The sequence below is a fragment of the Coregonus lavaretus genome (genome assembly GCF_964263955.1).
Source record: "Coregonus lavaretus genome assembly, chromosome: 7".
Lineage (NCBI taxonomy): Eukaryota > Metazoa > Chordata > Actinopteri > Salmoniformes > Salmonidae > Coregonus > Coregonus lavaretus.
In genome coordinates this window covers 48,131,309-48,193,931 of record NC_139994.1, presented here as the reverse complement: position 1 = coordinate 48,193,931, position 62,623 = coordinate 48,131,309, and the positions used below count along the sequence as shown (strand labels likewise).

At 44.0% G+C, this 62,623-nt stretch overlaps 2 protein-coding genes and 1 pseudogene across 3 annotated transcripts; 2 read left to right on the top strand and 1 right to left on the bottom strand.

The window, feature by feature from the left end:
• Window positions 1-3,067: 3,067 nt before the first annotated feature.
• LOC311132547 (shootin-1-like) lies at window positions 3,068-33,020 on the top strand (annotated as a pseudogene). The gene is made up of 10 exons: window positions 3,068-3,250; window positions 18,273-18,333; window positions 18,497-18,585; window positions 18,832-19,030; window positions 19,135-19,229; window positions 20,878-21,024; window positions 31,841-31,870; window positions 31,972-32,025; window positions 32,200-32,374; window positions 32,877-33,020. The product of its transcript is annotated as a shootin-1-like (transcript).
• A 1,791-nt stretch (window positions 33,021-34,811) lies between these two features.
• tex261 (testis expressed 261) lies at window positions 34,812-42,047 on the top strand. Its single transcript, XM_084165043.1, has 6 exons — window positions 34,812-35,007; window positions 38,653-38,732; window positions 39,106-39,259; window positions 39,411-39,478; window positions 40,348-40,450; window positions 40,796-42,047. Exons 1-6 carry the CDS (start codon window positions 34,938-34,940, stop codon window positions 40,909-40,911), a joined length of 591 nt encoding a protein of 196 aa, XP_084021169.1. The 5' UTR covers window positions 34,812-34,937; the 3' UTR covers window positions 40,912-42,047.
• Window positions 42,048-46,887: 4,840 nt separating this feature from the next.
• Window positions 46,888-49,010, bottom strand: ankrd53 (ankyrin repeat domain 53; the record flags this gene model as incomplete). Its single annotated transcript, XM_084165506.1, has 5 exons — window positions 48,909-49,010; window positions 48,463-48,662; window positions 48,135-48,299; window positions 47,741-47,861; window positions 46,888-47,487 (listed from the first exon to the last, which is right to left on the bottom strand). Exons 1-5 carry the CDS (start codon window positions 48,993-48,995, stop codon window positions 46,888-46,890), a joined length of 1,173 nt encoding a protein of 390 aa, XP_084021632.1. The 5' UTR covers window positions 48,996-49,010.
• Between the last annotated feature and the right edge of the window lie 13,613 nt (window positions 49,011-62,623).

Genomic DNA, 62,623 nt, shown 5'->3' with positions numbered 1-62,623 from the left:
GAGAGAGAGAGAGGGGGAGGAAAAGAGGGTAGACAGGATGGAGAAGGGGGGTTCCCACACTGAAGCCCCCACAGCTGTCTAGCCCAGGACAGGGGAAGTAAAGAGTAGAAAGGGGCTTGGAGATCTCCTCTCGGCAGCTCAGTGGACACTACAGAGAGTGTTAAGTGGGGGAGATTCGAGCCACAGAGCTTAACACAGGTGCTAGTGCAGCAGAGCACACAGGGGGTGAGTAGAGTATAGTGTTTAGAGCTCCATCATCATTACCTCTCTGGTCGATTCTCATTGTCTTTGTCGGCGTGTGATTGTGTGTGATTAACGAGTGGGGGGATGGGAAGGGAAAGAAGCACTGTTCGGCTGGTGAGAGAATTGATTAGTGAGGAATCAGTGGAACTGATTTGTGGATTTAGGTGAAACTTCTGTGATATCAATGGATGGGAATGTACCTGGTGATGTGATAGACAGTGAAGCAAGTGGAAATGTTGGTATTACATCATCGCTAGCTAACGTTTGGTTCACTTGTGGTTTGTTATCTAACAAATAACAGATGGAGGCAGAGGGACATACAGGGCAGGAGAGGGGGAAAGGAGAAAGAGGGGGAAAGGAGAGAGGGCAGGAGAAGGTGAAAGGAGAGAGAGAGGGCAGGGGAGGGTGAAAGTTAGAGACTGCAAGAGAGAGAGAGTGTGTAATCCAGCTTTACTGAGACATGCCTTGACTTTGATTAAGATCTCAGGCTGTTTTAGGCTATTTCTTCACATTATAGGTGCAGCAATGCGCACATGGCAGATGGCTATAAGCGTGAATGTTCCAAAATGCAATCAATTATCTGGAAAACACTACTCTCAAAAGTGACTGCAAATGCAATTATACATGTAATGCTTTATTATAAAAGTGAATTTCTATGGTGAAAATGATCTGCCCCAAATTTAAAACTCACACACCACCTATGGTGGCTTGCGAAATTATTCACCCCCTTGGCATTTTCTCTATTTTGTTGCCTTACAACCTGGAATTAAAACCTGGATTTTTGGGGGGTTTGTATCATTTGATTTACACAACATGCCTACCACTTTGAAGATACAAAATATGTTTTATTGCGAAACAAACAAGAAATAAGACAAAAAAACAGAAAACTTGAGCGTGCATAACTATTCAACAACACTGGGATTTTTGCCCATTCTTCAAGGCAAAACTGCTCCAGCTCCTTCATGTTGGATGGGTTCCCCTGGTGTACAGCAATCTTTAAGTCATACCACAGATTCTCAATTGGATTGAGGTCTGGCCTTTGACTAGGCCATTCCAAGACATTTAAATGTTTCCCCTTAAACCACTCAAGTGTTGCTTTAGCAGTATGCTTAGGGTCATTGTCCTACTTGAAGGTGAACCTCTGTCCCAGTCTCAAATCTCTGGAAGACTGAAACAGGTTTCCCTCAAGAATTTCCCTGTATTTAGCGCTATCCATCATTCCTTCAATTCTGACCAGTTTCCCAGTCCCTGCCGATGAAAAAAATACCCACAGCATGATGCTGCCACCACCATGCTTCACTGTGGGAATGGTGTTCTCGGGGTGATGAGAGGTGTTGGGTTTGTGCCAGACATAGCGTTTTCCTTGATGGCCAAAAAGCTCAATTTTAGTCTCATCTGACCAGAGTACCTTCTTCCATATGTTTGGGGTGACTCCCACATGGCTTTTGGCGAACACCAAACGTGTTTGCTTATTTTTTTCTTTAAGCAATGGCTTTTTTTCTGGCCACTCTTCCGTAAAGCCCAGCTCTGTGGCGTAAAGTGGTCCTATGGACAGATACTACAATCTCCGCTGTGGAGCTTTGCAGCTCCTTCAGGGTTATCTTTGTTGCCTCTCTGATTAATGCCCTTCTTGCCTGGTCTGTGAGTTTTGGTGGGCGGCCCTCTCTTGGCAGGTCCGTGGGATGTTCAAAGTTTCAGATATTTTTTTATAACCCAACCCTGATCTGTACTTACATTTACATTTTTGTCATTTAGCAGATGCTCTTATCCAGAGCGATAGTGCATACATTATTTTTTTAATTGTTTCATACTGGCCCCCCGTGGGAATCGAACCCACAACCCATGCTCTACCAACTTAGCTACATCCCTGCCGGGCATTCCCTCCCCTACCCTGGACGACGCTGGGCCAATTGTGCGCCGCCCCATGGGTTTCCCGGTCGCGGCCGCCTACGACAGAGCCTGGATTCAAACCAGGATCTCTAGTGGCACAGCTAGCGCTGCGATGCAGTGCCTTAGACCACTGCGCCACTCGGGAGACGAGGCTGTATTAGGCTACTTCTCCACAACTTTGTCCCTGACCTGTTTAGATAACCTGGAGCCAGTGGGTTTGGCGACAAATATGTAGTGAGGGCCAGCCAACGAGAGCGTACAGGTCACAATGGTGGGTAGTATATGGGGCTTTGGTGACAAAACGGATGGCACTGTGATAGACTACATCCAATTTGCTGAGTAGAGTGTTGGAGGCTATTTTGTAAATGACATCGCCGAAGTCAAGGATCGGTAGGATAGTCAGTTTTACGAGGGCATGTTTGGCAGCATGAGTGAAGGAGGCTTTGTTGCGAAATAGGAAGACGATTCTAGATTTAACTTTGGATTGGAGATGCTTAATGTGAGTCTGGAAGGAGAGTTTACGGTCTAACCAGACACCTAGGTATTTGTAGTTTCTAAGTCAGACCCGCCGAGAGTAGTGATTCTAGTCGGGCGGGCGGGTGCAAGCAGCGTTCGATTGAAGAGCATGCATTTAGTTTTACTTGCGTTTAAGAGCAGTTGGAGGCTACGGAAGGAGTGCTGTATGGCATTGAAGCTCGTTTGGAGGTTTGTTAACACAGTGTCCAATGAAGGGCCAGATGTATACAAAATGGTGTCGTCTGCGTAGAGGTGGATCTGAGAGTCACCAGCAGCAAGAGCGACATCATTGATATACACGTATATGCAGGTTGCCATGGATATCACCACCAAGTATTGCCATAAGGAGATGGAGAGCTATGGGTAGTGTGTGGCCTCCCACCCGTCTACATGGCACCGGCACTGTCAAGACCTGAAGATGAAGGTGGCACAGTGTACCTCTTCACACCCTGTGATCCAGAAGATCCGGACAGACTGTTCCAAAGAGTTCACAGAGTTTGAACGCTGCTTACTAGAGAACCAGAACTCACCTACATCCTGTTCAGCACACGTAGCACGCTTCCTCGGCTGTGCCGAGACAGTGGACCTTTCCGGAGTGGCAGTGAACCCAGTTCCTCAGCCCTGTTAGGACCCAGCAGTGACCATCATCCATCCCTCTCAGAGAATATATCTCCTTCCTGCCATACTGATGCCGGACTGCTCTATCAATCATGGATAAATCAATGCCCATGGCATTTTGATAACATCCTGACTTTGTACATGGATAAAGTGGACTCTTGTCGATGGCTACTTTAGGATTTGTCAAGAGAACTCGGAATACTAGACATTTACAAGTTACTGGGACTGATTTCTGCCTGAGACTGTCAAGAATCAAGATGGGTTATGAAAAAAAATGAAAAATTAATCAAATAAATAATAAATAAACAAAAAATACATGTATGCACTCACTAACTGTAAGTCGCTCTGGATAAGAGCGTCTGCTAAATGACTAAAATGTAAATGTAAATGTTAGTCTCCTAGCTGCCCGAATGTATTCCAGGTTACGGTGGTCAGTCAGAATGAGAAAAGGGTGTTGAGCCCCCTCAAGCCAATGCCTCCACACCTTTAGGGCCTGTACAACCGCTAACAGCTCCCTGTCCCCTACGTCATAATTCCTTTCCGCCGGACTGAGCTTTTTCGAATAAAAAGCACAGGGGCGGTGTTTAGGTGGTGTGCCAGACCGTTGTGAAAGAACAGCCCCGATACCGGCTTCAGACGCGTCCACCTCCACTTGGAATGGTAAAGTGGGATCCGGGTGCGCCAGCACTGGAGCCGAGGTAAACAGGTCCTTCAGTTTCCCAAAAGCCCTGTCCGCCTCAGCTGACCACCGCAAGCGCACTGGACCCCCCTTCAGAAGGGACGTTATGGGAGCTGCCACCTGTCCAAAACCCCGGATAAACCTCCGGTAGTAATTCGCAAAACCCAAGAACTGCTGCACCTCTTTAACCGTGGTTGGGGTTTGCCAATTACGCACGGCTGACACACGGTCAACCTCCATCCTCACCCCTGACGCAGACAACTGATAACCCAAAAAGGAGACCGACTCCTGGAAGAACAGACATTTCTCGGCTTTGACATACAGGTCATGCTCCAACAATCTCCTCAATACTCTGCGCACCAGGGCTACATGCTCGACCCGGGTAGAACTGTACACCAGAATATCATCGATGTACACCACTACTCCCTGCGCCTGCATGTCCCGGAAAATCTCATCTACAAAGGATTGGAAGACTGATGGAGCATTCATTAACCCGTATGGCATGACGAGATACTCGTAATGACCGGAGGTAGTACTAAATGCTGTCTTCCATTCATCGCCCTCTCTAATGCGCACCAAGTTATATGCGCTCCTGAGGTCCAATTTTGTGAAGAACCGTGCCCCGTGTAATGACTCCGTCATAGTCGCAATCAGCGGGAGCAGATAACTATATTTCACAGTCACCTGATTTAGACCGCGGTAATCAATACACGGGCGCAAACCTCCATCCTTTTTCTTCACAAAAAAGAAGCTTGAGGACGCGGGTGAAGTGGAGGGCCGTATGTATCCCTGTCTCAGAGACTCGGCAATGTATGTCTCCATTGCCCTCTTCTCCTCCTGTGACAACGGATACACATGGCTCCGCGGGAGCGCAGCTCCTGCCTGGAGGTCTATCGCACAATCCCCCTGTCTATGAGGCGGTAACCGTGCCGCTCTGGTCTTGCTAAACACGAGTGCCAAATCCTCATACTCAGGTGGAATGTGCAGTGCGGGCATCTGGTTCGGACTCTCCACCGAGGTCGCCCCTACGGAAACACCCAGACATAGCCCCTCACACTGAGCAGACCACCCTTTAAGAGCCTTCTCTCGCCACGAAATAGTAGGATCATGGGTAATCAACCAGGGAAGCCCCAGTACCACCGGATACGCAGGAGAGTCGATAAGATAGAGCTGTATCGTATCCTCATGACCCCCCTGCGTCTCCATCCTAAGTGGCGCTGTGACCTCCCTAATCAACCCGGATCCTAACGGACGACTATCTAGGGCATGTACAGGGAAAGGATTGTTAACCGGAAGGAGGGGAATCCCTAACTCTACACAGAATTTGCGATCTACAAAATTCCCAGCTGCGCCTGAATCTACTAGCGCCTTATGCTGGGAACGAGGTGCAACCTGTGGAAAACAAACAGGTATAGTTATGTGTACGACAGATAAGTGGGGCGCCTACTCACCTGGGAGGACTCCCCAATGTGTGGTCTGCCGTCTCCTCCACCAGGAGACCCTCCCCAGCACCTAGCCGCGGTGTGCCCTCCACGGCCACAGTTGGTGCAGGGGACGGCCCCCCTCGGGCTCCTTCTTCTCCCTCCTCTAGCGCCAGCACCTCCGAGCTCCATCGGGCTCGGCTCGGAGGCGCTGGAGGGTGGAATGGGCGACCCCCACCTGGGACGTCCGCGGGTAGCGAGCAGGGTGTCCAGCCGAATGGCCATGTCAACCAACTGGTCAAATGAGAGTGTAGTATCCCTGCACGCCAACTCTCTGCGGACGTCCTCCCGGAGGCTACAGCGGAAGTGGTCTATGAGTGCCCGCTCATTCCACCCTGCATCTGCCGCTAGAGTCCGGAACTCCAGTGCAAATTCCTGAGCGCTCCTCATTCCCTGCCGGAGGTAGAATAGACGCTCCCCCGCCGCCTTCCCCTCTGGTGGATGGTCGAACACTGCACGGAAGCGGCGGGAGAACTCCGCATAGGTGATAGTAGCGGCGTCTATTCTCCTCCATTCGGCGTTGGCCCACTCCAACGCCTTGCCGGTGAGACAGGAGATGAGGGCGGAAATGCTCTCGTGTCCCGAGGGCGCCGGGTGTACGGTGGCAAGGTAGAGTTCCACTTGTAACAGGAACCCCTGACACCCGGCAGCGGTGCCGTCGTACGCCCTCGGGAGCGAGAGCCGAATCCCACTGGGTTCCGGTAGTTGGACGGGCGGGCTGACCGATGGTGATGGTGCGGTAGGTGGGAGTGTGGGTACCCCGCTGGTCTCCCATCGATGGAGGGTGTTCATCACTCGGTCCAGGGCGTGCCCGATTTGGTTGATTCGAACCTCTTGACCACGAAGGCGCTCCTCCATGATCTCGGTGGGTGCGGGTGCTCCTGCTGATTCCATATAGATGGTGTGTAATTCTGTCAGGGTTGAGTGTAGAGGGAACGTGGAATCATACGCAGGACACAGAGATTCGAAAACAGATGTCTTTAGTGAAGTCCGTAATACAAGCCAACACGGCAACAGGTCATAGGCGAAAACAAACGCACACCGGACTGTCCAAAGTAAGTACGCACAACATGCAGGACTCTCTAAGCAAAACGAATACTGAGAGCACAAAACAGAGGACCAACAACAACACGTGACATCGAACAATTACACACAACACCTGACCAAACACAAGAGAACTAAATAGGGTGCCTAATGAACACTTAACAATCAACAGGTGTAACAAACAGACAAAACCAATCAAACATGAAACATCGAACGGTGGCAGCTAGTACTCCGGAGACGACGACCGCCGAAGCCTGCCCGAACAAGGAGAAGGAGCCGCCTCGGTCGAAACCGTGACATTTGTAATGCAACAAAATAGGAAAACGCCAAGGGGGATGAATCCTTTTGCAAGGCACTGTATGCCAGTTAGGCTCTACACCGGTTGTAAAGTGGATTAATGTGCTATTTGGCCACTTTATGAAAACATATAGGCCTATGGGCTAGGCTACATGAAAAACATTATATGTCATCTATGTACTTAAACAGCGAATGGAGGACGCTTTTCCTGTGGTTCATTTTCATGCTAGCCAGGTAGGCTATATTCCAGTTGTAAAGCAAAGCAATGTGCTTGATATTAGGAAAGTTAATAAATAAATATAGTAGGACTAGCCCATAGAAAGCTGATGGGATCCTCCTCTTTTTAATAGAGGCCATCAAAACTCTGTTTTTTCACACAATTGCGTAGCCTATAGAATGTTGCGCAACATGAGCTCACGGGCTCTCATAAAGTGTTTGATTTGATTTTCGAAAACATTTGCATTGATGTCAGAGTGATTATAGGGACAATAGAGTGCTGAGTACCAGGCAGTTAGCAAGTTTGGTAGGCTGCTAATGACCTTCAGCACATCAGAGCTTGGAGAAGCTTAGTTACCATGACTAAACGGTCCCGTGGAATTTGACTGCGGGTCATGACTCGTGACCGCCGGTGTGACGGTAATAAAGACACCGTAACAGCCCTAATCTCAGCTCCATGGCAATGTGAATCCATGTCACCCATAAATCATCCTCCTATGTGTGTGCGTGCATCCAGGCTCTGTCGCAGCCGGCCGCAACCGGGAGACTCATGGGCGGCGCACAATTGGCCCAGCGTCGTCCAGGGTAGGGGAGGGAATGGCCGGCAGGGATGTAGCTCAGTTGATAGAGCATGGCGTTTGCAACGCCAGGGTTGTGGGTTCGTTTCCCACAGGGGGCCAGTATAAAAAAAAAAAAAATAATAATAATATGTAAGTCGCTCTGGATAAGAGCGTCTGCTAAATGACTAAAATGTAAATGTAATGTGTGTGTGTGTGTATATATCCACTCATGGTAGCACTTTATTTTACAGAAATGACCTAGTACTTACTTGGAAACTACATGGTAACATGGTAATTACAAAGTAATAGCCTATGAATTACTTATTTTTTTCTTTGGGACTTGTTACAACAAGCACCATTTGGTTCCAGGTAGTTACTGTTAATTGTGTACAAATAATTTGAGTAAGTACCAGAAAGTACTCATTGATACCTTATAATTGAACAGGTAAACACCAATGAATTACTTCACCATAAAATAAACTACTAGCCCACTCATATTACCCAACCAGTCTCCTTCAACTCCGTCCCCGTCTGTTTCTCTGACTATCAAGGTTGGGGTCAATTAATTTAAATTTAGTCAATTCAGGAAGTAAACTACCACGACAAACAGTGACCCTAGGACTGACCAAGACAGGCAGCACAAACACTCATCTGAGACCAGGCTAGTGTGCTTGCCTTTAGTCAACCAGTCTCCCTTCTTCTCAGTCTGTTCTCTCTGTTGATTGTTGTGCCAGGGATGTCTGGTTGGCGGTCGCTGACTGTGCCACTTTGTGCCTGCCTAGATGCCAGCTTCCTCTGCCACCATTCTGGCTCTACTCTGAGACAGTGATTAGCCATTACGGGTCTGAGACAGTGATCAGCTGTCTGTGCCACTGTGTGCCAGTCGGCTCCAGCAGACAGACAGTTTCCTCTGTAACCTCATGATCCTGAGACGGTGGTGATGAAGATGGTGTACCACGGTGTGTGATGTCACCAAGTCTAGGTCAGTAAGTCTCTCACTGGCTGACTGGCATTGTTTGTCTGTCTTCCTTCTCATTCTCAATTCACAAAGCACACATGCATGCACCCACGCACGCACACACAGGCACAAACACACACACAAACACTTCTGATCATTGATGTTTGTCAGCTTTTCACTTACCTGAAATATTTGCTCAAATAAATCTCAATGAATTGCATTTAATGGCTTAATTTGTTAATAGTTTGGTAGAGATAAATAAAAGGTAAGCATTGCAACATTAAAATATAAATAGGTCAATATAATTTCAGTTCCAAATCATTCTGAGTAATTGAACTCAACATTGAATACATTTTTATTAAACTATTATCATATTAAATCAAATCAAATGTACTCATCACATACACAGTTTACAGCAGGTATAAAAGGTTCAGCAAAATGCTTATGTGCTAGCGCCCTCAACAATGAAGTGCAATAATCAATAATCAACAATAACAATGAAAAGAGTTGAGTCAAAAATAACATGTAGTAGAAGCAATATACAAATATAAAGTGGGTAGTGGAATCAATAGTATATATTAGAACAGTAGTGTTGATTGTGAGTGTGTGTGCCATTTGTCAGCTCTGAGTGCTCTTGTGTGTGTGTGTTTATGGATGTCTGTGTGTGTGTGTGTGTTTGTGTGTACGTTTGTGTGTAAGGGTTGGATGTGTGGGTAGTCAGTGCAGATACTTTCTAAGGTGCATATAGTCTCAACCAATTAAAATAGTCTCTGAGGTGCCGGTATAATTACATTGAAAAGTAATAGAATTGAACACAACACCAAATTTAATTTGAGGTGTATGATGCACTTTTTTGGGGGGGACACTGATGGCCAAATGTATATATTTCCATGAATTCATCATAACTAATATAGTTAATTAAATGTGTAAAACAAACAATAGCTTCTATATTTATTTCTAGGTCTGTGGCCTCTCAGTTCCAATGTTGGCTTGCTGTTGGTTGGTTGGTTGGGGACTCTACATGGAGAAATGCAGAGAATGCAACTGGTGGCAGAACAAAGAGTTAGAGCGCCACCTACAGGCCTCCAAGCTGTAGAACCTCACTCTCTCTCTACTCTAGTCTAGTAGTAGACAGTGGACAGTGAATACACAGTGACATGTCCGTCAGCAGACATGTCAGTTCTGGAACAGTTCTTGAATTCCATACTCTTCAGATTGTTTATTTCTTATTTGTTTGTTTGTATTTATTTATGTATGTATGTATCTATGTATGTACAGTGAGCTCCAAAAGTATTGGGACAGTGACATATTTGTTGTTGTTTTGTCTCTGTACTCCAGCACTTTGTATTTGAAATGATACAGAGAAAGTTACAGATGCACAAATATCATACCCCACAAAATGCTAACCTCCCCTGTTATTGTAATGGTGAGAGGTTAGGGTCTTGGGGTTATGATATTTGTGCATCTGTAACTTTCTCCCTCATCATTATTCAGGATTCATTCAGGACTATCCATAATCATCGTAGAATCCACATTAATGTACAAGTGTTTAAAAACATGATATTCTTATTTACAATAAAAGTGACTACAGAACGACATAATACATTATTTACCATTCATTTCTATTGGGCACAAAATAATCTGAAACACAACCAAAACAAACAGCAAATGCATCCAACAAGTTTGTAAAGTCATAAACTTGAGGTAATCATTGCGTGCTAGGAATATGGGGCCAAACACTAAACTTTTGACTATTTTAATACACATACAAGTGAATTTGTCCCAATACTTTTGGTCCCAATACCCTCAAATTAAAGCTGGCAATCTGCAGTTTAAACTCATAGTGATTGTTTTATTTCAAATCCAAAGTTCTGGAGTAGAGAGACAAAACAACAACAAAATTGTCACTGTCCCAATACTGTACTTTTGGAGCTCACTGCATGTGTGTGTGTATGAGATGTGCATGTATTACAATGGCTCAATATCATATTTACATTGACATTTAGTCATATATCATGACTACATCAAATAATTTGGTCCTGACACATAGTAATCCAAATCGCATCGAAATGGTTTACAAAATGGTTGGAGGTCGAAATGGAAGTGATATGGCTCTCCGTTCGGTTCCAAAATATAAAGCATGTTTTTGTTTGGACAAAAAAACTAAACAATGCAGAAACAGATATAGAAAAATGGAGGGCCTCGCAGCATCGTTCTGGTTTGGTTTTGTTTTCACAGCACAGTGGAGTCACCGAAGGTTCACAAGTATCTGTGAGACTGCTCTGTCACATTTCATTGTCTCTCTCTCTCTTTCGCTCTCTCTTTTGCTCTCTCTACTGTACTCCCCCAGTAACATCAGGCTTTCTCTCTCTCTCTCTCTCTCTCTCTCTCTCTGAATTGTTAGATACTACTGCACTGTTGGAGCTATGAACACAAGCATTTCGCTACACCTGCAATAACATCTGCTAAATATGTGTATGTGACCAATAACATTTTATTTTATTTTATTTATTCGCTCTCTCTCTTTCTCTTCCCTCTCCTATCCTCTTTTGCTCTCTCCCTCTCTCCTCACTCCCTCCCTCCCTCCCTCCCTCCCTCCCTTTCTCCCTCTTTCTCTTTCTCTTTCCTCTCTCTCCCTCTCTCCCTCCCTCTCTCTCTACTGTACTTCCCAGCACCATCAGGCATTATAAAAGCTGTTATACAGTATCATCCTCCCATTCACTTCGTCTGAAATAGTTTATCCTGTCCTTGTCTCATCCTCTTCTCTTCTCTGCCGTCCCTAAAACACTCACTCTTTCAACAAACCCTCCTTTCTCTTTACAAACTTCCCCTCGCAACTCTTCAGACCTCTCTCCTGTGCTATCTTTAGCTTTAACTGAGTCATCCCCTCCTTGCCTCCTCCAAGCCGCTCTCCCCCCTCCTCCTCTTACCCCAGCCAGTTGTCTTGTGTCCTGTCTGCCCTGGGGGGTCGTGACCCCTTTGACCACTGGGTGACTTCTGCAGGGTAGCTTCTCAGTCATCTGCAGCTGTGGTCCTGCCAAAAGCTGGATAATCCTATAACACTGTCATCACTGTTGAGAGAGGCAGGGTGGGTCAGGGCAAGGCATGGCAGGGGAGGTGAAGTGTGTGTATTTGTGTGTGTGTGTGTGTGTGTGTGTGTGTATGTGTGTGTGTGTGTGTGTGTGTGTGTGTGTGTGTGTGTGTGTGTGTGTGTGTGTGTGTGTGTGTGTGTGTGTGTGTGTGTGTGTGTGTGTGTGTGTGTGTGTGTGTGTGTGTGTGTGTGTGTGTGTGTGTGTGTGTGTGTGTGTGTGTGTGTGTGTGTTTGTGTGTTTATTCATGTCCACGTGTGTGTGTATGTGTTAATGATTATTTGTCAACAGACTGACTTTATACTAGCTGACAGAAAGTGAGTGAGTGCTATGTATTACATTGTATTCGGAAAGTATTCAGACCCCTTGACTTTTTCCACATTTTCTTAGGTTACAGCCTTATTCTAAAATGGATTAAATTGTTTTTTTTCCCCCCTCATCAATCTACACATAATACCCCAAAATGACAAAGCAAAAACACGTTTTTAGACATTTTTGATACACAAATTAAATTAAAAAAGGAAATATGACATTTACATAAGTATTAAGACCCTTTACTCAGTACTTTGTTGAAGCAGTGATTACAGCCTCGAAGTCTTCTTGGATATGACGCTACAAGCTTTGCACACCTGTATTTAGGGAGTTTCTCCCATTCTTCTTTGCAGATCCTCTCAAGCTCTGTCAGGTTGGGTGTTGCTGCACAGCTATTTTCAGGTCTCTCCAGAGATGTTCGATCGGGTTCAAGTCCTGGCTCTGGCTAGGCCACTCAAGGACATTCAGAGACTTGTCCCGGAGCCACTCCTGTGTTGTCTTGGCTGTGTGCTTAGTGTCGTTGTCCTGTTCGAAGGTGAACCTTCGCCCCAGTCTGAGGTCCTGAGCGCTCTGGAGCAGGTTTTCATCAAGGATCTCTCTGTATTTAGCTCCGATCATCTTTCCCTCGATCCTGACTAGTTTCTCAGTCCCTGCCGCTGAAAAACATCTCCACAGCATGATGCTGCCACCACCATGCTTCACTGTAGGGATGGTGCCAGGTTTCCTCCAGACGTGACGCTTGGCATTCAGGCCAAAGAGTTCCATCTTGTTTTCAGCAGACCAGAGAATCTTGTTTCTCATGGTCTGAGAGTCCTTCAGGTGCCTTTTGGCAAACTCCAATCCCGGCTGTCATGTGCCTTTTACTGAGGAGTGGCTTCCGTCTGACCACTCTACCATAAAGGCCTGATTGGTGGAGTGCTGCAGACATGGTTGTCCTTCTGGAAGGTTCTCCCATATCCACAGAGGAACTCTGGAGCTCTGGGCCATCGGGTTCTTGGTCACCTCCCTGCCCAAGGCCCTTCTCCCCCGATTGCTCAGTTTGGCCGGGCGGCCAGCTCTGGGAAGAGTCTCGGTTGTTCCAATCTTCTTATTAAGAATGATGGAGGCCACTGTGTTCTTGAGGACCTTCAATGCTGCAGAAATGTTTTGGTACCCTTCTCCAGATCTGTGCCTCAGCAAAATCCTGACTTGGAGCTCTGTGGACAATTCCTTCGACCTTATGGCTTGGTTTTTGCTCTGACATGCACTGTCAACTGTGGGACCTTATATAGACAGGTGTGTGCCTTTCCAAATCATGTCCAAAAAATTCAATTTGCCACAGGTGGACTCCAATCAAGTTGTAGAAACATCTCAAGGATGATCAATAGAAGCAGGATGCACCTGAGCTCAATTTCGAGTCTTATAGCAAAGGGTCTGAGTATTTATGTAAATAAGGTATATCTGTTTTTCATTATGGGGTATTGTGTGTAGATTGATGAGGATTTTTAGTTATTTAATCCATTTTGGAATAAGGCTGTAACTTAACAAAATGTGGAAAAAGGGAAGGGGTCTGAATACTTTCCGAATGCACTGTATACTGTACATTGACATACTCTTCCCAAACGTACCCATAGCTATCTTGGGCATTAGTCATAGCACCATGACTGTGATAAGCCAGCCAGTTGCAGTTGGCACCACCAGACACCCTAGTCCATCCACAGCCTGCTGCCTCCATACAGAGCAATAAACAAACACTTGTAATCACACACACACACAGAGATGCCAGATGCTGGGTGGAGTGTGTGTGTGTGTCCTCAATTGGCGCAAGGCATCAGATCAGATCAGTATCCCCTAAACCCAGTGAGTTCTGTATTATCACCACACAGACTAGCCACACAGACAGGCCGGGACCGTCCTGCTCTGTGGCTGCACGGTTCCGGCCCCATCCCCCTCTCTCTCGCTCTCTCTCTCTCTCTCTCTCTCTCTCTCTCTCTCTCTCTCTCTCTCTCTCTCTCTCTCTCTCTCTCTCTCTCTCTCTCTCTCTCTCTCTCTCTCTCTCTCTCTCTCTCTCTCTCTCTCTCTCTCTCTCTCTCTCTCCCTCTTGCCTTCTGCCCTCTCCCACCCCCTGTTTCTCCCTCGCTATCTCTCTCTTACTCTCTCTCTCTGTCTCTCCCACTCTTGGACATAAGCTGCATTAAATCTATGCTTGTAAATAGAGATGTATAACAACACGTTGATATTAGGGGTAAATTTACCGGCGGGATTGGTTAGGATCCCAAATAATTGAGTAATGGAGAGATTTGAGGATAAAAAATCAGTTGTTTTGTTGTGAGCTGTCTGAAGACATCAAGTGAGGATGGATGTTAAAGTGATAGTTCAGTGATTTGACACATTTAGATATTTTGTCAAGGTAAGGAAACAAATGTCTAAACATGTAAAATCGCTGAACTATCCCTTTAAGGCTAGCTGGCCCAGACAATAATATAATACGCCATTTAGTAGACGCTTTTATCCAAAGCGACGTACAGTCATGCGTGCATACATTTGTTTTTGTTTTTGTGTATGGGTGGTGCCGGGGATCGAACCCACTCCCTTGGCGTTACAAGCGCCGTGCTCTACCAGCTGAGCTAAGACAAGACATAATGGTGATAATAAACAAACTGTTCATAAGTTAATTTCTCCAACAACGCAACTTCTCATCCTTGAGTGAGGTCAAAAACAAGACATTGTAGGCCTCTATTAAAAATAGAAAATGTTGGCCTATAATGGGTTAATTTTCAGTGTCCTACGCATCATCCCTGAGCCATAGGCTACATCAATTACTTATTATAATAGCAATATTATCTTGTATATTTATTAACTAAAGCATTATGCACGTTTTTATTCTAGCCCAGTAGTAACATATCTGATTCCATAGAAGTTGGTTCTGGAGTTGAAATCGCCAGATAGGCCCAAGTGTTGATTCCCAAATGAAACAATTCTAGCAGAGACAGTCGCTAATATAGGTTTTGCGCAATAATGCCGATGTTCTCACTCTCAAAATGATTTACTAACTCAATAATTATAATATGTCAGGATGGCCGAGCGGTCTAAGGCGCTGCGTTCAGGTCGCAGTCTCCCCTGGAGGCGTGGGTTCGAATCCCACTTCTGACATCGACTTTTACGCAAATTCTGAGAAAAGAGAAGATCGAATGATAGTTGGAATCACAGTGCTATTTTTATTATTTTAATCCTCTATTTGTTTAATTGCGTAACATTAATTTGTATTACATAATCAGCATAAGAAATCAATCAAGTTCAGAATTATAATTAATTCATATTTTGTCTTGTGCAATAACTCTTGCAATAATTGGTGATAGGCCTATATCTTCACCAGGCTATCTGAATAAAGGTTTGTATAGTTATTATTCTTATTCGTTTATTTGAACATATTGATGTAAACAAGTATTTTGCTGTATATATTCTTCATATTTTAATAAACAAATATGTATAAATAAATAATTATACAACTTACAGAAAAACATCTAAAAACACCTACAACATTTATCTCTATCTTGCAGCAATCAATGTAAATATAATCTTATTTCGTATGCAAAAATACGAGATTAGTTGATCGAATAGCCTAATTGTAAAACTAAACAATTTTATGGAACTTCTAGAAATGTGCAATGGACAACCTCTAACAATTGTTATAATGGCATGCCTTTTATCAACCACAAAGGTGTAGAACCATGAATAGTTCTGAAATAATTGAGAACATATTTTCAGAAAATCTTTCCCCCCGATGTGTATCCCTTGTGATCCATCCAAAGCGAAATTATTTGATGTAATTAATTCCATGTTGGTTATGGCTTTAAAATGATCAATCTAATGTGTCACAATCGTTTGCTTTGATAAAAGATAGATAAGTCCCTAATGCATGGAATCAGTCTTTACAAAGATTACAAAACGTACAAATAGGAGCGAAAAATAATGGTGGATGGGTCAAATTTTCCAATTGACCATTTTGGCGCACAACAGGTAAGGTGGATGGGTGGCAGGCTAATAGTGCATTTGTGACCATATTCTACTGTGCTAACCTTTCTTTGTGTTAAATATTACCAACTCAATAGGGATTCAGGAAAAACATAATATAACCGTTTTTCATAACTAGCCCACAGGCAGGTCAACTAAGGTTAGGCCTACACCTCACAACACTCGCTCCACCTATTTGTTCCACCTATTTGTTTATGCGCCCAGTAGTGCGCCACATTTCTTTCACTGTGATAATGGCCCCTGCTAATGCCATCAGAGAGCTGTGATATTATGTGACAATTTCACCTTTACCACCATGCTGTAATTGATGTAACAAAGGTCAAAGTGCCACGTATCCACAGTGACAGACAGATCTAGAAGCCTGGGGGGCCACCCAGGAAGGGTGTAGTCAGTCATAATGACCTCGTGATCAAAACCACATTTATCAAAACCATAAATGTTTGTTATGAATCTAGAAACCTATGTGTTAAAAAACATTTTGGCACATTTACAATTATTTACAGTGTAAGAGATGAGGTAAAAGCATGTTTGATAAATTATATTGTTTTTTTCCAAGGTAGCCTATTGGTGTGTTCCACTCTCTCTAGTTTGTGTTATATTTGTGACATGGTTATTGTGGTTCTGTTTGTAAAGTGATGACGTTCACAACGACGTTCTGTTTCAATGTAGCTACGCTACCCAAGCCACTGCAATCCATTCTCACAAAAACCTTACAATAAAAACTATACATTTACATTTAGGTCATTTATAATAATAATAATATAATATGCCATTTAGCAGACGCTTTTATCCAAAGCGACTTACAGTCGTGCGTGCACGACGCGGATCGAACCCACTACCTTGGCGTTACAAGCGCCGTGCTCTACCAGCTGACGCTCTTATCCAGAGCGACTTACAGTTAGTGAATACATATATATATTTGTTATATATATATACTGGCCCCCCGTGGGAATCGAACCCACAACCCTGGCGTTGCAAACGCCATGCTCTATCAACTGAGCTACATCCCTGCCGGCCATTCCCTCCCCTACCCTAGACGACGCTGGGCCAATTGTGCGCCGCCCATGAGTCTCCCGGTCGCGGCCGGCTACGACAGAGCCTGGATTGCAGTGCCTTAGACCACTGCGCCACTCAGGAGCAACACCAGAGAGAACATAGGCTAAGTGCTGTAGCATCCCACCATACCCATTTTACATCTCTCAGGATGACGATTGAGAACGTCCAACCAGTTTTAAAGTAGCGGCATGGGTCAGTCTATCAGTGCTGGAAAAATTTTTTACCGCTGAAAAGTATGACTGAGTCAGTACTGTTGTTTTTGGGTTGATTGTTGCAGAATTCAGATGCGTCTCTTTCCCTTCACGATGCTGGTATTTATTACATGTTGTTTTATTATTAATCCGAACATCAGGGCTGGAACTGAGGTCTCTGCCCTTAACAGATATAGGCCTGGTCCCTGTGAAGCTGTGTACTGCTAGAAACAACAATATCCACTCTAGGGATTATGAATAAATAACATGGGGGAGAATAGTCTGAATAATTGGTTGTGTGTGTGTGTTTGTTTGTTTGTGTTTGTGTGAATAATTGAGGGTTCCTATTCCCAGTCTATGTCATGTCATCTCCAGGATGATCTTTTAAAGTTTTTAATGGCAGATCTCTGTTAAGACTGCAAACAGAAGTCAAGGTCTGTCCCAAATAGCACCCTATTCCCTATATAGTGCACTACTTTTGACCAAAGCCCTATGGGTCATGTTCAAAGGTAGTGCACTACATAGCGAATAAGGTACCATTTGGTTCGCACACAATATGTTCCTCTAATGTAATATGAAGATACCAGGTATGGTTTCTCCTGACAGACACACTTTGATTTTAATGTAGATTTAGAAAGACAGTGTCCCACTTGGAGATGTCAACTGGAGTGCACAATTTCTTACTGAGGCTGGGGATACTTCTGGTGTTTAGTGGAAGATTATATTTTAAGGACATGCAGAGATGCTATTGATGACAATGTTAGGATGGAAGAATCCAATGTAGTTGTCATAATCGTAGAAGTCGGACCTGTGGGGGGGGGGGGGGGGGGGGGGCAGGACCGAGTTTGGGAAACCCTATGCTAAATTACTAAAATATGCACATTTATAGTTTATTCATTTCTGGTATGAGTATGTGTGAACAACTCCCCATCTTGTATCACTTAAAGTCAAGACTTTCGGTTCCCTTTCCTACACACTGGGGTGTGCGTGTTTGTGGGAATGTGTGTGCTGGTCAAAGGCGGAGAAAGATCCTGAGTCAGAACAGAACAAGGAGTCTGTTGTCAGGGAGTCAGAGAACCAGAGTCTGTTTATTTGATCTGTCCTGTAGTGTGAGATTCTGGAGCAGCAGAGGGATGAGGCCAATCAGAAGCTGCCTGAGATAGAGGAAGGTGAGCTGCACCAATCAACATCCTTGATTACATGGTGGGAGCTCAGATTTCCAATGAAGCTTCCATTATGGGAATAAATGTGCACATATTGTAGGAGTCTATTCATTCAGCGACTCTCTCTCTCTCTCACACTACCTTTCTCTCTCTCCATCTCTCTCCTCAGTGTCCTCTCAGCTGTTGAAGGAGATGGATGTTGTAGAGCTGCAGTTCCAGATCGAATGCTCATGCAGAGAGAGTGCAGAGGCCCTCACTGTCAAGTTGGGGTGTATTATGGTTACTGTAGTTCATCATGCGACAGCGTTGGAACTCCAAAGAATGTCTCAATGTCATCCACTAAACCAGTCAGTGTCCCATTTGGGTGTGCACGTTTTGTGCCAGCCCAGTACTAACACAGACAAATCAGCTAATCATTCAATGATTAGTTCATAAGTTGAATCACTACTAGGCGGGAACAAAAGCCTGCACGCCCTGTGGAATAAGGAACACTGCTCTTAACAGATATATTTATCCATGAACACAAAGGTGACCAAAGAGAACAAGGTTCTGAAGAGGAGAAGCCAGGCTCTGCTGCCACTCATCTCTGAGCTTCCTAAAAACATGGCCACCATGACCTTTAACCTGGAGTCTGACCAGGGGATGGACCCCATACTGAAGAAACTGTCCAAGCAGAACAAGAACATGAATAAGATGAAGAGAGGTGAGACCCCACTCAGACACATAGTGTTACTCATGATATACGCTCTATTCACCCCATACCAAAGTCACATTCAATGTTTTACGTGTGTGTGTGCATGTCCATAGTGTCCCAGCTTGTGACAGAGGATTTCACAGAGATCACTCAGAAACTGGAGCTGGCACAGTGCCTCAGACAGCATGCAGAGGTCTTCGCCCACCAGGTACACAACACTGTGTTTCTGTTTGTGTATTTCTGTGCGTTTTGAGTACATGTGTATGTGTTTCTGTTTTCTCAGTGTGTGTGTGTGTGTGTGTACGAGTGTGCACCCATCTCACACAACTCCTATAGGTGACAGAGAAGGGTTTGTATTCACGCCTCTCTTTAACGACAGTGATATTGGTCATGCCATAGGAAGATAAGGAGCAGCAGTGGCCTCGACCAGGGTCCGGGGGGCAGTCCTAGTGAATGGAGGAGCATTGGACAGAGAGGGGGGCTACTTCCTCACTTCCTCGTTCAGACAGGGGGTATATTGTGGGGCAGGAGGGGGGCATGGGGTACACCCATTCATTCTGTATTCATAGAAGAGGACAAATTAGCCAAACAAATACAAAGAGGTGTGAAAAGAGAGGGACACAGGCAGGCTGGTCACTTTGTAAAGGAGAAACACACACACACACACACAGCTCACGTTTCCCCAGCTGGCCCTGTTGTAATCGAAGGTGGCTATCTTTTCCTTCTTTTTTTTACGGCGTCTCGGCGGACAACAAAAGTAGTCTCCCCTCTTAGAGCCCCCTCTGCTTTATAATGAGCACCCATCACGGCGGCAGTTTGAGAATGGGAACTATAGCTTTAAACACAACCTCGCCTTTAGCTTGACACTTTACATTGAATACTGGCAATTGTCGCCTTTGTGCACACTGTTCGCTATTTACCAGACGGGCACATAATGGGACGCCTCGCAGGGGACCTTACCTGTGAAAAGGACCCCTACTGTTCCGACACAACCACACAACTCAGCCCCCTTTACTCTTAATGCAATGCGAATCATTATTTGTTTGATGGTGTGTATGCGTGTGTGTGTGTGTGTGTGTATATGACGCCTCTATTTGTCTACTTTCACATGTTTTGAAAACACGCTCCCAATTCATAGATCTTCTCTCTCTGTACGTGTGGTGCTGCATAATAATGTTGTGGGCTTCAAACAATAAATAACTTAGCTAAGCTTGTGTGTGTGTCTGTGTGTGTGCGTGCGTGCACGTGTGTGTCTGTGTCTGTGTGTGCGTGCATGCATATTGTGTGGACACCAGCAGCCATTTTCCTTGTCAAACATTAGCACTCACTACTTGGTCCCTAGCTGTGTGAAAATGGCCTAGTGCTAGAAAGATTTTAGAGTGCTTACACCAGGGTCATTGGGAATAAATATGGGACAGGGTGTTTTGTTAATTGTAATGATGATGTGTAGTCTAACACACAGATGACTGCTATCACTACACCTTCACTGTGTTCGACCTTATGGGAGCCAGAAATGAAAGTGACTCACTGACTTTCAATTCCTAAACTCACTCTCTCTGACTGTGACTATTTTGTTAACCTAGTTTCACTATCATATGACCATTTACAGCTTAATATTACAGCTTTATCTATGCTGCTGGAAGAGCATTTGTCATCATTCTGTATGGGATTCATTTAATTTTACTTCATACCGCCCCTTTGCACTAGTCATACCTCTGATGACTGTATGCTAGTCATAACTCTTGTACAGTCCAAAACAAAATATGCCAAAGCAAATGAATGATTGACGATTGAGTGATTGATTGACTGACTGATTGATTGATCCACGATTGATGGATTGATTGACTGACTGGCAGGTGTTGGTGAAGCAGAAGGAGACCCAGAGACAGAGCATGGCGCTGCAGCAGAGTTCAGAGACCAGTCTCCAGCTCCAACAGGCTCTGGAACAGGTGGCCCACATCAGCAGTACCCTACAGGACATGCAGCGCTACTACCGAAACCAGGTAGGTGGGGGTTGTGTATGTGTGTGTGTGTGTGTGTGTGTGTGTGTGTGAGAGAGAGAGTGAGTGAGTGTTTGAGAGAGAGGGTGTGTGTGAGAGAGAGCGAGAGACAATGTTTGAGTCTCTTTGAAACTGCAGTATATTAGGCTTCACGAGTGGCGCATTTTAACTTACTGGAAACTTTACATTGAAAATGAAAACTTGTTGACCTTCGTTACATAGCAAGGTTATGGTAGTACCCAGAGGTACATTTGATAAAATAATCTGGTACATTTGATTAAACAAACGACTTCTGCAACGCTTTCTCTTCTTCCTCTCTCTAGTCCCCTTGTTGTCCTGCGCAACAAGAGGAAGGAGTCAGCCAACAACACTGATAAGAATAGTGAGTGTTATTACCGTGTTATGAATACGCATTTCTTTTTTTCTTTTTTTTGGGGGGGGGTGCACCCATCCACCCTCTTCGGAGGACAAAAATAAACTTTGTTTTTATAACTTTTTCTTTCGTTGTTACATGTACATTCTACACAGATTTTACATACATGTGCTGTGATGTTTCACATAAATTCTGAACCTGTCAAATCGCATAGTATCTACAGATTGTAAGTTAAAGATAAATATTTTTACTAAAAGTATTATTATATTGTTGATTGATTGACTATGGTTTTCCAAATCTCCCAACAATTCTATTTGTAGGGTTAATTTTAGATAAATGTTGTGATTTTTCAGCCATTCCTGAACCTGTGACCAGATACAAGCTACATAGGGGCATTACCAAAATAAGTGATCTAATGATTTTATCTCTTCGTAGCAAAATCTGCAGAGCTGAGATGGTTGTATGCCCCATAACATTGTTTGTGGCAAGAATTTTATATAATCATTTAAATTGAAAAACTCTTAATTTTGAGTCAAGCGTTGTTTTGCGTATCAGTTCATTAAACCATGTGCCACAGAATTGGCACATCGAAAATCTCTTCCCAACTATTTTGCAACATGTATCGTCCCGCGGTCAACATTTTGGTCCTCAAGTAAAACTGAATTTTCTTTTGCCAATTTTGGTCTTTAATAAAGGGCAGACAAACAAGTTCCCTACCTTCTCCCCCTTCCACTTGCCTCCTCCATTTTTGCGGTAAAGCTGAAATCAGTTAGTTGTAATTTTGGATAGAGCAAACATTTCCATATATGTTTAACTGCACATCATTAACAAAAATAATTCCTTTCTTTTCTTCTTTTTTTTCATAAATAATTGTAAAAAAAAAATCAATTAGTATATTTGAATTTTTAATTTAATAAACCATATTATTTGTTGTAATATTTGTTCTGTCTTTTCTGGAGGATGAAACTGGAATTGCAACCAGCTTTGTATGACTTGTTTTAGAAAGGGCGATATTTTGAAAAAGGTTCAATTTTCAATTAACTGAAAGTGAGAGGTAGTAATCTGGATAAAGGGAAAAAGGCAATTGTTGAACAAGGGGTGAGACATTCTTACTAATCTACTGGAGAACCAGATAAGGTTGAAGTATAATTTTTTAGTGAGAGGTTTATTAAATAATTTTTGTCCCCCGAACTCATATTCACTATATAAAATAAGCACTTTTTTTTGTCCGGCTTGCCTGTTCCAAATAAAGGCAAATATTTTTTTCTCAAATAATTTAAAAGACAAATCGTTCGGCATAGGCAGGGCCATAAGTAAATAGGTCAACTAGGATATGAATAAATCATTAATCAGGGTAATTTTTCCACAAATGGACAGGTATTTACCTTTCCATGGTAGCAAGATCTTATCTATTTTTTGCTAACTTTCTGTTAAAATTGGTTGTAGTAAGTTCCTTTATTTCTTTAGGGATATGAATACCGAGTATGTCCACTTCAACTTCAGACCATTTTATTGGTAAACTACACAATAATGTAAAAGTTGAATTTTTTAGCAATTCAATACGTAATATGGTAGACTTATCATAGTTTGGTTTTAATCCAGAGAGGTTAGAAAAATTATCTGGATCCTCTATGAGGCTGTGCAGAGATTGCGGATTTAAGAGGAAATGTGAGTCTTCAGTGTACAATGACAACTTTGTTTTTAAGCCCTGGATTTCTAGCCCCTCTATATTATTGATGGATCAGATTTTAATAGCTAACATTTCGATGCCATAATAAATAGATATGCCGACAGTGGACAACCTTGTTTTACGCCGACAGTTTAATACTTTCTGAGAAGTAGTAATGATTTATTATTTTACACCTGGGGTTACTATACATAGCTTTATCCCATTGTATAAGAGATTGTCCAACTTTAAAATAGTCCAGGCATTTATATATAAATTCAAGTCATACTTTATCAAAAGCCTTTTCAAAATATGCTATGAATACCAGACATGGTTTCCTAGATTTTTCCTAGTGTTCTATTGTTTCAAGTACTTTTCTTATGTTATCTCCAATGTACTGTATCTTCCATGTAAAAAGCCTGTCTGAGGGCCTCCCGAGTGGCGCAGCGGTCTAATGCATTGCAGTGCTTGAGGCGTCACTACAGAGCCGGGTTTGATCCCGGGCTGTGTTGCAGCCGGCCACAACCCATGAGGCAGCGCAAAATTGGCCCAGCGTCGTCTGGGTTAGGGGAGGGTTTGGCCAGCTGGGATGTCCTTGTCCCATCGTGCTCTAGCGACTCCTGTGGCGGGCCGGGCGCATGCACACTGAGACAGTGTTTCCTCCGACACATTGGTGTAGCTGGCTTCTGGGTGAAGCGAGCATTGTGTCAAGAAGCAGTGTGGCTTGGCAATGTCGTGTTTCAGAGGATGCATGGCTCTCTCCCGAGTCTGTATGGGAGTTGCAGCGATGGGACAAGACTTTACCTACCAATTGGGGAGAAAAAGGGCAATAAAAAGCCTGTCTGATAAGGATGAATAATATCTGACAACACCTTCTTAATTCTATGTGCTATGCATTCTGCTAGGATTAGCCAAATCTGTTTATCGTCCAATAGCATATTTTAAATGATCCACCTTCCTTTCGGTCTGTTTTGACAGTTTGCCCATTCGGATCGAAATTGTTATTAATTAATATCATCACCCCTTTTGAATTTCTTTGCCCATGACAGAAATATATTTCTCCCTGTAAACAACAGATATTATATTCCTTCTCTTTAAGCTAGGTAAAGACTGATCGTCTTTTTTTATAATATGCTAAGGCATTACAATTATAACTAGCTATACTTATTTCACCACTTACCATAATGAGATACAAGTTTCAATTACACTTACCATAATATATGCCTGTACATTTACTACCAAAAAGCCCCATGATGATCAAGCTTCTAGTCACCCTGAATGTACCCATACTTACCAATACTACCAGAATCAATGTCTGTCATCTATCCATGTAGCTGTACCATAACATATGCACTGCTAAACATACTGCAGCTGCAACTAACTCTAAATAAACCTCCAATTGTCTTCCAATATCCCTACCGCGAAAGCCTCCCCCCATCCCAGAAGGGGGTGTTGTCCCTGATACTATCATACCACCTCAGTACCCGTGATGCGCCTTTTGCGCCCTAAAACACACCTTCAACCACTGATTGGCATGGTCCAGGTAAGAAATCGGAACGGTTCCATAAACCTGTTTCAATGCTGCCACCTGTGATGAGTGTGATTAGAAGGAGTCAGGCGCATGAGGGTAAATCACCGAATACAGAGTTTATTCCATCGTACACAGTTGCGCTGGATAGCGACAACAAAATACTGGCACAGAGGAACAATCTACCCCGGCAATACAAGGTACGGGTAGCTCCAACAAAATACAGGCACAGGGGAATCATCTACCCCAGCAACTCACATAAAACAATCACCCACGAGGACAAGGGGGCAGAGGGAACACATATACACGGACTAATGAGGGGATATGAACCAGGTGTGTGTAATTGACAAGACAAGACAAATGGAATGATGATATATGGAGTGGCAGTGGCTAGTAAGCCGGTGATGACGAACGCCGAAGCCTGCCCGAACAAGGAGGGGAGGCAGCCTCGGCGGAAGTCGTGACACCACCCCTCAAGCGCCAAGACAAAAACCCTATAAGCCTATGGCATGACCACGAGAGGAGCATACTCTTGAGGAATTAGCCACATAACAAAACAAATGGAAAATAAATTAGAAATACATTAGTTGTACTGAGGACAATAAGACCTCAAAAAATCAAAAAATCAATACCCAGACAACAGCAAAACGTAGAACATAAAACATATAATGATAGTAATATATAATTATATCATCCTTATCGCTGTCATCATAAATAAATAATAATCAACTACGCATTACTTACGTATGACTACAATAAACAGTATGTGCTCAGGATATGTATTTTTCATAGCTGTCTATTTACCACAACAAACCAATGCTGACACTAAGACTGCACTCAATGAACTGTATATGGCCATAAGCAAACAGGAAAACGCTCATACAGAGTCAGCGCTCCTAATAATGCAGAGACTCTAGACCACCTTTACTCCAAAGCTCTCCCTCGCCCTCCATTTGGCAAATCTGACCATAATTCCATCCTCCTGATTCCTGCTTACAAGCAAAAACGAAAGCAGGAAGCACCAGTGACTCGGTCAATAAAAAAGTGGTCAGATGAAGCAGATGCTAAGCTACAGGACTGTTTTGCTAGCACAGACTGGAATATGTTCCGGGATTCTTCCGATGGCATTGAGGAGTACACCACATCAGTCACTGGCTTCATCAATAAGTGCATCGATGACGTTGTCCCCACATTGACTGTACGTACACTACCATTCAAAAGTTTGGGGTCACTTAGAAATGTCCTTGTTTTCGAAAGAAAAGCATTTTTTTGTCCATTAAAATAAAATAGATCAGAAATACAGTGTAGACGTTGTTAATGGCTATTGTAGCTGGAAACAGCTGATTTTTTATGGAATATCTACATAGGCGTACAGAGGTCCATTATCAGCAACCATCAGTCCTGTGTTCCAATGGCACGTTGTGTTTGCAAACCAAGTTTATAATTTTAAAAGGCTAATTGATCATTAGAAAACCCTTTTGCAATTATGTTAGCACAGCTGAAAACTTTTGTGCTGATTAAAGAAACAATAAAACTGGCCTTCTTGAGACTAGTTGAGTATCTGGAGCATCAGCAATTGTGGGTTCGATTACAGGCTCAAAATGGCCAGAAACAAAGAACTTTCTTCTGAAACTCGTCAGTCTATTCTTGTTCTGAGAAATGAAGGCTATTCCAATGCGAGAAATTGCCAAGAAACTGAAGATCTGGTACAACGCTGTGTACTACTCCCTTCACAGAACAGCGCAAACTGTCTCTAACCAGAATAGAAAGAGGAGTGGGAAGCCCCGGTGCACAACTGAGCAAGAGGACAAATACATTAGAGTGTCTAGTTTGAGAAACAGACGCTTCACAGGTCCTCAACTGGCAGCTTCCTTAAATAGTACCCGCAAAACAACAGTCTCAACGTCAACAGTAAAGAGGCGACTCCGGGATGCTGACCTTCTAGGCAGAGTTGCAAAGAAAAAGCCATATCTCAGACTGGCCAATAAAAAGAAAAGATTAAGATGGGCAAAAGAACACAGACACTTGACAGAGGAAGATTGGAAAAAAGTGTTATGGACAGACTAATCGAAGTTTGAGGTGTTTGGATCACAAAGAAGAACATTTGTGAGACGCAGACCAAATGAAAAGATGCTGGAGGAGTGCTTGATGCCATCTGTCAAGCATGGTGGAGGCAATGTGATGGTCAGGGGGTGCTTTGGTGGTGGTAAAGTGGGAGATTTGTACAGGGTAAAAGGGATCTTGAAGAAGGAAGGCTATCACTCCATTTTGCAACGCCATGCCATACCCTGTGGACGGCGCTTGATTGGAGCCAATTTCCTCCTACAACAGGACAATGACCCAAAGCACAGCTCCAAACTATGCAAGAACTATTTAGGGAAGAAGCAGTCAGCTGGTATTCTGTCTATAATGGAGTGGCCAGCACAGTCACTGGATCTCAACCCTATTGAGCTGTTGTGGGAGCAATGGTACGTAAGAAGTGCCCATCAAGCCAATCCAACTTGTGGGAGGTGCTTCAGGAAGCATGGGGTGAAATCTCTTCAGATTACTTCAACAAATTGACAACTAGAATGCCAAAGGTCTGCAAGGCTGTAATTGCTGCAAATGGAGGATTCTTTGACGAAAGCAAAGTTTGAAGGACACAATTATTATTTCAATTAAAAATCATTATTTCTAACCTTGTCAATGACTACATTTCCTATGCATTTTGCTATATTTCCTATTCAAACACATTTCATGTATGTTTTCATGGAAAACAAGGACATTTCTAAGTGACCAAAAACATTTTAACGGTAGTGTACATACCCCAACCAGAAGCCATGGATTACAGGCAACATCCGCACTGAGCTAAAGGGTAGAGTTGTCGCTTTCAAGGAGCGGGACTCTACCCTGGAAGCTTATAAGAAATCCCGCTATGCCCTCCGACGAACCATCAAACAGGCAAAGCGTCAATACAGGACTAAGAAGTCAAATCAAATCAAATGTTATTGGTGACATACACATATTTAGCAAATGTTATTGCGGGTGTAGCGAAATGCTTGTGTTCCTTTCTCTAACAGTGCAGTAGTATCTAACAATTCACAACAATACACACAGTAAAATAATGGAATTAAGAAATACAGTGGGGGAAAAAAGTATTTAGTCAGCCACTAATTGTGCAAGTTCTCCCACTTAAAAAGATGAGAGAGGCCTGTAGTTTTCATCATAGGTACACGTCAACTATGACAGACAAATTGAGAGAAAAAAATATCCAGAAAATCACATTGTAGGATTTTTAATTAATTTATTTGCAAATTATGGTGGAAAATAAGTATTTGGTCACCTACAAACAAGCAAGATTTCTGGCTCTCACAGACCTGTAACTTCTTCTTTAAGAGGCTCCTCTGTCCTCCACTCGTTACCTGTATTAATGGCACCTGTTTGAACTTGTTATCAGTATAAAAGACACCTGTCCACAACCTCAAACAGTCACACTCCAAACTCCACTATGGCCAAGACCAAAGAGCTGTCAAAGGACACCAGAAACAAAATTGTAGACCTGCATCAGGCTGGGAAGACTGAATCTGCAATAGGTAAGCAGCTTGGTTTGAAGAAATCAACTGTGGGAGCAATTATTAGGAAATGGAAGACATACAAGACCACTGATAATCTCCCTCGATCTGGGGCTCCACGCAAGATCTCACCCCGTGGGGTCAAAATGATCACAAGAACGGTGAGCAAAAATCCCAGAACCACACGGGGGGACCTAGTGAATGACCTGCAGAGAGCTGGGACCAAAGTAACAAAGCCTACCATCAGTAACAAAGCCTACCAACAGTGCCAGACGTGTCCCCCTGCTTAAGCCAGTACATGTCCAGGCCCGTCTGAAGTTTGCTAGAGTGCATTTGGATTATCCAGAAGAGGATTGGGAGAATGTCATATGGTCAGATGAAACCAAAATATAACTTTTTGGGAAAAACTCAACTTGTCGTGTTTGGAGGACAAATAATGCTGATTTGCATCCAAAGAACACCATACCTACTGTGAAGCATGGGGGTGGAAACATCATGCTTTGGGGCTGTTTTTCTGCAAAGGGACCAGGCGACTGATCCGTGTAAAGGAAAGAATGAATGGGGCCATGTATCGTGAGATTTTGAGTGAAAACCTCCTTCCATCAGCAAGGGCATTGAAGATGAAACGTGGCTGGGTCTTTCAGCATGACAATGATCCCAAACACACCGCCCGGGCAACGAAGGAGTGGCTTCGTAAGAAGCATTTCAAGGTCCTGGAGTGGCCTAGCCAGTCTCCAGATCTCAACCCCATAGAAAATCTTTGAGGGAGTTGAAAGTCCGTGTTGCCCAGCGACAGCCCCAAAACATCACTGCTCTAGAGGAGATCTGCATGGAGGAATGGTCCAAAATACCAGCAACAGTGTGTGAAAACCTTGTGAAGACTTACAGAAAACGTTTGACCTGTGTCATTGCCAACAAAGGGTATATAACAAAGTATTGAGAAACTTTTGTTATTGACCAAATACTTATTTTCCACCATAATTTGCAAATAAATTCATTAAAAATCCTACAATGTGATTTTCTGGATTTTTTTTCCTCATTTTGTCTGTCATAGTTGACGTGTACCTATGATGAAAATGACAGGCCTCTCTCATCTTTTTAAGTGGGAGAACTTGCACAATTGGTGGCTGACTAAATACTTTTTTCCCCCACTGTATATAAATATTAGGACAAGCAATGTCGGAATGGCTTGACTAGAATACAGTAGAATACAGTATATAAATATGAAATGAGTAAAACAGTATGTAAACATTATTTAAGTGACCAGTGTTCCATTATTAAAGTGACCAGTGATTCCATGTTTATGTACATAGGGCAGCAGCCTCTAAGGTGCAGGGTTGAGTAACCGGGTGGCTGCCGGCTAGTGACAGTGACTAAGTCCAGGGCAGGTTACTGGGTGGAGGCCGGCTAGTGATGGCTATTTAACAGTCTGATGGCCTTGAGATAACTTATCGTACTAGACGGGCTCTGTCGCTCGTCGGATGTGGCAGGGCTTGCAAACTATCATGGATTCCAAAGGGAAACCCAGCCGAGAGCTGCACAGTGATGCGAGCCTACCAGATGAGCTAAATGCCTTCTATGCTCGCTTCGAGGCAAGCAACACTAAACCATGCGTGAGAGCACCAGCTGTTCCGGACGACTGAATGATCACGCTCTCCATAGCCGATGTGAGTAAGACCTTTTAACAGGTTAACATTTACAAGGTCGCAGGGCCAAATGAATTACCAAGACGCGTACTCAGAGCATGCGCTGACCAACTGGCAAGTGTCTTCACTGACATTTTCAACCTCTCTCTGATCCAGTCTGTAATGCCTACATGTTTCAAGTAAACCACCATTGTCCCTGTGCCTAAGAACACCAAGGTAACCTGTTTAAATGACTACCGCCCCGTAACGCTCACATCTGTAGCCATGAAGTGCTTTGAAAGGCTGGACATGACTCACATCAACACCATCATCCCAGAAACCCTGGACCCACTCCAATTCGCATACCGTCCCAACAGATCCACAGATGACGCAATCTCTATTGCATTCCACACTGCCCTTTCCCACCTGGACAAAAGGAACACCTACGTGAGAATGCTGTTCATTGACTACAGCTCAGCGTTCAACACCATAGTGCCCACCAAGCTCATCATTAAGCTCATTACTAAGCTAAGGACCCTGGCACTGAACACCCCCCTCTGCAACTGGATCCTGAACTTCCTGACAGGCCGACCCCAGGTGGTGAGGGTAGGCAACAACACATCCACCATGCTGACCCTCAACATGTGGGCCCCTAAGGGGTGCATGCTCAGTCCCCTTCTGTACTCCCCATTCACCCACGACTGCGTGGCTGCGCACAACTCCAACACCATCAATAAGTTCGCCGACGACACGACGGTGGTAGGTCTGATCACTGACGACAATGAGACAGCCTATAGGGAGGAGGTCAAAGACCTGGCATTGTGGTGCCAGGATAACAACATCTCCCTCAACGTGGGCAAGACAAAGGAGCTTATCATGGACTACAGGAAACGGAGGGCCAAACTCGCCCCAATTCACATCGACAGGGCTGTAGAGTGGGTTGAGAGCTTCAAGTTCCTCTGTGTCCACATCACTAAGGAGCTATCATGGTCCAAACACACCAACACATTCGTGAAGAGGGCACAACAACGCCTCTTCCCCCTCAGGAGGCTGAAAAGATTTGTCATGTGCCCTCAGATCCTCAAGAAGTTCTACAGCTGTACCATTGAGAGCATCTTGACTGGCTGCTTCACCGCTTGGTATGGCAACTGCTCAGCATCACGACGCAAGGCGCTACAGAGGGTAGTGCGTATGGCCCAGTACATCACTGGGGCCGAACTCTCTGCCATCCAGGACCTCTATACCAGCCGGTGTCAGAGGAAGGCCCTAAAAATGGTCAAGGACTCCAGCCACCAAAGTCATAGAGTGTTCTCTCTGCTACCGCACAACAAGCGGTACTGGAGTGCCAAGTCTGTGACCAAAAGGCACCTAAACAGCAATTTACATTGACCCTCTCTATTATTTTATTTTTTTACTCCCTTTTTCGTGATTACGATCTTGTCTCATCACTGCAACTCCCCAACGGGCTCGGGAGAGGCGAAGGTCGAGTCATGCGTCCTCCGAAACATGACCTGCCAAGCTGTACTTCACCCAGAAGGAAACATGGTTCAACTGATGATCAAAGTCAGCCTGCAGGCTCCCGGCCCGCCACAAGGAGTTGCTAGAGCGCAATGAGCCAAGTAAGGTAAAGCACCCCTGGCCAAACCCTCCCCTAACATGAACGACGGTGGGCCAATTGTGTGCCGCCCTATGGGACTCCCGGTCATGGCTGGTTGTGAAACAGCCTGGGATTGAACCCCAGGCTGTAGTGATGCCGCAACACTGCGATGCAGTGCCTTAGACTGCTGCGCCACTTATTTATTTATGTATCTTAATTGTTTAGCACTGACATGTACATACTGTATTACCTCAATTACTTCAACTACCTCGTACCCCTGCACATTGACTCGGTACTGGTACTACTTGTATATAGACTCGTTATTGTTTTTATTGTGTTACTATTTCCTTTTTTATTTAGCAAATATTTGTCTTACTTTTTAACTATGCACTGTTGGGAATGGGCTTGTAAGTAAGCATTTCACTGTAAGGTCTACACCTGTTGTATTCGGCGCATGTGACCAATAAATCCTATTTCAGGTCGGATCAGAAGATGACCGTGCCTGGAGGGTGAGCACTTTGATACCTTTCTTATTATAATAATTGTTAGAAAATACTATTTGTTTATTTAGTATTAAAATTATTTTAATTCATTAATCTTTCAATCACAGGACCAGAGGATTGAGAAGAGAAAGTCAGCTGTGCTGGAGCTGAAAGGAATGTTGGTAAGATGGGATCAATAAAACATTTGCAATTCTACAAGAGTAGTGAGTCTAATAGGTTGATGAGATTAAGATTAATAATGTACCCTGAATGGTTTACTGTATTATTTTCTTTGACCTGACTGGTTTACCCTCCTCCTCACCTATCCTGATTGTCTACTGTACTACCTATAATAGGACACCATAAAGCACCAAGGCCACAGGAGGGCATGGTCACGGAATAGGTTCAGCCGAAACGTGTGGGAGGCAGAGCTACAGATTGTGCTATAGAGAAGGAGACGGGCCATGTCGGACGGACAGGACACCTCCAGCTCCGCCCTCTCCACTGCCACAACCCCTACCAAAATACAAGGTGCAGTAGCATCTCCATCCTTTGTTTTGGGGAGTGGGGGACAGTCAGTCTGTTTGGCTTTTTAAGGGTTGCAGTGTCCTTTCTGGTTATTGTTTTGTCCACAGGCACTAAATTGATGGTACTACATTAAAAGATGGACTGGTCTTGAATGGCTTGAAATGGTTTGAGGTCAAAGTTGGTTAAAGAGAAAGATTGATACAGATGAAAACAAACGAGGGACCAGAAGGGCACATCATTAGCCCACCCAGGCTACATTTAGACAAGCAGTCCAATTTTGATATTTTTTTTCACTCATTGGTCATTTGACCAATCAGATCAACTCTGAAAAAGATCTGATGTAAAAAGATCTGATGTGATTGGTCAAAAGACCAATTAGTGGAAAAAATATTAGAATTGGGCTCCCTGTCTAAACGCAGCCATAGTGATGTTTTTCACTTACCTACAATATTTAGCATTTTTAAAATATAAAAAATGGCTTATATACCATATGTCTTGCCCCCAGGCCCCCAGCACGGCGGCCCAGCAGCAGGAGCACTTCCCTGGGCAGGACAGCACCCCTGTGCTCCGGAGGCTCCAGCAAAACAGAGAGAAGAGGAACTCCCGTATCAGAGCATCAGAACGGATCATCTGCCAGGAGGACATCTGAGAGTTGGGAAAAGGGATGACTAGTGTTGGGATACTGTACCACAGTGTTTCCCAAACGTCTCCTTGAGTAGCCCCAGCCAGTCCACATATTTGATGTAGTCCAGAACTAGCACAGCTGATTCACCTAATCATCAGCCCCTCATTAGTTAAATCAGTGGTGCTAGTTCTGGAATATATCAATATGGACTGGCTGGGGTTACTCAAGGAGAGGATTGGGAAACACTGCTGGACCACAATCATACAGATATACTGTATATTATAATGGCTATTTTAATGTATACATGTCTATGGTATACATATGTTCTATTGGAGAACCTTTACCTGTAATAATAACTCAAATGTGAGTGGCTTGGGTTAAGGCTTAACCTTAATCCTGGTCCTGGGGACCCAAAGGGGTGCACATTTTTGTTTTTGCCATAGCAGTATACTCCTGATTCAAATAATCAAAGCTTGATGATGAGTTGATCATTTGAATCTGCTATGCAGTGCTAGGGAAACAAAAATAATGTGGACCCCTTTGGGCCACCAAGTCCAGGATTAAGAAACACTGGGTTAAGGGTAGTAAGCCAATAACAAATACATTTCTGTGGCAGTACAAATGGACAAGGATATTCTACTTATGCTGGGTGTGAGAAATACTTGAATAGCAATTTGCCCCTTTTTGAATAAACCATCCATTAATTTATCTCATTCACATTCAATGTTGCAACGAGAACAGCAAAGAGAGAGAAGAATATGATTCTGCATTGATGCTTTATCGTGTAATTCTTGGTGCATAATTGTCCTGATGCTCTGAATATTTGTGTATTTTTGTATAGGGGTCACTTCACTCTAATACCTGCCATGCTTCAGCTATGTAAAAAATACTTCAAAGAGGAAATAATACAATATTTTATTCACATCACGCCTCAGTTGCCATTTGCAAATGGAAAGCACACATACAGTACCAGTGAATGAAAAATACATATACCACCACCAAATGATTTCTACTGTTTCTTTTGAAGAGTGGAAAGCTACCTTTCCTCTCATTCTGCGCTCTGGACCTCCTTGTAGCTGGAGACCTAGCGCCTTAGTTAGCTCACACAACAGAGGAATGGAGTTGGCAGCCATTTAGGCACTTCATATACTTGCGTTGCCAAGGTGTTGTCGAGCTAAGAGCACTCAGGTGATCTTAAAGGTCCTCCAGCTTCTGAAAGTGTCTGAAATGGAGGCTGGATGGATGGCACCTTCTTGAGTTCACACTTCCACACAACCCTGCTCTTTGTTAAAAGCATTTGAAAAGGGGGGGATTACTTTCACACTTTAACTCGGACACCATTTTAGTGTCTGCTGCACGCTGTTCTCTCATTATATATTTATTAAATTTAGCTCCTTTACTAGAAAGGTCTGCTTTTCACTTTCAGCATATATTATTCATTGTTTTTTTGCCCCACAATCTCAAAGGTGTAGGTTTTTTAAATAATGTTGCTACACCTCTCTGTGTAGGTGTGCCTCCCTCTTTGTGTGTGTAATGAAATTAATAGAAATAAAGTAGCCTATTAATTCTACTATATTTCTACTACTATGATTTCATCATTTACAGCATGCATCGAAGACCAACAGATAATTACAGCACATGCATTTCTGATAATTTATTCCAGCTCTAGCCCTAAACGACAGAGCGCAGGCAGCCCCTCTGTGTCTCTCTTTGCCCAAATGTGCTGGAGTTCCTCCGACCAGAACTGTCGCTGTAGTCACAGGGGCACACTGGATCCTGGAGACTGTTGCTCTTGCCGTGCTTTCCTCAACGTCCGACTGCCAGTGGGAGGAACTTTGACCAACCACCAGTTAGCTAAATTATTTCATAGCGTAATATAGCACTTACTGTCACTTTAGTTTGTTTTTTCATATGTATGTGTGTTGTTTTACATGAAACGAGATGTGGTTTATTTATTTACTAAGTTGGCTGTCGTTGGTGATACAAATATCTTTCATCACACTAGCAATTGGTGAGTTTACTTTTTGAAGTTGTTAGCTACAGTAGCTAGCTAGTTAGCATCGCCACAGCCCCTTCTTTCCCACTCCACCTATCGATTCATGTCAATTCGGCCTCGGCTCGGGTGCAAGCAAAATGACAAATAATCAACAATGTGGCAGAATAAACTTTACTCTACTGACTTGCTAACTAGGATAATAGTTTGAGTTAATTTAGTTAACTAGCTAACAATGCTATGCACATAACGTAGTGTGGCAAATTCCCATAGTTAGCTACAGCTAGTGAGCTAACAGCCAACTGGGTAACTAAGGTTAGTTAGTTAGTTAGCTAGCTAACGTTAGTTGTGATTCACAATCCAATCGAGAGAGTTAAGCAAATCTAACGTCACTTATTTTGAATTGTAAAGTTAATAACGGTAATCACTACAGTAATCCTGCGGCGTTTCATGCAACTGGTGACAAAGTTTACCTAATGTTAACTACCTATTGCTGGTCCATGTTGTTGCGCAAGGGGTTACTAGTAACTAACTAGTTAGCGAGTATCTTCTACCACAACACCGCTATTTGCAAAATAACGTTATTGTAAAGCCAATAATATTACGCAATAGTTGGATAGGAATGTCTGGCATGTAACTGTTCAACTGTTGCCCTAACGTTAATCCTAAATTCCAAGCAGAGTATGTGAGCGGAGTTGAGCAGTCGGAAATCACGCTTGCACACGCTCCGATTTCGCTCCATTCATTAAAATCACAATTTAACAAACACCCATCTATTTCTGTGACTACCTGGACCTACTATTTCGTATTGAAACCAAACCATATTATTTGAATGAAAAGTATTTTAAGACGTGAAAAGATTAATGTAAGAAGCGCTCATCATTTCAAATAGGCTACATGTCGTATTAAACAGCATATACAGTGCATTCGGAAAGTGTTGAGACCCCTTACCTTTTTTCACATTTTGTTACGTTACAGCCTAATTCTAAAATGGATTAAATAAATAAAAATCATCATCAATCTACACACAATATCCAATAAAGACTAAGTGAAAACAGGTTTTTAGAAATGTTTGCAAAAAAAACACACTTATTTACATAATTATTCAGACCCATTGCTATGAGACTCGAAATTGAGCTCAGGTGCATCCTGTTTCCATTGATCATCCTTGAAATGTTTCTACAATGATTGGAGTCCACCTGTGGTAAATTCTATTGATTGGGCATGATTTGGAAAGGCACACACTTGTCTATATAAGGTCCCACAGTTGACAGTGCATGTCAGAGCAAAAACCAAGCCATGAGGTCGAAGGAATTGTCCATAGAGCGCCGAGACAGGATTGTGCTGAGGCACAGATCTGGGGAAGGGTACCAAAACATTTCTGCAGCCTTGAAGGTCCCCAAGAACCTTAAATGGAAGAAGTTTGGAACCACTAAGACTCTTCCTAGAGCTGGCCTCCCGGCCAAACTGAGCAATCGGGGGAGAAGGGCCTTGGTCAGGGAGGTGACCAAGAACCTGATGGTCACGCTGACAGCGCTCCAGAGTTCCTCTGTGGAGATGTGAGAACCTACCAAAAGGACAACCATCTCTGCAGCACTCCACCAATCAGGCCTTTATGGTAGAGTGGCCAGATGGAAGCTACTCCTCAGTAAAAGGCACATGACAGCCCGCTTGGAGTTTGCCTAAAGGACTCTCAGACCATGAGAAGCAAGATTCTCTGGTCTGATGAAACCAAGATTGAACTCTTTGGCCTGATTGCCAAGCATCACGTCTGGAGGAAACCTGGCACCATCTCTACAGTGAAGCATGGTGGTGACAGCATCATGTTGTGGGGTTGTTTTTCAGTGGCAGGGACTGGGAGACTAGACAGGATCGAGGGAAAGATGAACGGAGCATACATTGAGATTCTTGATGAAAACCTGTCCCAGAGTGCTCAGGACCTCAGACTGGGGCGAAGGTTCACCTTCCAACAGGACAATGACCCTAAGCACACAGCCAAGACAACGCAGGAGTGGCTTCAGCACAAGTCTCTGAATGTCCTTGAGTGGCCCAGCCAGAGCCCGGACTTGAACCTGATCGAACTGATCGATTGTGCTTTGTCATTATGAGGTATTGTGTGTAGATTGATGAGGGGGTAAAAAAATAAATATCCATTTTAGAATAAGGCTGTACCGTAACAAAATGTGGAAAAACTCAAGGGGTCTGAACCATTATGCTTTCGGGATATGTCTTTTCAGATTCCACAATGATTATTTAGTTGTGGACACTACATTACTGCACTCCCTCTCTTGCTCTTGGTCCTCATCTTTGTAAGTCACCTTGATTTTGCACCTGTATGTTTTACCAGTTTCTTTATGAAAATATTTAGCGAACTCCATGACAGTAGCTAAAGCAAGGGTCTATAGCAGCACACAAGTAGACTACAAATGCATGCTGGGCCAGGCATGCCCTGAGCTCGTGAAGTGAGCGAAATTAGAGCGGCCAACAAGGCCGACGCTCCAGCCTTTGGGAATCTCGCTCCGCGCTCCAGTCAAATTGGGCACGCTCACTCTGATTCCAAGGACCGATGTTCTGTTTAAAGGCGAATTGGCTCTGGAAGCCAAAAATGGCCAAATACTCCATCTAAATGTGAATCTATTCTCATTTGCGGTACGGTTCTAGAAACGTAAATCCCTCTACTTTCATATCACATCGAAATAATTTCACAAATGCAAAAAACTGATTTACCTTTTTAACTGACTTTAACAGGCTTGTAATAACTTATGGGATATGGCTGGCATATGCCCTTGTTTAAAATCAGTCTTCTAGGCTAGTAGGTTTAGCTGTGCAGATGGATTGAAAAATTATATATTTTTGCTGTACTAAATAAATGTTCATCTGTAAACTTAGATGATAATACTAGTTTGAAAGTGATAGTGAGTGAACCTACTTTTGTCACATAGGCTATTTAGTTTGATCCTAAAATCCAATTTGATTGGACAGCTATTACTTATTATGACGTCGTCTATTTTAGCAACTGTCATCAGGAATAATGTAATAACCAGTCAATTAAGATAGTCCATGTGGATTTACTGCAAATATGTGTCAAAACAGCTCATGAATCTCATGTTCACACAGTGAGTTTGCACTGCAGGCAGTGGGGCGGTAAAACTAAGAGGGGGAGCTGTCCGACGCGGAATCAAAATATAAAAAAGAGAAATGTCTGCCTGTCATGCCTCGCTAGGAGTTCTACCGGCACTTGAGCATAGGGTTCAAAAGTGCACGGCGCTCTGTCCGCATTTCCTCACCGTATGTGTGTAGAAGGCCGGGCGGGCATGGAGTACATTGCCTTGCGTGACGAGATGCAGATTGTTACTGTGTGTGTTTGTATGTGTGCTCTCACCCCCTTCTCTTTGATGTAATTGTTCTGACTTGTTTTAGTGCCTTTGCCTCAAGTAGCCTTTTCTGGAAGCATGTTAGTAAATGGCTGATTCTATCTAGGCTACCTTCAGTTCTTCAAGCGTTATTTTGGGTTGTGTGTGTGTTTACTGCCGTGAATGTTGTTTACTTATTCATCAATCGATCTCATCCCTTGTATGTTACAGTGCAGTCTATGGACAAGCTGGTAAATGCATTTTGTTTGTTTTTTATGTATTTATTAGTACGTCTCTCCTCCTCCCCCAGCTGCTGGCCTGTATTATTTGGCAGAACTAATAGAAGAATACACAGTTGCCACTAGTCGAATAATAAAGTACATGATACTGGTGAGTAGTTTCTCTTGGATGATATCTAACACAGTGACCGATTTTAATTTCCTTGAACACTTTGGCCTACAGTGTAAGAATTCAAAGAACTACCTCTCTACAGGAGCTGATCAGTCTTACAGTCTAAATATCCTTGTCATCTACTTGTACTTCCATCTCTTCTGTACAACTCTCCCCTTATTACTTGTGTTAGGTGACCTACTATTCCCATATGTCCCAGGCTGAGTCCAAAATGTGCACTACCTTCGTCCAGAGCCCTGTCGGCCCTGAACAAAAATATTGCACTGTATGGTGAATAGGGTGGCGTTTCAGATGCATCCTATGTTGCAGAGGGGAGTAGTGCTAATAACGCCCCTGCTCTGTGTACTGTAAGTTCTCTACAGGTGTACTGACGGGGCTGTACCTGTTTGAGGGCTTCCCATGGCTGATGATGGGCTGTGGTCTCTTCACCAACCTGGTGTACTTTGGCCTCCTGCAGACTTTCCCTTACATACTGCTGAGCTCACCCAACTTCATCCTCTCCTGTGGTGAGCATCAGAGGCAGGCAGCTGCTGAGGCAGGAACAAGTGTATAGTAGTGATAGGTTTTCGAGATATAAATGTTTAACATATTGTATTTATCCCTCCTGCATCTCTTTGTCTTTCTCTCCCCTTCTCCCTCTCTCCCTCCTTCCCTCAGTGTTGGTGGTGTTGAATCACTACATGGCTTTCCAGTACTTTGCAGAAGAGTATTACCCCTTCTCAGAGGTAAGTCTGGGACACACAGTCACCCACCTCTGAGATAAGCCTAATCTGTGTTGATCACGCCTGAGCTCTTATGAGCAAATTATTGCAGGGTACATAATCATTTATTTACTTAGCAAATGACATAATGGAACTGTATGAGTGATGGCTCAAATACTCAGGGTTGGGTAGGTTACGTTCTAAATTTAATCTATTACAGTTAATATTTACCTGTCAAATTGTGATCAGTAACATCATTTATGGATTACCCAAACTCAGTAACGTAATCAGATTACTTGCAGTTACTTTTTGATTACTTTCCCCATCATAAGAAGACGTTTTTTTTTTTAGTAATCAGTTACCGTACTCCCCAACCCTGCAAATACCTCACCAAGGGCAAAGACCGTTGCTATGTGTAATGGGAATATTTTAACTGAATAAAGTTAAAATTCAAAGACAGAGGACTCGCTGATTATTATTGTATTCTCTGAACACCGTGATTCTGTAGCAGGTGACAGTCACTGCTTTTTGTTTGGACTTCATACAAGCCTCTCGGGCTGGTGTTTACAGAACAACTGTCTGCTGATTAGGACCTAGTAGTTATAGGCTATATATTCTGCTATGGTCAGGGACAACTCTTAGCCCTAGTCGTAAGCTCTAAGGCCCTGGCCTCTAACCCCTGTAGCTCCTCTCTCCTCAACTCCGTATCTCTTCTCTCCTCAACTCCGTATCTCTTCTCTCCTCAACTCCGTATCTCTTCTCTCCTCAACTCCGTATCTCTTCTCTCCTCAACTCCGTATCTCTTCTCTCCTCAACTCCGTATCTCCTCAACTCCATCTCTCCTCAACGCCGTATCTCCTCTCTCCTCAACAACATAACTCTTCTCCCTGAAGGTCCTGGCGTACTTCACCATCTGTCTGTGGATCATCCCCTTCTCGTTCTTCGTGTCTCTCTCGGCGGGGGAGAACGTGCTTCCGTCCACCATGCAGCAAGGAGGTGAGCTCTTAGGGCTAAGTCTGAAATGGCACCCAGAGCCTTATGATACGAATACTTGGTCCTGTTCAGTAGGGCACACACTTGATGACAACAGAAAACGTTTGCCAGGGAAATAAGCGTTTAATAAAAACGAGTTCAGTTTCATTTTTTCTTCTCCCTTCTGGACCCCACCCAGATATAGCACGTTCAGATATCATATCCCCCCCCCCCCCAGTTGTTCAACTCTAGGCCAACCAGGTTATTTTACTAAAGATAATGTAACTCTTTCTCAACAACTTACCTGGCTAGATAAATTAAACATATTTAAACTTTATTTTTCTTCTCTCCTTCCTTTTTTTTCTCCAGATGACGTGGTCTCAAATTACTTCACCAAGGGCAAGAGGGGCAAGAGGTCCGGCATCCTGCTCATCTTCTCTTTCCTCAAGGAGGCAGTGTTGCCTAGTCGACAGAAGATGTACTGAGGCTCTACCCGGGGGGGGGGGGGTGGTCTGGGTGGGTGGGTTGGTAGGGGTACAAGGGTAGATTTGGGAAGGGACTAAAGGAGAGGAGGAAGAAGAGCTCATCATAGCAGAGCAGACGAGAGCTTCCCGTTATTGCTACGGACTAGCAGCAGTGTGTTTACAGGACTTGTACATCTCTCATTCTCTCTCTCTAGCTCTGTCTGTGTCTGAAATGGCGCTCTATTGCCTATATAGTGCACTATATAGGGAATAGGGTATCCATGTCTGTCTGTGATGATGGTGACTGCCAACAAAGAACTGAAGGCCTCTCTGGCTCCTGTTCTACAGCTGCAGTAGGTGCCTCCATAGGCTCTCTTCTGCATCAGACTATTCTGTTTTTTTAAAGGTTTGTTAATTAAACTACGTGTTGGTATGATACATTTGGGCCGTATTCATTAGTGCACACCGTAGCAAAATGTTTTTCAACAGAAAACTAAAACAAGCGTTTCTTATTGGACAAGTTCAGGTTGTCCCCTCTCCGTTTTAGTCAGTGTTCTTCTGTTTGGTGCCTAATGAATACGAGCCAGGTGGAGGGCAGGTTGGAGAGGGGAACAGGGTTAGCGTGAAACGAGGCCAGACGGGATCACTTGTTTGCGTCCCAAAGGGCGCCCTATTCCCTACATGGTGCACAACTTTTGACCTTTGTCCCATGGGCCCTGGTCAAAAGTAGTGCCCTATGAAGGGAATAGGGTACCATTTTGGGAAGCAGCCCTTGTGTTGTGTGCTGGGTCGCTAACTCCCTACTAGTATGGGTTTGCCTACTAAGCCAATGTTTGTACGTGGCCGCATAGGAACAAATGAGTTTTTTTTGTGTACATCTTTACTGTTCATCAATCATCAACGACGCAATGGTTCTCAAACTGCTCATTCTCTTGAACCGTTCAAAAGAAGAAAAAGAAAGCTTAAATAATACAATAAGTGATTTTTTTGTATGTCAATTGATAAAAACAGGAAACAAACTAACATGCCCACAAATACTTATGAATCTGTGATAAGATCATTTTTGTAGGCTTGTTATGGGTGAATCGGGGACTGTTTGGAGAGAGAAACTGCTAAAGTGATGTGTAGCAATGCTATTAAAGAGGCAGTTATATGGTGTGAGACTCATCACTGATTGGCTGTGTGGAAGATAAATGGTATACAGTGGGGTATGGAATTATTGGATCCCTTGATAAAGATGAGCAAAAAAAACTAAGTAAAAATACAAATACTGAGCTAAATTACAAATATACAGTATATTTATACTAATACAGTTGCTCAGAGAGATTGTTTGACAAGTAACACATAAACAATATAGATATTGGATGCCCTGTTTTCAATATTCCAGCACCCTCCCCTTTGCGAGGATAATGACGCAGACATTTTCTAAATGTTTTATGCGATTGGAGAACACATTGGGAGGGATCTTAGACCATTCCTCTGTACAGAATCCTTCCAGATCCTTGGATCTCTTTCGTCGGCACTTAAGGACTACCCTCTTCAATTCAAACCACAGGTTTTCAATGGGGTGCAAGTCCGGCGACTGAGATGGCCGTTGCAAAAGACTGATTTTGTGGTCAATTAACATTTTCCTTATGGATTTTGATGTGTGCTTGCGGTTATTGCCTTGCTGGAAGATTAACTTGCGGCCAAGTTTCAGCCTCCTAGCAGAGGCAACCAGGATTTTGGCTAAAATGTCCTGGTACTTGGTCAAATGTATGATGTTATTAACATTAACATTAACAAGGGCCCCAGGACCAGTGGAAATAGCCCCATAACATCAAAGATCCACCACTATATTTTACAGTAGGAATTAGGTATTTTCTGTATATGCATTGTTCTTTCGAAGGCCAAACACCATTGGTGTGCCTGGCCAAAAAGCTCTATTTTCATGTCATTTGACCATAGCAACGCCTGGAGTATGCTAAATGGCATTGGCACCTGAATTTGAACTGGTGCTATGGTCATATGACATGAAAATAGAGCTCTTTGGGAACGCACACCAGCGGTGGGTTTGGCCTTCGAAAGAACAATGCATATGCAGAACATACAGTTGAAGTCGGAAGTTTACATACACTTAGGTTGGAGCCATTAAAACTTGTTTTTCAACCACTCCACAAATTTCTTGTTAACACACTATAGTTTTGGCAAGTCGGTTAGGACATCTATTTTGTGCATGACACAATTTTTCCAGCAATTGTTTACAGACAGATTATTTCACTTATAATTCACTGTATCACAATTCCAGTGGGTCAGAAGTTTACATACACTAAGTTGACTGTGCCTTTAAACAGCTTGGAAAATTCCAGAGAATGATATCATGGCTTTAGAAGCTTCTGATAGGCTAATTGACATCATTTGAGTCAATTGGAGGTGTACCTGTGGATGTATTTCAAGGCCTACCTTCAAACTCAGTGCCTCTTTCCTTGACATCATGGGAAAATCAAAAGAAATCAGCCAAGACCTGAGAAAAGAAATTGTAGACCTCCACAAGTCTGGTTCATCCTTGGGAGCAATTTCCAAACGCCTGAAGGTACCACGTTCATCTGTACAAACAATAGTACGCAAGTATAAACAACATGGGACCACGCAGCCGTCATACCGCTCAGGAAGGAGATACGTTCTGTCTCCTAGAGATGAACGTACTTTGGTGCGAAAAGTGGAAATCAATCCTAGAACAACAGCAAAGGACCTTGTGAACATACTGGAGGAAACGGGTACAAAAGTATCTAAATCCACAGTCAAACAAGTCCTATATCGACATAAACTGAAAGGCCGCTCAGCAAGGAAGAAGCCACTGCTCCAAAACCGCCATAAAAAAGCCAGACTACGGTTTGCAACTGCACATGGGGACACAGATCGTACTTTTTGGAGAAATGTCCTCTGGTCTGGTGAAACAAAAATAGAACTGTTTGGCCATAATGACCATCGTAATGTTTGGAGGAAAAAGGGGGTCTCTTGCAAGCCGAAGAACGCCATCCCAACCGTGAAGCCCGGGGGTGGCTGCATCATGCTGTTGGGGTGCTTTGCTGCAGGAGACTGGTGCAGGAGACTGGAGCACTTCACAAAATAGATGGCATCATGAGGAAGGAAAATTATATAATAATATGCCATTTAGCAGACGCTCTTATCCAAAGCGACTTACAGTCATGTGTGCATAAATGTTTACATATGGGTGGTCCCGGGGATCGAACCCACCACCCTGGCGTTACAAGCGCCATGCTCTACCAATTGAGCTACGCAGGACCACATTATGTGGATATATTGAAGCAACATCTCAAGACATCAGTCAGGAAGTTAAAGCTTGGTCGCAAATGGGTCTTCCAAATGGACAATGACACCAAGCATACTTCCAAAGTTGTGGCAAAATGGCTTAAGGACAACAAAGTCAAGGAATTGGAGTGGCCATCACAAAGCCCTGACCTCAATCCTATAGAAAGTTTGTGGGCAGAACTGAAAAAGCGTGTGCGAGCAAGGAGGCCTACAAACCTGACTCAGTTACATCAGCTCTGTCAGGAGGAATGGGCCAAAATGTACCCAACTTATTGTGGGAAGCTTGTGGAAGGCTACCCGAAACGTTTGACCCAAGTTAAACAATTTAAAGGAAATGCTACAAAATACTAATTGAGTGTATGTAAACGTCTGACCCACTGGGAATGTGATGAAAGAAATAAAAGCTTTCAAAAAAGAAATCATTTTCTCTACTATTCTGACATTTCACATTCTTAAAATATAGTGGTGATCCTAACTGACCTAAAACAGGGAATATTTACTAGGATTAAATGTCAGGAATTGTGAAAAACTGAGTTTAAATGTATTTGTCTAAGGTGTATTTAAACTTCCGACTTCAACTGTACCTCATCCATACGGTGTTATGGGGCAATTTTGCTCAAGGATCTGGAAAGATTATGTATGGAGGAATGGTCTAAGATCCCTCCCAATGTGTTCTCCAATCTCATAAAACATTTTAGAAAAAGGCTCAGTGTCGTTATCCTCGCAAGGGGAGGGTGCTGGAGTATTGAAAACGGGGCATCCAATCATTTTGACCCCTATATTTTTTGGTTGATTTTACTTGTTACAATTGCTCAGAGAAAGAGATTTTATTATACACTTTTTTTGCTCATCTTTATCAAGGGATCCAATAATTCCGGACTCCACTGTAAGACTCAATCAATGATTGGCCGTGAGGTAGTTAACATTTTACGTATAAGTCATTTAGCAGACGCTCTTATCCAGAGCGACTTACAGGAGCAATTAGGGTTAAGTGCCATGCTCATGGGCGTTCATCCACTGGCCTGCTGGCCCCCCTACCTCTGCGGAAGCACAGTTCCCGCTCAGCCCAGTCAAAACTGTTCGCTGCTCTGGCACCCCAAATGTGGTACAAGCTCCCTCACGACGCCAGGACAGCGGAGTCACTCACCACCTTCCGGAGACACTTGAAACCCCACCTCTTTAAGGAATACCTGGGATAGGATAAAATAATCCTTCTACCCCCCTTACCCCACCCCACCCCCCAAAAAAAACATATTGTAAAGTGGTTATCCCACTGGCTATAAGGTGAATGCACCAATTTGTAAGTTGCTCTGGATAAGAGTGTCTGCTAAATGACGTAAATGTAAATGGGCTCATCAACAGATTTTTCATCTAGTCGTCTCAGGGAATCGAACCAGCAACCTTTCGGTTAATATGGTGTGAGACTCAATATGTGAACGGTTATGTGGAATTACTTTCCTGGGACGTGTTCACTGGGTATGAATTGTGTAAACACTAAGTAACAGACAAGAAGCATTCTTATTGGACTTACGTTTAGTATCTTCTCCGTTCCAAAACATGTTCTCCCACTGCTGAAGTGAACACGACTCTGCTTTCGCAAGGTACTCTATATTGATTCTGTCCTTTCACTATACGTGTATGTGGTTCTGGGGCTAGCAGCAGTTGCGGGGAGGCAAAAGGTTGAACAGAGGTCAGAACATGCCATCGCTGGGGTGTGAAGTGATTCTCAGGAACAGTGTGAGTGTGTTATGATGACGAAGTAAGCGGACAAAACCACAGCTCCCATCTCCACCCCCTACCTTCTTTTGACAAGCTCTCACCTGCAGACCTAGTCTAGACCCCGAGGGAGTGTCATCAAGAGAGCAGGCCCCCGTTTGTGACAAGTGACCCAGGTTACTGTGGTCTCACCCCTGTGTCACCCCCCCCCTACGCACCCCTCCCTTACCTTCACGCAGGAGACCGAGGAGCTCCAACCACAGAAAAGTAGCTGGAGACTGGTGAACTCAGCTGTTGTTCCACTTATGCATAGCCAGTGTGACATGGGTATGGGGGGAGAGGAGTTATCACGGTGCCCTATAAAGACACAAAAGCACTTAATTGGGATAACAAGCCCAGAGTGGAAAGTTACAGAGTAGTCCTTATTTCTCCTGTATTCAACAACATACACAGTCATATACTAAATACAATACCCATTTGTAACCATTTTCCGGTGTTAGCTCTGACATTGCTAAACAATCCTTGTGCGCCTTTCATAATCTCTGGCAATTTTTATTGGATGAGAATTTGTAAGTCGCTCTGGATTAGAGCGTCTGCTAAATGACGTAAATGTAAATGTAAATATACAGTATTAATGCCACCAGTAATGTTTCTCAAATATCACACCTTTTAATAATAATAATAATACTCCTGATATGCAAAATCTGTTATGTTGTGCAGAACACCACTGTCCAATAGCCTGTGATGCTTTGTGACATAGTAGTCAGTACAGTGTCTCTCCATTACAGTACAGTAAGACTGGGAGAAAGTGGATCTCTTCACCACTTCTTAAGGTAGAAGTTGCCCCCAACCACAGATCTAGGATCAGATTACCCTACCTGCCATTCTAGCCTTAACCATTAGAGGGATGAAAGAGATCTGACTCTGGATCATTGGTTAGGGGCAGCTTCTACCTCCCGCTCCATCCAGTCAGTAGTGGCCAGGCTCCAGCTCCTCAGCCAGGTGCATGGCCACCTCTGTCCAGGGAGAGGTGTTGGGTCCTGGGGAGCAGCCGAGGTGCGGCAGATCCAGCACATGGTTGGGCTGGAAGTGGCTGGGCGAGGCGATCCTTGATGGGAAGGCAGCAGGGAACAGCCCCCTCTGAAGGACATCCCAGGGCAGGTTAGGGACCGACTGGGGGGACCCGTCCCACTTGGCAGTGTACTGGGGACGTCCATCCCCATGGGCCCTGCAGAGGGTCACGCTGCGCCTCAGATCGGGCTCTGGAGGGGACCTCTCGGGCTGGCTGCTCAGACGCACCCCCTGGGGCCGGGAGACAGAGGCCGGGGGGGGTTTGGAGGGGTTGGGGGAGATGTTCCAGGCCTCCCGAGGCGGGGCCCCTGGACGCTGCCTGTGGCAGGCCTTGGTCCTCTGGGTTTGTGGCCCCTGGCTGGGAGGCCTCTGGTCTGGGGAGAGGCAGTGGGCGTGAGCCTGGTTCCACGTGGCCCTAGGCTGGGCCCAGAGGAGGGGGAGGCCTTTCTTATTGGCCCACGCCGTGACCTTCTCTTCCATCAACTTCTGTCTCGCCACCTGAGGGAGTTCACCAAGGAAACATGGACACGGAGGAGAGACAGGTAACAATCGTTAGGAAAAAAGGAATCATTACTTTTTTATTAAATTCAAGTTTTGACTTTTTAACGTTGTTGACAGTGTTGGATCTATGCAACTCATGAGTAACTTCATATCAGTAAAATAGTAACATAGTATCTGTAATAGTAACAGTAATAATAACTGTGTTGTGTTTTTCCACACAGTAGACTTCCACACAGTAGACTAGACAAACCTTCTCTATGCTCTCGGCCCTCCTGTGCATGTTGAACAGGTCCTGCTGAAGGTTCTGCAGCGCCCTGCGTCTCTCCATCTCTCTCTTCTTCTCGCTCTGCCACATAGAGTCCTTCAGAAACCTGGCCACACACAGTCAGTCACATACAGTCAAGTTAAGTGTCACTTCTGTTAAGAGTAAGCAGAGTAAACTCATTGTCTTCTGATAGGTGGCGCCAGTCCAAGGCACCACTCGTCCCTCAACTGATCTACGAATGTCTCTCTGAAGTGGCTGTATTACCTGGTAAGTACACAACCTATTACTACTACTACATCACACCTTTCAAACAAACACACACATCTCTCTCTCTATACCTCTATTTCTCTCTTTCTTTCTCTCTCTCTCACACACACACCTGGCAATCCTTCTGTGGCACCAGATGCGTGCCAGGTCTAGAGGTGTGTGTCCTCTGTTGTCTCGTGCACCAGTGTCTGCCCCCACCTGCACTAGAGTCTCGGTGCACTCCCACAGGCCCTCGGTGGCAGCCAGGTGGAGGGGCGTCAACCCTGTGTCAGTGGCTCTGGAAATGAACCAATACATTACGCTCTTACAGTACATCATCACCACCTTCTTCATCTTCAATGTCATTATCATCATCATCATCGTCATTATAAAGGTAACTCTCATTATAGACATTGTGATAATGTTGTCAGAGCAAGAGATGATGGACCAAGGTTATGTACACGTTTGGCAGGGCTCCGTGCTCCAGTAGGTAGGTGAGGCAGGCATGGGAGTGGGGTCTGCTCTGGACAGTGAGGACCATGTGGATGGGTCTGCGGCCCAGGGGGCAGCTGGCATTTATGTCCACCACTTGGGATGTCAACAGCAGCTTCATACACTCCAACTGCCCATGTAGGCTGGCCACGTGGAGCACCGTCAGACCCTGGTGTGTGTGTACATATAGGTATGCAGGCCAGCACAGTGCACAGTGCACACAGACAGGCACACAAGTGCAGACAGATGGACACAGGCACACGCACACGTGCAGACAGACACAGACACACAGCAGGTCAGTACAGCCACAGATAACATGTTGGAATGCATGAATATAAACAAATGACTAGCACTTCAAGAGATGTAGTTATTTAATTGACATCGATTCAAGCCGCCAACACAGTGCTTGACTCACCTGTTTGTCGAGCTGCGTTGGGAACAGCGCCCGCTTCAGGCTGAGGCGCAGCCAGTCACGGTCCCCGGAGGTGGCCGCCTGGAACATGTCGCTGTCCGGCGGAGCCTTCACCACCCGCCGCACCAGCACCACCCCACCACCTACCCTGGGCTTACTGATGGAGCCCATTATCCAGTCAGTCAATAACAACAATCAGTCCAGGAACAGGTTGAGAATAGGAATAAAAAAACGTTCGTCTTTTATTGTTTTAAAAAGTATAGTTTGATAGTATGAAATAAACTAGTAAGCCCAGGCTCTGCTTAGCCTAAACTTCTGCCAGCATTAAGGCGACTCCTTGCCCTGGGCGGTGCGCCACCACTAGGCTAGGCTACTGCAAGTTGCGCTATAACTTCTGATCAATTGCAGGCACGCAGGATAGGCTACAATGTTACAGTGTTACAACCGGTTAAATTGATAGCTACAAAGTAGTCTAGCAAATCAGGATACAACTTTACCACATAGTAGCCATCTTCAGGTAGATAATTTGCCGCGTTTGTTGATGTGTTCCATGGTTGCTATGGTTATTCTTCACATTGTTCCACTCTTTTTAAGCACAACTCAACACAAATATAGTTAATTATATTTATATTACTCAATAACCCAAAACAGAACATTGCAACAGACACATCGAAACTTTCCTATTTAAAATCAATTTGATTGGAACTCTTACTTTCTTTTTTCAGAATTCAGAAGTTGTCCTTGTAAAAGAGAGTGCAAAATGAATTGAAAACATAGTAAATTCCCCTTTGCGCATTATTAATGTTCCAACACAAGAATATTGACACACTTTCGAGTAATAGTCCATGGCCCATTATCGCAGTCCAGTGTGGAAGACAAATAAATGATGTCAATTTTACTGCGGTTGAATGAAAAGCATGTGTGTGTGTGTGTGTGTGTGTAGAGGCGTGGCTAAGAAACCCCTCGGGTAGAAGGAATCAGGGCCTGATCCTATTGTTTCTGTAATTGTTCCTCACTCACATAGCCTACAGACGACTGGGCTTTGTTTTGTAACGGCTATGAAATGTATTCAATTAAACAAATATCCTAGTTCACAGCAAAGGCAATTCTAGCATACTTAAAAAAGATATACAGTGGGGAAAAAAAGTATTTAGTCAGCCACCAATTGTGCAAGTTCTCCCACATAAAAAGATGAGAGAGTCCTGTAATTGTCATCATAGGTACACGTCAACTATGACAGACAAAATGAGAAAAAAAAATCCAGAAAATCACATTGTAGGATTTTTTATGAATTTATTTGCAAATTATGGTGGAAAATAAGTATTTGGTCAATAACAAATGTTTCTCAATACTTTGTTATATACGCTTTGTTGGCAATGACACAGGTCAAACGTTTTCTGTAAGTATTCACAAGGTTTTCACACACTGTTGCTGGTATTTTGGCCCATTCCTCCATGCAGATCTCCTCTAGAGCAGTGATGTTTTGGGGCTGTCGCTGGGCGACACAGACTTTCAACTCCCTCCAAAGATTTTCTATGGTGTTGAGATCTGGAGACTGGCTAGGCCACTCCAGGACCTTGAAATGCTTCTTACGAAGCCACTCCTTCGTTGCCCGGGCGGTGTGTTTGGGATCATTGTCATGCAGAAAGACCCAGCCACGTTTCATCTTCAATGCCCTTGCTGATGGAAGGAGGTTTTCACTCAAAATCTCACGATACATGGCCCCATTCATTCTTTCCTTTACACGGATCAGTCGTCCTGGTCCCTTTGCAGAAAAACAGCCCCAAAGCATGATGTTTCCACCCCCATGCTTCACAGTAGGTATGGTGTTCTTTGGATGCAACTCAGCATTCTTTGTCCTCCAAACAAGACGAGTTGAGTTTTTACCAAAAAGTTATATTTTGGTTTCATCTGACCATATGACATTCTCCCAATCCTCTTCTGGATCATCCAAATGCACTCTAGCAAACTTCAGACGGGCCTGGACATGTACTGGCTTAAGCAGGGGGACACGTCTTGCACTGCAGGATTTGAGTCCCTGGCGGCGTAGTGTGTTACTGATGGTAGGCTTTGTTACTTTGGTCCCAGCTCTCTGCAGGTCATTCACTAGGTCCCCCCGTGTGGTTCTGGGATTTTTGCTCACCGTTCTTGTGATCATTTTGACCCCACGGGGTGAGATCTTGCGTGGAGCCCCAGATCGAGGGAGATTATCAGTGGTCTTGTATGTCTTCCATTTCCTAATAATTGCTCCCACAGTTGATTTCTTCAAACCAAGCTGCTTACCTATTGCAGATTCAGTCTTCCCAGCCTGGTGCAGGTCTACAATTTTGTTTCTGGTGTCCTTTGACAGCTCTTTGGTCTTGGCCATAGTGGAGTTTTGAGTGTGACTGTTTGAGGTTGTGGACAGGTGTCTTTTATACTGATAACAAGTTCAAACAGGTGCCATTAATACAGGTAACGAGTGGAGGACAGAGGAGCCTCTTAAAGAAGAAGTTACAGGTCTGTGAGAGCCAGAAATCTTGCTTGTTTGTAGGTGACCAAATACTTATTTTCCACCATAATTTGCAAATAAATTCATTAAAAATCCTACAATGTGATTTTCTGGATTTTTTTCTCTCAATTTGTCTGTCATAGTTGACGTGTACCTATGATGAAAATTACAGGCCTCTCTCAACTTTTTAAGTGGGAGAACTTGCACAATTGGTGGCTGACTAAATACTTTTTTTCCCCACTGTACACTACCAGTCAAAAGTTTGGACACACCTACTCATTCAAGGGTTTTTCTTTATTTTGTACAATTTTTTACAGTGAAGAATAATAGTAAAGACATCAAAACTATGAAATAACACATATGGAATCATGTAGTGACCAAAAAAGTGTTAAACAAATAAAAATATATTTTATATTTCAGATTCTTCAAATAGCCACCCATTGCCTTAATGACAGCTTTGCACACTCTTGGCATTCTCTCAACCAGCTTCATGAGGTATTCACCTGGAATGCATTTCAATTAACAGTTGTGCCTTCTTAAAAGTTAATTTGTGGAATTTCTTTCCTTCTTAATGGGTTTGAGCCAATCAGTTGTGTTGTGACAAGGTAGGGGTGGTATACAGAAGATAGCCCTATTTGGTAAAAGACCAAGTCCATATTATGGCAAGAATAGCTCAAATAAGCAAAGAGAAACGACAGTTCATCATTACTTTAAGACATGAAGGTCAGTCAATATGGAACATTTCAAGAACTTCTAAAGTTTCTTCAAGTGCAGTCGCAAAAACCATCAAGCACTATGATGAAACGGGTTCTCATGAGGACCGCCACAGGAATGGAAGAACCAGATTTACCTCTGCTGCCGAGGATAGGTTCATTAGAGTTACCAGCCTCAGAAATTGCAGCCCAAATAAATGCTTCACAGAGTTCAAGTCACAGACACATCTCAAAATCAACTGTTCAGAGGGGACTGTGTGAATCAGGCCTTCGTGGTCGAATTGCTGCAAAGAAACCACTACTAAAGGACACCAATAAGAAGAAGAGACCTGCTTGGGCCAAGAAACATGAGCAATGGACATTAGACCGGTGGAAATGTGTCTTTTGGTCTGGAGTTCAAATTGGAGATTTTTGGTTCCAACCGCCGTGTCTTTGTGAGACGCGGTGTGGGTGAATGGATGATCTCCGTATGTGTATTTCCCACCGTAAAGCATGGAGGAGGAGGTGTTATGGTGTGGGGGTGCTTTGCTGGTGACACTGTCTGTGATTTATTTAGAATTCAAGGCACACTTAACCAGCATGGCTACCACAGCATTCTGCAGCGATACGCCATCCCATCTGGTTTGGGCTTAGTGGGACTATCATTTGTTTTTCAACAGGACAATGACCCAACACACCTCCAGGCTGTGTAAGGGCTATTTGACCAAGAAGGAGAGTGATGGAGTGCTGCATCAGATGACCTGGCCTCCACAATCCCCCGACCTCAACCCAATTGAGATGGTTTGGGATGAGTCGGATGGCAGAGGGAAGGAAAAGCAGCCAACAAGTGCTCAGCATATGTGGGAACTCCTTCAAGACTGTTGGAAAAGCATTCCAGGTGAAGCTGGTTGAGAGAATGCCAAAAGTGTGCAAAGCTGTCATCAAGGCAAAAGGTGGCTATTTGAAGAATCTCAAATATAAAATATATTTTGATTTATTTAACACTTTTTTGGTTACTACATGATCCATATAGTTTTGATGTCTTCACTGTTATTCTACAATGTAGAAAATAGTAAAAAATAAAGAAAAACCCTTGAATGAGTAGGTGTGTCCAAACTTTTGACTAGTACTGTATATATAGTGTCAGTAACATACATAGTCTTACATTGTAAAGCATTTTCTCCATTAAAGTGGTAATCATTTCATCACCGATTTTCCTATCAATGTGGTAAATCATTTCAATAGAGGCCTCTATTTTTCCCTTTAATGTCTATGATAAGCCTACAGTAGGCTATGACATGACATGATACACAAATCTGGCACTTTGGTCCACATGGCATTTGTCTAATTACAAGCCCAATTAACAACATTATATTATGTCCAGGTCAATCTAATCTAATGCCCCTTTGGCCTTCGTTAGGCCGTCATTAGGCAGGATGGAGTGTCTCGTGTCATGATACTGGGAAATGGATACTTCCATAGAACCAATGGGTTCCTATAGTTCAAGCCAAAGCCCTGGGCAGAGGCATTGACAGTGCATCGGGTGGAGCGTGTGTGTGTCTGTGTCTGTGTCTGTGTGCGTGTGTGTGTTGTCATTAACAGTGTATGGCCCTGAGGTTTCAGAGCAAAGTATGAAACGGGTCAATTCTGTATGGAACCAGCCTTGGAGGCCTGCCTCACTGGAACCAGCTGAAACAACCTGGACTCAGGGGTAAACCTAACATAGTAAACAGAAATTCGGGACTCCCAAATGAGTATGGTCTGTTATGTTTGGTATGGTATGAATTTGTGGATGTCCATCATGCATTTCGTATGATATGTTATGAATTCTAATTTATTGTAGGCAACTTTAGCTAGGTGGCTAATGCTAACGTTAGCTAGGTGGCTAGCTAGGCTAGGGATTAGAGTTAGGGGTTAAAGTTAGGGTTAAGGTTAGGGTTAGAAGTTAGGTTAAAGGGTTAAGGTTAGGGTTAGGTGAAGGGTTAGCTAACATGCTAAGTAGTTGCAAAGTAGCTAAAAAAGTAGTACTTGCAAAGTTGTTAATTAACTAAAATGCAAAGGTTGTCTGTGATGAGATTCGAACACGCAACCTTTGGGTGGCTAGACGTTCGCGTTATATGCATACCCATCTACCCATTCATTCCAACCAACCAACCAACCAACCACCCTCCTTTTATTTTAGTAACCATACCAAACGTAACATATAATACTAAATTAAGTGTCCCGGATTTTCATGAACTATGCTATGTCTAGTCTATGAGACCAGGCTGGCTGAGAATGTGACAGGAGAGAGCAGTGGTGTGTGTGTGCATGCATGTGTGCATGTTCGTGCGTGCTACGGTATGGGTGTTTGTGTGTGCACACGTATGTTTGTGGTGATCAATGCTCTCATCAGTGGGATAGTCTGATCATTGATTATTGATCGAGTGAACTCTGTCTATACCCGAGAGAGATGGACCGTGGTTAAATCTGTTAATATTTTGCTAAGTATGTGTCATGGCAACACTGTACCTTCACATGAAACCTGATTGTTTACGCAATTTTTGTTTTTAAACACTGCTGTACTAATTGACTTTTGACACATGTATGTTCCCCTGTCCAGTGATAGCCATTCAGAAGAAAGACTCCCTCTGTATCTCATGCTTGGTCAGGAGAAGCCATACTGTTCGATCTATAAAAATGGAATTCGATGGATACCTGTTCTAGGAGTTTCAATGGTAGAATCCAAATTCTATTTCTATGCTATGAGTTACTATGTGTGTGTATGTGTATGTGTGTTGTGTGGTTCCAAGAGTTACTGTGTATGGGGAGGGACTGTCGTTCAGTACAGGTTCAAGGTCAGGCCGTGGATGGTCAGTGGTTCTGCTCCCAGCTTGACCCTGGAGTCTGCCCGCCAAATGCATCCCTGCCTCAGTGACTTCCCTAGCCTGTCCTTGGCCACATGGTGGGGGTCGTGTGGAGCACTTAGTGCAGTGTGTGTGTATGTGTGCGGTGTTCTGGACTCATGTTTGCTCCTAGCAAAAGTCTCTGGACAGAGACCCTTTCACATGTCAATTTCTGTTTGGCTACACAGATCAGATGCTTGCTTGAGTGGTGTGTGTGTGTATGTGTGTGTGTGTGTGTGTGTGTGTGTGTGTGTGTGTGGATGACATATGCTTCAAAACCTCCCTTCACTGACTATCTATATGACCCCCAGCAGGTTGATCTCTCCAACACTGTAGCACCATTAGATCTGATCTGGGTTTGAAGCTATAGTTACAGCTTAGCAAAAGGCCCATCAGAGCAGTTCAAACCTGCTTAAGGCGGGAGTGAAAATGAGCTCATGTCCTCGAAGCTTGAGAGGCCCGCAGTGGCCAGCTGTGATGCTTTGCCATTGGCTCCCCTTTTCGTCCAATCATCAGTCTGGTCCCTTAGAGGCGGAGTTCTGAGCTTTGGGTGAGCTCACTGAGTGAAGATCGACCAATTAGTCATTCAAACTCAACACTAAAGGAAATACTATGTAGTCAGTCAGTTTTAATGCAAACACGTTTAATCACACACAAACAGAGGCACACAGACTCAGTACCCTTCCCATCCCCAAGCACTCATGCTCTCACTGCTGGTCCATTTGAGAGACACAAAGCCAGTGTGGAAATGTGACTGCAGTGAAAAGATGGGCTCCAGCCTAGGGATGCATTCGCACTGATGTGGAGAGTGAGAGCTAAAAAGGACAGAGAGAAAGAGAGAGAAAGAGAGAGAAAGAGAGAGAGAGAAAGAGAGAAAGAGAGAAAGAGAGAGAAAGAGAGAGAGAGAGAGAGAGAGGGAATGACAGCGAGAGAAAGAAAGAGAAAATGAGAGAAATAAATAAAGAGGAGAGAGATGATGAGAGGAGGGACGGAGGCCAGAAGAGCTTCATAGGCCTCACAGCGCCTTCATATTTTATGAGCCACCTCGTGAGGACCTCGTGCCCTGGGGGCCTCTGAGCTATGTTAGTGTAAGTGCGCTGATGCCCTCGGTTCTCCTCTGTCTCTCTCTCTCTCTTGTTCTCTCTCCTCTCTCTCTTCTTCTCTCTCTCTCTCTCTCTCTCTCTCTCTCTATTGCTCTCGCTATCTCTACCCCCTCTCTCTTTCCTTCTCTCTCTCTCTACCCCCCCCCCCCCCCTCTATATCTCTCTTTATCTCCCTCTCTCTCTCCCTCTCTCTGCTCAGCCAGGCGGCAATGCGTTAATGCATCCTGGCACATTCTGCAGCTCGGAGTCACAATGTGGCCGGGATTTAAGCAGTGACCGCACTGTGACCTCCCTCAGCCTCCACGCACGCACTGCCACTGTACGAGGAGGACGAGACGTGGGTTGAGGGGGGTGAGGAGGGGTGAGACGAGGTGCAGGGGGAGGGAGGGGTGAGGGAGGGAGGGGGGGGCACAGGGCAGAGGATGGCTGGGAGGGGGAGGGAGGTGACTAGAGGAGAGAGGGCAAAGCACAGGGCAGAGGATGGCAGGGTGGGGCAGTGAGAGTGAGAGGGAGGGGAGGGGCGGTGGACATCGTTTCTGTCTCTGTCACCCGGCGGGTGCTATCCAACACAGTGCCAGTGAGACAAATGAAGGACCACGAACTGAGATAGGGAGATGTGTGATACGATGCAATGGGCTGGTTGTTACATTGTAGGCTTTCAGCGCTTGTGTAACCATGTATCTCCATGAGTGCTGAACATTACGTTAGTTAGAGGAGCTAAAGACATGGAATATTAATGAATTTCCTTCAGATAATGTATTAATTGTAAAAACCTATATATTTTGGACCATTGATGATCAAAGGTCTCTTCCAAATGATATGCACTGTATTAGTTTTATTCTGTCTCAGTGAGTGGTGTGTATAGTATACAGTGCGAGTCGCTATACACACTTAGAAAGAAAGGTACTATCTAGAACCTTAAAGGGTTCTTCGTCTGTCCCCATAGGAGAAACCTTTGAAGAACCCTTTTTGGTTGCAGGTAGAATCCTTTTGGGTTCCATGCAGAACCCCTTCAATAGGGGCTTCTACAGTACATGGAATCCAAAGGGGTTCTACCTGGAACCAAAAAGGGTTCTACCTGGAACCAAAAATGGTTATCCTATGGGGACAGCGAAGAACCCTTTTGGAACCCTTTTTTAAAAGAGTGTAGAAAAGAAAAGTGGAGGCCCCTGCTGCGGTCCTATAAGATGCATATTTGATACACGCCGTCGTCTTTCTCGGTCCTCACAGGATAAACATCTCACCTGTTAGGTCCTGCTCTCTCATCAAGATAAACATCTCACCTGTTGGGTCCTGCTCTCTCATCAAGATAAACATCTCACCTGTTGGGTCCTGCTCTCTCATCAAGATAAACATCTCACCTGTTGGGTCCTGCTCTCTCATCAAGATAAACATCTCACCTGTTGGGTCCTGCTCCCTCATCAAGATAAACATCTCACCTGTTGGGTCCTGCTCTCTCATCAAGAAAAACATCTCACCTGTTGGGTCCTGCTCTCTCATCAAGATAAACATCTCACCTGTTGGGTCCTGCTCCCTCATCAAGATAAACATCTCACCTGTTGGGTCCTGCTCTCTCATCAAGATAAACATCTCACCTGTTGGGTCCTGCTCTCTCATCAAGATAAACATCTCACCTGTTGGGTCCTGCTCCCTCATCAAGATAAACATCTCACCTGTTGGGTCCTGCTCTCTCATCAAGATAAACATCTAATCTGTTAGGTCCTGCTCTCTCATCAAGATAAACATCTCACCTGTTGGGTCCTGCTCTCTCATCAAGATAAACATCTCACCTGTTGGGTCCTGCTCTCTCATCAAGATAAACATCTCACCTGTTGGGTCCTGCTCTCTCATCAAGATTAACATCTCATCTGTTAGGTCCTGCTTTCTCATCAATATAAACATCTCACCTGTTGGGTCCTGCTCTCTCATCAAGATAAACATCTAATCTGTTAGGTCCTGCTCTCTCATCAAGATAAACATCTAATCTGTTAGGTCCTGCTCCCTCTTCCATGAGGTCCCTGTGGAGAGCCTGCCATCACGCTCCCATCTCCTCTCTTCTCTCCTCCGCTCCGCTCCTTTTCTTTCCTCCCCTTCCTTTTCCTTTCCTCTTTCTGTTACTTTCCTTTCCTGTCCTTCCCTCTCCACTCCTTTCCTCTTTCTGTTACTTTCCTTTCCTGTCCTTCCCTCTCCACTCCTTTCCTCTTTCTGTTACTTTCCTTTCCTGTCCTTCCCTCTCCACTCCTTTCCTCTTTCTGTTACTTTCCTTTCCTGTCCTTCCCTCTCCACTCCTTTCCTCTTTCTGTTACTTTCCTTTCCTGTCCTTCCCTCTCCACTCCTTTCCTCTTTCTGTTACTTTCCTTTCCTGTCCTTCCCTCTCCACTCCTTTCCTCTTTCTGTTACTTTCCTTTCCTGTCCTTCCCTCTCCACTCCTTTCCTCTTTCTGTTCTGTTTCGTTCTTCTCCTCTTTTCTCTTCCCCCCTTTTCCATCCTCTGTCTTCCTAGCCTGCCTTAGCTGGAGCGCCCAGGAGGGAGGGAAAGAGAGAGAGACAGAGAGAGAGAGAGCAATAATGAGGGAAATAAGATAATAGCTGAGGAGAAGCAGATTTAAAGAGCAACCGAGAATTGCCGCTGGCACTGGGTTGATGAAGAATTGAAGGAGTAAATGAAGAGTGCAATATAATGGACGAAAGAGGCAGGGGTGAGACACAGAGAGAGAGAGAGAAAACAGAGTCGAAGAGAAAGAGTGAGAGAGAACACAGAGAGAGCGGGAAAGGACATATGCGTGTGAGATAGAGAGAGAGAGAGAGAGAGCGAGAGAGAGAGAAAGTGAGAGAGAGAGGGATGGGGCTAGGGCAGTGAAGTCAAAGCTCGGGGTGAACGACAAGGTAAGAAAGACATTTCTCTGAAATGAAAGGTGACCGTGGCCTCTCCTATATGACATGTCAGTCCATGGCCCCACAGGTGAGTGGCATGCACGATGTCTGAAGGTTGAAGGACGAGGGCCCAGTGACTCATCTGCCAATCTGTGCCATGGAGGAAAGGGTGAGGTACAGTAGCAGACAGCAGAACAGTAACACCAGCAATGCTAACCTGTAACCAGGCCCAACGTTTCCAATTCAATTCAATTAAAACTTTATTGTCCCCGCAGGGAGAGTCATTGATTGTGCAGTCAGGAGTAAAAAATGCACACATTAAATCCAGTCCGGACTGTAGCTTAAACTAGAGTCTTCTATCAAATTTCAACCCTTGGCTCCTCTCCAAACCCAGCTACCTCACTAACTGTTGTGTAATGCCGATATGACATTGCTTAAGCTGGTCGTCCTGTGCTAGTTTGATAGTTGATATCTCTTTTGTACAAGAGATTTATGGTGGGGTTTTTTTCTCTCTCCCTCTCTCTCTCTCTCTCCCTCCCCCTCCCTCCCTCATTTCCTTTTGTGATATGATGTCGAAGCTGATATGCTTGAAGGTTGTTCTGTCAATCTGTTGGGTGTTACTAATCTGAAAGTCAGCCTGCCCTGGGCTGTACTGTAGTTCTAGTGTGTGTGTGTGTGTGTGTGTAAGTGGGTAGCAGAGGAGGCTGGTGGGAGGAGCTATAGGAGGATGGGCTCATTATAATTGGCTGTAATGGAATAAATTGAATGGTATCAAACACATCAAACATATGGAAACCACGTTTGACTCCGTTCCATTTATTCTATTACAATGAGCCCATCCTCCTATAGCCTCCACTGGTGTGTACATGTATGTGTGTACGTCGTCACAGGAGGTTTGTGGCACCTTAATTGGGGAGGACGTGCTCGTGGTAATGGCTGGAGCGGAATCAGTGGAATGGTTTCAAATACATCAAACACATGGTTTGATGCCATTTCATTAGCTCCGTTCCAGCCATTATTATGAGCTGTCCTCCCCTCAGCAGCCTCCACTGGTGTACGTGTGTGCGTGCATGCGTTTATGTGTGTGTGTGTGTGTGTGTGTGCATGCGTGCATGCGTTTATGTGTGTGTGTGTGTTTGTGCGTGTATGAACACAGACACCAAGACCCTGCTGAGTAGTGTGGATGGATGCAGGGCATCTATATCCAGGTCACATAGCATTTCCCCTCACCATGGGTTCACCAGAAGGGCATATTACTCCAGAAAACCCCATTGCATTCATATAGCGGGATTGACACTGTAGGAGCCATTTTGGCTTTCTTATGGGCTCATTTAATGTGTTGTGTATATATTGTCGCTGGTTCAAATACCTGAGCCGTCAAGGTGAAAAATCTGTCGATGTGTCCTTGAGCAAGGCACTTCACCCTAATTTCTTCTAGGAGCGCCGTACTACTATGGCTGACCCTGTAAAACAACACGTTTCACTGCACCTATCCGGTGTATGTGACAAGAAAACATATTTTGTATTTTTGTTGTTGCCTGTCTAGGGATGTTTTCACTTGTTTTGTCCCCTTATGAGTCATCCTAACCCGACTGGGTCCCTGTGGTGTGTCCCTTAACCCCTCTGGTAGTGGCAGGGGGCTACCTCAGACAGACGTGAGATTGTGATGGGATCACATTTTATTTGTCACATACACGTGTTTAGCAAATGTTATTGCGGGTGTAGCGAAATGCTTGTGCTTCTAGCTCTGACAGTGCAGTAATATCTAACAAGTAATATCTAACAATTTCACAACATATACCCAATACACACAAATCTAAGTAAGGAATGGAATGAAGAATATATACATACAGTTGAAGTCGGAAATGTACATACACTTAGGTAGGAGTCATTAAAACTCGTTTTTCAACCACTCCACAAATTTCTTGTTAACAAACTATAGGTTTGGCAAGTCAGTTAGGACATATACTGTGTGCATGACACAAGTAATTTTTCCAACAATTGTTTACAGGCAGATTATTTCACTTATTTCAAGTTGACTGTGCCTTTAAACAGCTTGGAAAATTCCAGAAAATGATGTCATGGCTTTAGAAACTTCTGATAGGCTAATTGACATCATTTGAGTCAATTGGAGGTGTACATGTGGATGTATTTCAAGGCCTACCTTCAAACTCAGTGCCTCTTTGCTTGACATCATGGGAAAATCAAAAGAAATCAGCCAAGACCTCAGAAAAAAAGACCTCCACAAGTCTGCTTCATCCTTGGGAGCAATTTCCAAACGCCTGAAGGTACCATGTTCATCTGTACAAACAATAGTACGCAAGTATAAACACCATGGGACCACGCAGCCGTCATACCGCTCAGGAAGGAAACGCGTTCTGTCTCCTAGAGATGAACGTACTTTGGTGCAAAAAGTGCAAATCAATCCCAGAACAACAGCAAAGGACCTTGTGAAGATTCTGGAGGAAACAGGTACAAAAATATCTATATCCACAGTAAAACGAGTCCTATATCGACATAACCTGAAAGGCCGCTCAGCAAGGAAGAAGCCACTGCTCCAAAACCGCCATAAAAAAGCCAGACTACGGTTTGCAACTGCACATGGGGACAAAGATCGTACTTTTTGGAGAAATGTCCTCTGGTCTGATGAAACAAAAATAGAACTGTTTGGCCATAATGACCATCGTTATGTTTGGAAGAAAAAGAGGGAGCTTGCAAGCCGAAGAACACCATCCCAAGCACGGGGTGGCAGCATCATGCTGTGGGGGTGCTTTTCTGCAGGAGGGACTGGTGCACTTCACAAAAATAGATGGCATCATGAGGAAGGAAAATTATGTGGATATATTGAAGCAACATCTCAAGACATCAGTCAGGAAGTTAAAGCTTGGTCGCAAATGGGTCTTCCAAATGGACAATGACCCCAAGCATACTTCCAAAGTTGTGGCAAAATGGCTTAAGGACAACAAAGTCAAGGTACTGGAGTGGCCATCAGAAAGCCCTGACCTCGATCCTATAGAAACTTTGTGGGCAGAACTGAAAAAGTGTGTGTGAGAAAGGAGGCCTACAAACCTGACTCAATTACACCAGCTCTGTCAGGAGGAATGGGCCAAAATTCACCCAACTTATTGTGGGAAGATTGTGGAAGGCTACCCGAAACGTTTGACCCAAGTTAAACAATTTAAAGGCAATGATACCAAATACTAATTTAGTGTATGTAAACTTCTGATCCACTGGGAATGTAATGAAAGAAATAAAAGCTGAAATAAATCATTCTCTCTACTATTATTCTGACATTTCACATTCTTAAAATAAAGTGGTGATCCTAACTGACCTAAGACAGGGAATTTTTAGTAGGATTAAATGTCAGGAATTGTGAAAAACTGAGTTCAAATGTATTTGGCTAAGGTGTATGTAAACTTCCGACTTCAACTGTGTATGGATGAGCAATGACAGAGCGGCATGGACGAAGATACAGTAGAATATTATAGAATACAGTATATACATATCAGATGAGTAATGCAAGATATGTAAACATTATTAAAGTGACTAGTGTTCCATTTCTTAAAGTGGCCAGTGATTTCAATAGGCAGCAGCAGCCTCTAATGTGCTAGTGATGGCTGTTTAACAGTCTGATGGCCTTGAGATAGAAGCTGTTTTTCAGTCTCTCGATCCCA

What these genes read in the sequence shown, in the direction of transcription:
- tex261 (XM_084165043.1), top strand. Translation starts at nt 34,938, where the DNA reads ATGTGGTTTATTTATTTACTAAGTTGGCTGTCGTTGGTGATACAAATA. An exon ending in CAACTTCATCCTCTCCTGTG is followed by an intron (nt 39,260 to 39,410) that starts GTGAGCATCAGA and finishes TCCTTCCCTCAG; the next exon opens with TGTTGGTGGTGTTGAATCAC. An exon ending in AGTATTACCCCTTCTCAGAG is followed by an intron (nt 39,479 to 40,347) that starts GTAAGTCTGGGA and finishes TTCTCCCTGAAG; the next exon opens with GTCCTGGCGTACTTCACCAT.